Source organism: Hyperolius riggenbachi, chromosome 2, assembly GCF_040937935.1.
Source record: "Hyperolius riggenbachi isolate aHypRig1 chromosome 2, aHypRig1.pri, whole genome shotgun sequence".
In the NCBI taxonomy this organism is placed as follows: domain Eukaryota; kingdom Metazoa; phylum Chordata; class Amphibia; order Anura; family Hyperoliidae; genus Hyperolius; species Hyperolius riggenbachi.
The window spans coordinates 205,620,589-205,692,677 of record NC_090647.1 but is presented as its reverse complement, the minus strand read 5'-3'; the positions used below and the strand labels follow the sequence as shown (position 1 = coordinate 205,692,677).

The 72,089-nt window shown below is 43.9% G+C and overlaps 1 protein-coding gene across 2 annotated transcripts; it reads left to right on the top strand.

The window, feature by feature from the left end:
- Positions 1–25,667: 25,667 nt before the first annotated feature.
- ARGLU1 (arginine and glutamate rich 1) lies at positions 25,668–62,793 on the top strand. 2 transcript variants are annotated; one of them, XM_068268016.1, is made up of 4 exons: positions 25,668–26,119; positions 50,755–50,977; positions 56,225–56,308; positions 60,243–62,793. In XM_068268016.1, exons 1-4 carry the CDS (start codon positions 25,797–25,799, stop codon positions 60,405–60,407), a joined length of 795 nt encoding a protein of 264 aa, XP_068124117.1. In that variant the 5' UTR covers positions 25,668–25,796; the 3' UTR covers positions 60,408–62,793. The 2 variants fall into 2 exon arrangements, with proteins under 2 accessions (XP_068124117.1, XP_068124116.1); XM_068268015.1 differs by having other exon boundaries at positions 50,752–50,977.
- Positions 62,794–72,089: the final 9,296 nt, after the last annotated feature.

Genomic DNA, 72,089 nt, shown 5'->3' with positions numbered 1-72,089 from the left:
CAAAGTGTTAGGCAAAGTACCTGTTTCATAGGCAAATGTGCTTGCTGCTGTTGAACAGCTTGCTTCTTCTCTGCTCTGTATTTAGCTGATGGGTGGGTCAATTAGGTGTATAATAATAATAATAATAATCCGAACATTTGTATAGCGCTTTTCTCCTTTCGGACTCAAAGCGCTCAAGAGCTGCAGCCACTGGGACGCGCTCAGGAGGCCACCCTGTAGTGTTAGGGAGTCTTGCCTTGAACTCCTTACTGAATAGGTACTTGACCCAGCCAGGATTCGAACCCTGGTCTCCCATGTCAAAGGCAGAGCCCTTAACCAGTACACTATCCAGCCATGTAATACCAAAAGCAGGATGGTCAAGATATTCTTGACTTCATTTCCTGCATCCCTGACATGGGCGTACCAACAGCCCATGTGACCGCAAGGGGGGGGGGGTTCCACCACTTTATGCAGAACACCATCTCCCAGCCCTTTATGCAGAACACCAGCACAGTGTGTACATACTTACATCGCCGCAGCTCTGCTCTCTCTTCTTCACTCTGCCTCCCTGCAGCATGCAGCAGTATTCCTCCGTAAGGCCTCGGTGTATGCAGTGCTGCAGAGTGAGGAGAGAGCGGAACCGCTCGGGGGTCACAGGTAGGCCACATTCAGGATGAGGGAGCTGCACAGCAGGTATTTTTAAGCGTCACCCCCACAAAGTTTTTGTGGGGAGGGGCTTGCAGCCTAGTTACACCCCTGATCCCTGCATTACAATGGAAACAATGTTTCTACATGAGCACACAGGACATGTTCTTCACAGGAAATAAGTTATGAGAAACTATATGTTTTCTATCTGCTAAATAGAAACTACCCAGTAAGCACGTGTACACATTGGCTGCGTGTATTTTAATCGCAAGGTCTTTTGAAAATGATGACCTGTACACAGTGGTGCGATGTGATTTTTGTATTTTCATGAGGACTTTGCGATTAAAAATCGCATGCAATTTTAAATTGCGGGGCAACGCAGCCAGTGTGTACAGGGCCTAAATACAGATTCAGGCCTGTATGGATAAGTGCACAGCTGTAGGCAAGCAGAGATACACAACAGGCTTTTGAATTTGAAAACTTAATTTCCAAAGGTGATACTTGGAATTGATACTAATCAACATGATTGCTTTGAGTATTTACCTTTTAATTTTGGTTTTGACCTTCAAAGTGCAATGTAAAAACTGGGAATCAACATATGGCACCCTTTTGATCTTTTTATTCTCTATCATGACTGTCTATAACTCTGGTTACAGTGTTTCTTTGGAGGAAAGCTATGGCAAATCTGAGTGAGCGGCTGATTAGTGTACAGATTAAAGTGGATCCGAGGTGAACTTTTACACATTGCATAATTGTGTTCCTTTCCTATTGTTTATAGGGCATTCCTCAAGTCAAATACTTTTTTGTTTTTGTTTTAATACTCTAATTCCCTATAAACTAAAAAAGCCACACCCACAGATTTTCAGAGAGCCTTGGCAGTAGCAAGGGCTCATGGGAGCTCAGTCTGGGCAGAAGGAGGGAGAGGTGCTACTAGCCATTGATTTCAGAGGCAGAGGGGAGGAGGGAGGAGGAGAGGGGATTAGGCTGATGGCTCAAGATACAGATAAGCCTGCCTCTGTGTAATGTTTACAAACAACATGGCTGCTGTCATTGTATCACAGGAATAAATAATCATATTCTATTAAGACTGTTTGCAGCTAGATATACTGTGTAAAACATCTAAACTTTAGAGAAGATATATAGACAAGTTACTTGTTATAGTTAGTTTTTCATCTCGGATCCGCATTAAGGGCTTTGCCTCTGTCGCAGAAGACCAGGGTTCAAAACTTGGCTCTTCCTGTTTAGTAAGCCTGCACCTATTCAATGAGGAGACCTTGGGCAATACTCCGCCAGGAGAAAAGCGCAATATACTGTAAATATTCTGTGTTTTGTCAAATTTGGACAAAATACTAAAGGAGAGTTTACCAACAAATATCAGGATAGTTAAAGTTATGGTCTTACGAGTAATAACATATTACTGGGGGGTGGAGGTGCACAAAGATAGGTAATGTGATGAAAATAATCACAAAACAATAGTAAGGTGGATGGAGGTGTCTTTACCATTCCAGATAGAAGAACCCAAACCACAGGGTTAATGTGAAAAAAAAATAAATTATTTATTCAGCACGATTAAAAGGACAACACGTTTCATGGATCTCAGCCCGCTTCTTCAGGTCAATACAAGTGCCTTTAAAATATGGTCACAAGCATGGACGCCAGAAAGCAGAAGTAGGCTGAGACCCGTGATATGCGTTGTGCTTTTAATCGTGCTGAATAAATAATTTAATTTTTTCACATTAACCCTGTGGTTTGGGTTCTTCCAGCTGGAGTGCTAAAGACACCACCCTCCACCTTATTAATTTTTGCATCATCACATTACCTATCTTTGGGCACCTCCACCCCCAGTACTATACATTACATCTCCTTTGGAGGTGTTCACCTTCCAGGTGTGGTGTTATCTACAACCAAGAAGGACCAACCAGGAGTGCGACCATCCAGTTCCACTAGGACCTGGAATACCGAGCGGGGACGGTTATTTTCCAGTTGGCGATATACGATGGGTGCAAGAACTGCAACCCACCTTTGTGAGTATAAATACTCTTATACTACAATCTAACAGCTAATACCCCACAATACTGCACCATTTTGCTCCTGGTCTCTCCTTGTCATACAGGCGACCGTGGTATCCCCACAGTGACCACCTTTTCTACAGAAGAAACATATGGCTGTAAAAGTAGGGCCATGAATAAGGCCATGCATGTAAAATTGAGGGCAAAAGAAGAAGAGGATGACAGAGGCTAAGATAGATAGACAGCATATGTGGAACTATAAACAAGCCTATGCCACAACTGAAAGAAGCAGTGATTGATAGACACATCTGACATGTAAAAGTACATGTGGCCATGAAGAGTTGACTTAACGAATGAGGGGGAGGATGCAGGCAAGCATATCTTATCATCTAGTAGACTTATCACAATGCATTGACTATTGCCATTGGTAATGTGGATAGTATTACTGAATTATTAACCCTGATGGTTCAGTGTTGCTTGGCTACTGCTAATGCCCCTGGTGATGTAGTGGCTGTTGTACCTGGCCAAGTCTTCAGCAATGTAGCGGATACTGTATTGTTCTTGGTGGTGTATTGACAATATTCCTGGTTATACATTGGTAAGATTACCAAACTCTCTCGAACTGTGTAAAGGACTGTATCATTCAGTTACGATATGTGGCATGATGAGATAAACATGTGTATATACAGTACAAAACATATTAATAACTAGGCTGCTTCGCTTGCTATATTTTGCTGCCTGAAATAGTTAATTTCTAGGCATGGAAGTGACAGCTTCTTTCTTGTCGGTACCTTGTCGGGAATGTAGTAAACATCACTGATAAGCAAATTACAGCCATAAAAGTTTTCCTGGCAGAATACAACTTCTGAGGGCAAGGAGAGATAAAATACTTGAACTATTGACTTTTTATAACTCTGGGACACTTAATAAGCTACCATTAACTACCTGCGGACCGAGCGAGTACGAATCTACGTTGGGCAGGGGGCGCTGCGGTCCTGACCGGACGTAAACTCTACGTCCCATTGACCACGCGCCCCAGCCCGTCCGCTTCGCTCGGTCCGCTCTGCCCCTGCCGCAAAGTGATGCCCTGCCGCCTCTATGATGGCAGAGCACTGTGAGCCGGGCAGGAGCCGTTTTCATTGGCTCCTGGCCCTGTCATTCCTGTAAGCCGTTCCCATTGGCTTACATGGAATGACAGGGTCAAGAGCCAATGAAAGCAGCTCCTGACCGGCGCACAGCGCTCTGCCGTCATAGCGACGGCAGAGAGAGCAGCCTGCAGCGGGGACAGAGCGGCGTGTACGGCGGGAGCGACGGTAATTTGCGGCGATTCATCGGGAAGCGGCGGTTTGCTGGACCAGCACCCTCTGGTCCTTAAGGGGGCAGAGGGTGCTGGTCCAGAAAGGGTTAATTAGAGACCTTAAAACATTCAACCTACTCTGTAAATGTTTATATATAAAAGAACCCTGGGATATTTAAAAAAAAGTCATTTTTAAGAGTAGGAGGATAAATATAATTGATAATCTCATCAGTTTATTTTCTTATCACCTCGGGTTCACTTTAAAACAGTACAATATTAACCACTTCGCCATATCTGGACGCATATATCCGTCCAGATAGGCAGTGGTGCTGCAGCCGTGTGGTGCGCGCGATCGGGCGCGCGCCCGCGCGCGCTCCCGCTGCCCCCCCGATCAGTGAATGGGAATATAATTCCCATTCACCGATCTAAGTCCCCGGCAGAAATACCGACGCTTTCTCATCAGAGAGCGTGGTATTTCTGCCCCCAGGAAACTTCTTCTCTTCATTTTAGTTCCTAGATGCGACATTGTTCGCATCCAGGAATTTTTTGAATGTGGCCAAATAGTAAACTGCACCCACATACCTGTAATGAATAAAAAATTCATTATATTACATCTAAAACTGGCTATTTACCTCCCAAACTAAAATTACCCAAATACATTTTTGTATTAAAAAAAAATAAAAAAAATTACAATTAAAAAAAAAAAAACTACATAAATAGTTACCTAAGGGTCTGAACTTTTTAAATATACATGTCAAGAGAGTATCTTATTACATTTTTTAAAATTATAAGCTTGTAAATAGTGATGGACGCAAATTGAAAAAATGCACCTTTATTTCTAAATAAAATATCGGCGCCATAAATTGTGATAGGGACATAATTTAAATGGTGTAATAAGCGGGACAAATGGGCACATAAAATGCATGGGTTTTAATTACTGTAGCATGTATTAATTTTAAACTATAATGGCCAAAAACTGAGAAATAATGATTTTTTTCCATTTCTATCTTAATCTTCCTGTTAAAATGTATTTACAGTAAAGTGGCTCTTAGCAAAATGTACTACCTAAAGAAAGCCTAATTAGTGGCGGAAAAAACGAGATATAGATCAATTAATTTTGATAAGTAGCGATAAAGTTATTAGCGAATGAATGGGAGGTGAACATTGCTCGGATGCATAAGATTTTCGAAGCTGTAGGCTGAAGTGGTTAAACATACTTTTAGCTGATACACAAAAAAAATTAGTCCGTGGGAATCTAAAAAATATCTTTTTTAGGAACAGGAGGATAGATACAACTGTTTAACTCATCAATTTATTTTCACCTTGGGTTTCCTTTAAAACACATGATAAACTGCATAGGAAAGGTCTACCCTGCCCTGTCATCAGAACCACAGACCACATTAGGTATTGTGCTGCAAGGGTTTGGCTTTGCATGGCCACTCAAAGGGCAGGTCTTTATCCTCTCTTTATATTCTTTCTCTGTGAACAAGAGAAGCAAGGAGAAAACAGCTGGGCCTAAATGGATATGTAACACCCATAATTGTACTAATCACTTGCTGAAAGCTTTCATAAGCAAGCGGTTGATTGGCATTCCAAAACTAATTATACAGGCAGGGACAGAGCAGAATTATCATAGTTTACAGCTTCTGCATCATATAAATCATTTTCAAATGCTTAATAACAGTTTATTGAATAAAGCTGACACAAGACATTCTATTTTATATTTTTTTAGGTTTTACTATCTATGTACATGAAATGAAATGTTCAGACATGAATCACCTGCCAAGCAATAGCAACAGTTAAAGTTTTAAATTGGAAATTAAAATTCAGTCGGAAAAAAAAAGAAAAAAGCACGACAACCGAGATTATACACAGCGAGTCAATTAAAATGTGATTAAATATTTTGAAGTGAATAGCCAAGCTGCAAACTAATTCAACCCTACAAATAATGACGGAAAAATAGGAAGAACTAATTAAAGGTACAAGCAACAATGATCCGGCCAGTCACTGAAGATTTAAAATGCATTTTTGAATGCAAAGAAAATAATGTTAATTTGAAGTCTTTTTAAGATGACTTTTAAAATCAAACACTGCGCTTGCTGAAGTGGCCTATTAATTACAAAATACGGAAAACACAGCACTCATTGTACAACACTAAGCAAGAAACATCTACAATTACCATTTGGGGCTGTGCATACAAACATTACTCAAATCCACTCCAGATACAAGAAATACACCTAGAAGATATTTTAATAACCATCATGGCTGAATACAGTCATAGACAATAGTAACGTAATAATAACAATAATGTTCTAGTGCTTTTCTCCCAGGGAACGCAAAGTGCTGTATGTAAAATAGTGTGTAATTGCTAGGCTCAGGAAAATAGATGGGTTTTTAGACATTTTTTGAAGATGTTCAGGCATGAAGCCTCTTGTAAGAGGGTGTCGGTGATCCTTGTAGTGACCTTGTACTCAAGAATACCTAGGTAAACAGAGACACCAGGAGACCTATGGTGTAGTATCGTTAATAAATAGGAAGTTGTAAGTACTGTATATGCAGCTATACTCACAAGAGTGGGTTGCAGATCCTTGCAACTACCGTATAAGCCATCGGGAAATTAACAGTAACGTATTGATTCAAAACACAAAATAGACAACGCATTTCACGAGTACTAGCCCACTTCCTCAGGTCAATACACATTGCCTAGCAGCAAGGTGAATAGGACATGGGTGCCTCTGATCCTTACGATCGCTTGGGCATCTCCATCCTTACGAGTATGAAGCCTCTTGGACTGACGGTGGGAGTGAGCTGCACAGAAGTAGGCTGCACATGAAGTGGATACAAGGAATCATCATGTACGGTTCCTTTAGTTACCCCGGGTTTTTAAATGCTTTGAAAGACAGCAGACAGATTCTCCATTTTACTGTCAGCCAGCAGAATTTTACAGAACTGAAAAGAGTTGTGTGCAGCAGCAGAGAGAATTTACTAGGAGTGCAGTTGTGGCATTCTGCACTCAGTTTAGGGAGAGTTAGGCTTTCTCTGATAATCCAGTAAATACAGCATTGCAGTTGCCCAGGGTGGTGCAATGACAATAAGTGCTGCTCCTCAATATAAGCTACCATGCATGCGCACTGCAATTTGCACCGATCAACGCATGCTCACTCTCACAATTTGTGATGGACGGGTGTTAGAGAGGGAAGTTAGTTTCATGTATTGGACAGGGCTGGAGCTTAGTTTTAGGCAGTGGAGAGGGCAATAGGTTAGTGTTAGGCATCAGAGTGGGGGAGGTTAAGGGTAGGCGTCAAAGAGGGGTATAGGTTGGGTTTAGTCATCGGAGTAGAGGAGTTAAGTGTTTGGTGTCGGAAAGGTGTATAGGTTAGTTTTAGGCATTGGAGTGGGGGAGGTTTTTGGTAGGCATTGGAGAGGGGTATAGGTTAGTATTAGGCGTCAGATAGGGGTATAGTTATTTATTGTATTTATAAAGTGCCAACATATTACGCAGCGCTGGACATTAGCTTAGGTTACAGGCAACAATTAGGGGTGACATGCAGCTATAAGACAATACAGGAATACATGCAACCAGATCACGCAGCACAGTATGAGTACAAGGTAATGCTTAGTCAGTCACTGGATGGGAGCATGGAGATTAGGACAGTTGAGTTCATTCAGATCCATAGGATGGGTTTCCGGTAATGGAGGTGGGTGAAAAGGTAGGAGACATAAGGAGGAGGACTGTGCCATAAGGCTTACAATCTAAAGGGAGAGGTAGAGACACGAAAGGTAGGGGACCAGAGTTCAGCTGCGGGTTTAGAGCACTAGTGAGGGGGGTAGGCTAGAGTAAAAAGGTGAGTTTTGAGGGCCTTCTAAGTTAGTGTTACACATCAGAGAGGGATATAGGTTAGTGTTAGGCATCAGAGTTGGGTATGTTAGTGTTAGGCACTGGAAGGAGGCATTGCTTAGTGTTAGGCCACAATTGTTTCCTGAGAGAGGTTATTGACTTCAATAGCATGTGGAGTTGTGTGCGTTTTGCTGTCTGTGGTGCTGAATAAGTGCTGGCTTACTGAACTGGAGGAGCCAAGATTCAAACCCAGGATTCCTGTGTCAGAGGCAGAGTCCTTAACCATTACACTATAGCCACTGCTATACCTCTAATGGGAACCTTGTTAGCTCACTGTTGATCAAGCCCCCAAATGTATAGTTATTTTGGTCATGCGTGGAACGAGCCTCCCGTCCTATAATACATGCACTGCTTGGGCCACCAATGGTGGGGCCCTGGGGTCTGGTGGTGGCAGCTACACAAATCTCAAAGCCATAAGATGGAAGAATCAGGAGTCAGAAGAGTGGATTTCTAGGTACAGGTAGGGTAAAAATATCGAATATACCTGTTACAGCCAACACTATCTACTTAGGTACCAGGCCACTTTTTAAATGTTTCAGTCCAGAGATTTGGGGGTTACTGGGATACTAATGAAGATAAACTTGCATTTTACTCATCTGGATATCTTTACTATTTCAAATCCATTACAATTTCTCTTTAAAGTGGACCTAAACTCTTGCACAGGGCAGAAGGAAAACATAGAGAAATGCACCCTGTATGAATATAGAGAGTTTAGCCTGTTTAATTCCCCCTCGTCTGTGACTAATCACAGCTGTAATCAGATCTCTCAGCTTTGTCAACAAAGAATGTCGGCAGCCTCAGTGGAGCAGCTAATTTGTAAACACAGGATGTTAACCCTAAGCCTGCTTCCCAGGGCCGGCGCTACCATAGAGGCAAAGGGGGCAATTGCCCCAGGGCCCCAGAGCTTGTAGGGGCCCCCAGTGGCTACAAGAGGAAAACAAAATTTTTCAAATCGACCTTATAGTTTTTGAGAAAATCGATTTTAAAGTTTCAAAGGAAAAAAAATACACATTTAAAAACCTGCCGACTTTAACGGTTAATAGCAAATCCACCTTAAATGCTATAAACCCTAAATTTGCAGGATATGTTATGATCATTGGGAATAAGAGGAAAAAACTATTTTTCAAAAAGACCTTATAGTTTTTGAGAAAATTGATTTTAAAGTTTCAAAGGAAAAAAGTATACTTTTAAATGCGGTAAATGTCACTTTTAGTAGCAAACCTAACGGTAGTGTAATTTTACATGCATCAAAAGAAAGAGCAATACATTTCCTGATGGGGTTTCCAGGGGGTCCATACGCAGCTGCAGCTCTTTGGCCAGGGATCGCTATACAGCCGCAATATGGCTGCATGAAGATCCCTGGCATTTTTTCCTATTTTCCCAATTTTTTTTTTTATGTTTAGAGTGTGGGAATTTTTAAAAAAAAAATTATGTGGGGTCCCCCCTCCTGAAACTTTTTAACCCCTTGTCTCCCATGCAGGCTGGGGTAGCCAGGATGTGGAGTCCAACCGATTGGGGCTTCACACCCTGACTATAACAGCTGCGAAAAAGGTCCCTTAATGCCGATATTTGTTCTGGGGTATCTGTTGGGGGGGCCCCCCAGGTTTATTTTGCCCTGGGGCCCCATTGTTGCTTAAAGGGGAACTGAAGTAAGAGGTATACGGAGGCTGCCATATTTATTTCCTTTTAATCAATACCAGTTGCCTGGCAGCCCTGCAGGTCTATTTCTCTGCAGTAGTATCTGAATAGCACCAGAAACAAGCATGCAGCTAGTCTTGTCAGATCTGACTTTAAAGTCTGAAACACCTGATCTGCTGCATGCTTGTTCAGGGGCTTTGGCTAATAGTATTAGAGGCAGAGGATCAGCAGGGTTGCCAGGCAACTGGTATTACTTAAAAGGAAATAAACATGGCAGCCTCCATATACCTCTCTCTTCAGCTCCCCTTTAAACCAGCCCTGCTGCTTCCATGTAAGCAGGAAGTAGACACACTGCAGATGTATTACAATTTTATATTAGCTGTAACAAAGAAACGTTTTTTCTTTAAAGTGACACTGAAGTGAAAAGAAAAAACTCATGATATAATGAATTGTATGTATAGTACGGATAATAATAGAACATTAGTAGCAAAGAAAATAGTGTCATATTTTTTATTTTCAGGTATATAGCCTTTTTTTATAACATTGCATCATTCTCTAATATTTGCAGTTTTCACAATACACTCAGCATTTTAAATGATTTCTGAGGCCTGGTGCACACCAAAAACCGCTAGCACATCCGCAAAATGCTAGCAGATTTTGAAACGCTTTTTCTTATTTTTCTGTAGCGTTTCAGCTAGCATTTTGCGGTTTTGTGAAGCGTTTTTGGTGTAGTAGATTTCATGTATTGTTACAGTATACCAGTATAACCATATACAAAAAAGAAACAATGAGAGACAGTTGAGATAAGAGCTTCAAAACACAGTGCTGTCCACAACTTTATAAAGTCGCAGAGCTCACAGAAGCTCTTTTGCATAGATAACAACTAACTCTTCATGTACTAGAAACAATATGAGATTCATATCTGTGCTAATAATGTTTTATTTCTTAGCAGTACTACACATACAAATCATTATATCATACTTTTTTTTTTTTACTTTAGAAGCTTATTATGCCGATGCTTATCTGTTAGAGCAGAGAGGAAGTTCTGAGTTCAGGTGCGCTTTAAAGTCTAGCAGTATTAAAGTACTGTGGAAAGTACGTACTAGCAGACAGAGCCTTCTGTTTCATCATATATGGTTTCTTCCTTTTATATTAAGTCACACAGTTTGACTCATGGTTAAACAGCCTCATCTTGTCTTTCCAACTGCAGCACAGGGAATTGAGGAAGCAATATAAACTCAGATGCAGACCAGTCTTAGTTACCGTAGCGATAGCAGCATCTGATACATAAATATCAGCATGTTAGGAATATCAGACCAGTAAATAAAACAGATGGCATGGCAAGTATTAAAATTTTAATTCCTGACTATATCAAAACTAAGCAAAGCTTGCAATCGTAAAATAATCTTTTCATCTGAAAATTGTATTTCCCTGCTAGCTTCCTAAATAGTGAAGTGAATGCTTGGCACACTGATGACTGCAGCAATACACAAACATGTTTTGAAGGAATGTAAATTATGTTATAATAAACTGGCAGCAGTCCTCATTTCATTACACAAAGCAGAGATGGAAGGGGCTGATCATAATATATGGTCTTCATATTGTTATTACATTTTCCATTACATCAATTTTATATTTTGAGTTGATCTGAAAATTGCCATAAATACCCCGATTACATTTTAATAATAACACTAACTGCCTTCTAGGAGAAATTACATTATTCTGTAATATTTCCTACAAAACGAGAGTATTAGAGTATGGTTATCAGTATTTAAATAGAGACGTCATGGTTTTATTTTGCAGTCGCTGGAAGCAGTGAATTCTCTGCCCTGTCAAACCAAACAGAAGGCAGCCTCATGGATCACAGCAGTAAATAAACGGGTATTACATAAACTGGGCTGACGGCTCATTTTGGGGAAGAATTTTGTAAAGCTAGAAATGCTAAAAGCAAACTCCAGGATTACAGATTTAAAAACTCATGGTAGATATCAATCCCCACTTAGACACGCTGGGATTTATGTACCACGCAGCTCTGCAAGGGCATAGCTACAGATCATGAGGTCTCTAGCAAAAGTTTGATGAGGCTCCTTTCCTACATTACTTCTCTCCCCCCTCTTGTAACCTGTGTAGCCACCTCAACCACATGCACACCTCTTCCATAGCAAGTACAGGCACAACTCCACCCTGACAAGTGTGGCCAACATTTCACTCTTGCACATAACAACTACAGTGGGATGCTAAAGTTTGGGCAAACTTATTAATCGTCATGATTTTCCTGTATAAATCGTTGGTTGTTACGATAAAAAATGTCAGTTAAATATATCATACAGGAGACACACACAGTGATATTTGAGAAGTAAAATTAAGTTTATTGGATTTACAGAAAGTGTGCAATAATTGTTTAAACAAAATTGAGCAGGTGCATAAATTTGGGCACTGTTGTCATTTTATTGATTCCAAAACCTTTAGAACTAATTATTGTAACTCAAATTGGCTTGGTAAGCTCAGTGACCCCTGACCTACATACACAGAAGAATCCAATTATGAGAAAGAGTATTTAAGGGGGTCAATTGTAAATTTCCCTCCTCTTTTAATTTTCTCTGAAAAGTAGCAACATGGGGGTCTCAAAACAACTCTCAAATGACCTGAAATCAAAGATTGTTCACCATCATGGTTTAGGGGAAGGATACAGAAAGCTGTCTCAGAGATTTCAGTTGTCTGTTTCAACAGTTATGAACATATTGAGGAAATGGAAGAGCACAGGCTTAGTTCAAGTTAAGGCTCGAAGTGGCAGACCAAGAAAAATCTTGGATAAACAGAAGCAAGAAATGGTGAGAACAGTCAGAGTCAATCCACAGACCAGCACCAAAGAGTTGCTGCAGATGGAGTCACTGTGCATCGTTCAACCATTCGGCGCACTTTACACAAGGAGATACTGTATGCGAGAGTGATGCAGAGGAAGACTTTTTTCCGCCCACAGCACAAACAGAGCCGTTTGAGGTATGCTAAAGCACGTTTGGACAAGCCAGCTTCATTTTTGTGAACTGATGAAACTAAAATTGAGTTATTTGGGCATAACAAGGGGTGTTATGCATGGAGGAAAAAGAAAACAGCGTTCCAAGAAAAACACCTGCTACCTACAGTAAAATATGGTAGTCATGGGCGTCCGCAGAACATTTTCCGGGGGGGGGGGGGCAAAAAGGTGGGGAAGAAGTGGTGCGCCACGCCGAAGATTTTGGGGAGGCAGTGCTACGCGCGCAGAAAAATAGAGGTCATGCTGCGCCGAAAAATGGGTGTGGCCATGGACCAAAAATGGGTGTGGACATGGACCAGAATGTGGGTGTGGCCACGGGTGAAAACAAATTTACATGAATTTAGCAATGTGGGACATTAGATTAGGACAGTGGTGGCGAACCTTTTGGAGGCCGAGTGCCCAAACTGCAACCCAAAAGTCACTTATCTATCGAAAGTGCCAACAGCAATTTAAACTAAATAGAAACGTTTTAACTCATACATGAACATTATGGAAAATCCAAGTTAAAAATAAACTGTGAAGATAAACAATAATTTCATCCATCCTAGGGCCTGTACACACTGCTGCGCTTGCGTTGCGTTTTTAAAAACGCATGCGTTTTTAAAAACGCAAGGTCTTTTGAAAAATAATGAAAATCGTGATGACTTGTACACACTGGTGCGATGCGTTTTTAGAAAAACGCAATCGCAGTGCCTGCTGCGCTTTTTTAACCGCAGCGCATAAAAAACGCATTAAAAACGCATGCGCTTGCGTTTTTGCCTGCGTTTTTCAGAAGTCAGTATCCCAGAAAAATTTATTCTTTTTTTAGTACCTCCCAGTTTTATTTTCGGTTTTAAAAAGCTAAAAAAGTAGGTTTAATGCTATTGTCTCATGATGATGATTCAGCTTTTCCCATAGTCTCGCAGTTAGCAATCATGTGACCCCCAACAAGACAAATTAAGCAATCATGAGGCCTCCAACAAATCATGAGGCCCCCAACAAATCATGAGGCCCCCAACAAGACAAATTCAGCAATCTTGAGCCCCCCAACAAATCATGAGGCCCCCAACAAGACAAATTCAGCAATCATGATGCCCCCAACTAGACAAATTCAGCAATCATGAGGCCCCCACCAACACAAATTCAGCAGTTATGAGGCACATAAATAGACAGCATTTCACATAAATAGGCAGAATGCCCCCTTAATATGGTAGACACCTCTCACCTGGCTTCTCAATTCTCCTCTGCTGGCTGCTGTGCCTGGCAATACTGTTTTTGGCTGGATTAAGGATGATATGTGGGCTGAAAGGCCTTGCGGTGATGCTGTGGCCGGGCTGGCTGGCAGTGGTGCTGTGGCCGGGTTGGCTGGCGGTGATGCTGTGACCTGGCTGACGGTGATGCTGGGCTGTGCTTGGCTAGTTGAAGTAAATGCTGGTCTGACTGGTGGTGATGCTGTGGCCTTTTTGACAGTGATACTGGGCTGGTTGGCTGGTGGTGATGCTGGGCTGGCTGGCCTGGATAGTTTAGGTAGTGACAGGTGTCCCCCAGTTTAGGTAGCGCCAGGAGCCCCCCAGGTTATGAAGTGACAGGCGTCCCCCAGGTTAGTGATAGGCGTCCCCCTGGTTAGTGATAGGCGTCCCCCAGGTTAGTGATAGACGTCCCCCAGGTTAGGAAGTGACAGGGACCCCCATTTAGGTAGTGAGTGATAGGGACCCCCGTTTAGGTAGTGAGTGACAGGGGCCCCCATTTAGGTAGTAAGTGAAAGGGACTTCAGTTAGGTAGTGAGTGACAGGGACCCCCATTTAGGTAGTGAGTGACAGGGACCCTCATTTAGGTAGTGAATGACAGGGACCCCAAGTTAGGTAGTGACAGGGACCCCCATTTAAGTAGTGAGTGACAGGGACCCCCGTTTAGGTAGTGAGTGACAGGGACCCCCAATGGTAGTGAGTGACAGGGACCCCCCATGGTAGTGAGTGACAGGGACCCCTGTTTAAGTGGTGAGTGACAGGGACCCCCATTTAAGTAGTGAGTGACAGGGATCCTCATTTAAGTAGTGAGTGACAGGGACCCCCGTTTAGGTAGTGAGTGACAGGGATCCCCGTTTAGGTAGTGAGTGACAGGGACCCCCAATGGTAGTGAGTGACAGGGACCCACAATGGTAGTGAGTGACAGCTACCCACATTTAGGTAGTGAGTGACAGGGACCCCCAATGGTAGTGAGTGACAAGGACCCACGTTTAGGTAGTGACAGGGACCCCCAATGGTAGTGAGTGACAGGGTCCCCAATGGTAGTGAGTGACAGGGACCCCCAATGGTAGTGAGTGACAGGGACCCCCATTTAGATAGTGAGTGACAGGGACCCCCAATGGTAGTGTGTGACAGGGACCCCCAATGGTAGTGAGTGACAGGGAGCCCCATTTAGATAGTGAGTGACAGGGACCCCCAATGGTAGTGAGTGACAGGGACCCCCAATGGTAGTGAGTGACAGGGACCCCCATTTAGATAGTGAGTGACAGGGACCCCCAATGGTAGTGAGTGACAGAGACCCCCATTTAGATAGTGACAGGGACCCCCAATGGTAGTGACTGACAGGTACCCCCAATGGTAGTAAGTGACAGGGACCCCCATTTAAATAGTGAGTGACAGGGACCCCCAATGGTAGTGAGTGACAGAGACCCCCATGTAGATAGTGACAGGGACCCCCAATGGTAGTGAGTGACAGGAACCCCATTTAGATAGTGAGTGACAGGGACCCCCAATGGTAGTAACAGGAGCCCCCCTCTAGCTGCCGCAACAACCAAGGATTGATACAGAAAAATCGTGACGCTTAACAAATGTTGCCCAAACTTTCGCATCCCACTGGGATTGGCTTACAGTGATGACAGGGCCAGGAGCCAATGAAAATGGCTCCTGCCCGGCTCACAGTGCTCTGCCATCATAGAGACTGCAGGGCAAGCTAATTGCGGCAGGGACAGAGCGGCGTGATTGGCGGTAAATGGCGTGTACGCGCGGTCAATGCAATGTAGAGTCTACGTCCAGTCAGGGGCGCAGCACCACCTGCTGGACAGATTAGTACTAAGTCAGTCCGGATCTGGTTACAGAAAAAAAAAAAAAAAAGTTATATAACTGAAAAGAAAAATATGATACTCTTTTTCTTTGCTATTAATGTTCTATTAATTATCTGTACTACACATACAATTCGTTATATATATTTTTTTTTTGCTTCAGTGTCACTGAAACCTCTGCTTTCTTTCATTTGATCATTTCTCTGCCATATATTAGATACCTAAATAACATTGATTACTAAAACATATTGCCAAATAATATAGCCGGCCAGAACTAAAAGATGTGTATAGTTTGTGTCATGGAGGCTGCCATCTTGCTTCTGCAAATACTGAAAATGACATTACCTACATCTGACACTCTAAACAGTTAATTTATGCTTTTATGTGTCAACATGGGGGAGTGGTGAGTGTAGAAAGTGGCTGCTGCTGACAAGAGATAATCAACAAGAAAGGAAGTGAGGATATCTGAAGAATGAGACATCATAGACACAAACTAAAGGATTGTATATAATTTCCATTACAGGAGAATGTATCGTACAAATGCCTGTTATTTCAGCTAGAAAATCAGTGCCTGTTGGGCATGGGAAGATTGGATAGTGTGAAACAGCGAGGCAGACAATGGAGAATGGAAGATAGATGGGTAGACAGAGAACATTGTTGAGAGGGGTTGAGGAAGGGGGGGGGGGGAGTTGTGTGTATTGTTGTAGGACAGATAAAAGGGGAAAAATATAATGGCGTGAAAAAAAGGCCACACATCATGTTACATTCAATAAAAGGGTTACAGTAACATAAAACTATTCCAAATTAATATTGATAATTTTTTGTTTCTTAAGTTGGTGGAGCCTTGAATCGTTAAAGGGAACCAAGCACCATTTTTCCTGCAGTTTATCCTGGTCTCTAATATCTATAGCAGCTGCTAAGTTTCCCCCTCCCCTTCTAGCTGCCCTTATTAACCAGGGGCAGGTGTGAAGATAGCATGTGTGACTTCTCTAAACTCTTTGAAGCACAATGTACTACCCCCCAACCGATTAAAGTTTTTGTTTGCTTTCTGCTAATGTGTACAATAAATTAATTACATCAGTCCTTATCTGCCTGAAATGTCTGAGGTTGGGCAGGCCCTGCAGAAGTAGGGTAATAAAAGCCTCTGCCTCAGAAATGCCAATTAAAAGTACAAGATGCTACAGCTGGCTGGCTGGTAGAAACAGATCACATGACTCCAAGGGCCCACACCACATAATTGTGGTAACATTAAGAAACAGTACCACAGACTTCTGTAAGACGTGTGAGGGGGTTGTGGGTGATCAAAGAGCACCCTGAGGAGACAAAAAACACAGAGACAATGGGAGCCCTGATGGTGCGGTATGTCACAAAATAGTGAGAGACAGATGTAGGTGGTGGAATAGTACACTCACAAAGGGAGGTTGCAGAAGGGCATCCAATCACTGCAAGCAGGTGGAGATAAAAAAAAAACAACTTCACTCGGATATCCAGAAGGCTGGATAAAGGTCACACTCTAGTAAAAAGAGGCTAGATGGTCCACTGTGTGGTGACACCACAAGGGGCCAACTAGAACACCCCTTCAAAGGAGGGTGTGGATGCTCAAGGGAGTGCCCAGGTGGTGATAACATTTTGTTAAAAACAATAAAATTAAAAAGAGTTGAGCTGGCTTACCTCAAATTAAGACAAAGTCATATAAACAATGAATTTTATCATGCACTTGCAACGCATTTCATGGGTCTAAGTCCACTTCCGCAGGCCAAATCCAGTGCCAGAAAAGTGCAAATAGCTGACATAAGGCACCTTTATGTCAGTTATTTGCACTTGGCCTGAGGAAGTGGGCTTAGACCCACAAAACGTGTTGCCAGTGGATTATGAAATGAATTGTTTGTATGAATTTGTTTTCATTTGAGGTAAGCCACCTCAACTCTTTTTCATTTTGTTTTTAACAAAATGTTATCACCATCTGGGCACCTTTTCCCTCCCTTGTTCCGTAAGACATGCTCCTGCCACACCCCTAGCCATTTTCTTCATATTTTCTTCATATTAACATTTGAAATTAAGAAATATATTAATTGAAACGATGAAAATAAAGTTTGGAGCCAATTAAACACATTTTTAAGTGAGCAAAAAAAAAAAATATATATATATATTTACATACATCTGTACATCAAGGTGGGTACACACATCAGATAAAAGTCTTTGGAAAATGAAAGATCACAGACCAATTTTACAGATCTGCAGATGATTGTCTGTTAAACAAGGTGTGTATGAGATCTGCAGATATAGACTATGAATGCATTTTGCAGGAACTGATCTTTTGCAGTTACTGATCTGTTGCATGCAGGGCCGCCATCAGACATTTTGGGGCCCCTCACACATCATCAGACCTGGGCCCCCCGCTGAACTCCCCCCACACCCCCCCCCCCCCGGATTTGGAATGATGGATGATCGCACAACAACACAAATTTTCACCCTCAGTATAGGTAGGTAGGTAGCAAGGAATAGGTTCCCCCTGTAGAGGGTATCCGGGTATAGTTAACAGCACTATAGCTAGCCAATATTGTTGCCCCCTGTATAGGTAGCTTAGTATAGTTGCCCCTGTCTAGTTAGCTAGTAAAGTTACCCCAGTATAGGTAGTTAGTATAGTTGCCCCAGTATAGGTAGTCTAGTTGACGAAGTATTGGTAGTATAGCTGCCCAATATAGGTAAGCAGTGTCAGTGTCAGTGGGCGGGGAATGACTCACCTGACTTCCATGTTTCTGATACCAGAGCGCTGGGTGCCACAGGTCTTCTCAGCCTTCAATGCTGCGTACTGTACTTCCACTAATCAGGAAGTTCAGTGAGCGGCACTGAAGGCGGAGAAGACCTGTGGCACCCAGCGCTCTGGTATCTGGAATGGTCAAAAACAGCCAGTGACATGACTATGTACTCTGTAAAGTGCTGCAGAAGATGCCAGTGCTATATAAATACCCCTATGTCACCCCTAAATATTGTCTGTAACCTAAACTAATGTCCAGCGCTGCGTAATATATTGGCGCTTTATAAATACAACAAATAAATAAATAAATAATAATAATGTAGTAGGACATTAGACTATGACTATGGTGGGATTAGATTGTGAGCTTCTCTGAGGACAGTCAGTGACATGACTATGTACTCTGTAATGTGCTGCAGAAGATGTCAGTGCTATATAAATACATAATAATAACATGGTAGGACATTAGACTATGACTATGGTGGGATTAGATTGTGAGCTTCTCTGAGGACAGTCAGTGACATCACCATGTACTCTGTAAAGTGCCGCAGGAGATGAGCTATAATACATAATTATAATAACATGGTAGGCCATTAGACTGTGACAATGGTCAGATTAGATTGTGAGCTTCTCTGAGGGACAGTTAAGTGAGATGAAAATATAGTCTGTGCAGCACTGCAAAATATATAAATACTAAATAATAAGAATGCATTATAATATTAGGGCTATAAGGCAATAGCGCTCTTGCCTTACAGTTCTGGGTCCCCGGTTTAAATCACAGCCAGGGCACTATCTGCATAGAGTGTTCTCCTTGTGTCTGTGTGGGTTTCTTCCTGGCACTCAGTTTCCTCACACATTCCAAAAACATACAGATAAGTTAACAGGTTTCCCCCTAAATTGTCCCTAGACTATGATACACTACATGATCCATACACAAACATATGACTATGGTAGGGACTAGATTGTGAGCCCCTCTGACGGACAGTTAAAGGGAAGATCCGTGCTTGTAATAAAAAACAAACTGCACTTATCTGGGGCTTCTTTCAGCTCCTGGCAATCGATCGGTGCCCTCGCCGCAGCTCCTGCGTCTCCTGCGTGTCCAGCGGTGAAGAAGCCGACCTCGCCAGGTCGGCTTCCAGGTCGGCTTCCGTGCGCTCCATGGTGGGGGGTCACGTGGTGTAAGCGATGTCATCTGGTCTCTACTGCACAGGCGCAGCAGTAGGTATGCGCCTGCGCAGTAGAGACCCGATGACGTCCCTACACCATGTGACCCCCCACCGTAGAGCGCACAGAAGCCGACCCGGCGAGGTCGGCTTCTTCACCGCTGGACACTGGGAGACGCAGGAGCTGCGGCGAGGGCACCGATCGATTGCCAGGAGCTGAAAGAAGCCCCAGATAAGTGCAGTTTGTTTTTTATTACAAGCGCGGATCTTCCCTTTAAGTAACAAGATAATATACTATACAGCACTGCGGAAACAGTCAACGCTATATAAATACATGAGAATAATGAGACAGAGATAAGTGAAAAAAACATAGCAGAGAGAAGTCAGGTAGATTGGAGGGACAGTAGAAGATAACAGACAGACCAGGAAAGTGGGAGAGTGTCACAGAAGAGAGGAGGTATTGAAGGAGAGTTGGGAAGAAAATAGGTAGATAGGAAGGGGAGATGTTGGGAAATGGAGGACAGTCAGAGTGAATGAGAGAGACAGACAGGGGAACATGCTGAAGCATAGGGAGGAGAAATACAAGAGGAGGGAGGGAGACAGGGAGATGGGGCATATGGGAGCAGAGACTAGCAGGGCAGTCAGACAGGCACTTTATAGCAATACCTTCTAATCTCCTGTCATCAGAGGGGGGCTCCTCACACAGCTCTCTCTGCTCACATGACAGCCGTGTCTGCTGTGCTCCTGGAATTCCATCCTGTCCCTCTGGCTGGAGCTGGCTCTCTTCTCCTGCTCTGCTGTCCATCAGGGGGGATGCAGGGGGTACAGACTGGCCAGCTTCTAAAGTCAGGGGCCAGCAGCATGGTCTAGCCTGACATCAGGCTTGACTGGCAGTGGGCGTGGCTAGGGGCGTGGCTACACGCAGTAAACACTGCGTCTGTGGCTGAAGAAAGGAGGAGAGGCTTGGAGCAGAGCTTTTCCCTCCTGTCTATTGGCTGGCCAGCTTCAGGGGGCGGAGGGGAGAGACTTGAGTGCCTAGCACGCTGCACTCACATGTAGCATCGCCCTGAAGCTGGCTGCCGCTGCTGACAGGAGGTCGGGTCGGGGCATGAATAAACGCTGGTGTTGCAGCTGCGGGCGGCCGGTGCTCCAGTCCAGTGTAGTTAGAGCAAAGCTACAGAGAAATGGCTACCGATGTCTGCATTTGTGGACATCGGCAGCCATTTTCTTGTAGCCTGCTCTAACTACGGAGCAGAGAAGTAGGGGGAGAGAGACCAGAGCGGGACCCGGGGACACATATAACAGGTGCCGCACGTCAGAGGGGGGCCCGGGCCCCCTGGGAGCTTGGGGCCCATGACTGTAGTGCTGGTTGTACCCCCCTGATGGCGGCCCTGGTTGCATGTGTACAGCATCTTTGTGGGCAGCATCTTGCAAAGATTTCTGTCTGATGGGGAGTTCAGCTCCATAGAATAGACTGTGTAGGTATGGCTCTCATACTACATGGAAGGGGGTAAAATTGGTCTGATGTGTGTACCCACCTTCAGGCATGAAAGAGGGACAATGAAGGAAAAGTAGGGACAGTTAGGAGCTATGCATTTTTAACTCCCTGCTTATCTCTAATAAGTTAGTAAGAATAAATATTTAATGATTAAAATACAATAAAATATTTCAGGGAAAATTGTAAAAATAATAATAATTTCTTGCTATATTTCTACTCCTCTATTTCCACCTATATACTTTTTTTTCTCTGTATTTGTATGTTCTGTGCACTTCCTATTTTTTTCAGTTTACTTTTTATTTGTTAACTTATTCTTTTATTGTTTGGTTCCTTCAGGGCCTGAGCCCACTAACACAGTTGTGTCCGCTTTTCAGTTACACATCAATGTTAGAGATGCTAAAAAGCGGACAGAAGCGGATACCAATGCGTCAGTGGGCTCAGGCCCTTAATGTTTCTGGCTACTTGCAGTCTTCCAGTCTTCAGTTCTTCTGCCATATTGACTGAAGCCTACTGACCACCATTCATCTCAGTAACAAACTGCCACTATAATGATCAGTAGCCTCATCGGCGGTCGTATGAATTTCCTGTTAGGGATTTCAACTGGTACATCATGTGGATCAATTGGAATTTGGGGAAATATAAATAAAGTTCCAGGCAGGAAATCCTATATCTGAGTTGGCTGCCAAGCATTCCTATTGGTCCACTCCAAATTAATTCTGGTCCACAACTGACAAATAGGAAGCTCCACTGAGAAATCAAAATGACTGCCAGTAGGGTATGTACTGATGTATAGGTGTTTATACTACATATGCAGACACATAGTGGCTAGGGATGATCAATGTGATGCAAATTGTTCCAAAATTATGCAAATTTTTATGCAAATATATGCAGCTTGAAAAAGAACCAATCAATTTAAACCTGGGGTTAAATTGATTGGTCCATGTTCATGCTGCATACATTTGAATAACAATTTGCCTAAATTTGCATCAACTTGGCACAATTTGCATATATTTGATCATCCCTTATAGTGGCTTTATACACATTTCTAAACACATATTAGGGAGTGAAATACTGGATTGTTTTGTTTGTGTTAGGTCTGCTTTTCCTCTGATTAATCGAACACTAACCTAACTCAATGGAGTTGATTTATTATGGTGGGAGAAGAATGAAGGACATAAGTGATCCACCAAACATAGTGGGTTTGCAGAAAAATTAAACTTGCCATTGTGCCACATACAGTCAACACCCACAATGAAAACTTTTTTCAAGTAAGTCCAGGATGTCCTGGATTCATTACAGAGGTTTTGCTGTGGATATGTACATGCTACCACAAAATCATAAACACTTATTCACTAACATTTCTTATGCTTTCAAATGACCTAAGTGAGGAATGATGCAAACAACTGTCATTCAATAGGATATACTTTTAAACCCTGTCTCCAGTCAAAGATCATAACGTGATCTAAAATCCTACTAACCAGAGTGTTCAAATATCACCAGTTCAGTAAAATGAGGCATGTGCAGCTAAAAGTCCTGTATTGAAATTATGATCACATTGTGAAAGGCAACAGGGTTTGAGTCTCTTTGGGTGGAGCTGATGCTCAGATTACCTTATCCTACTGCTCAGACAGCAAGGGGAAGCATTGCCCGATTCCTGAGCAGCTGGAGGGAAATGTATCAAGTGTGAAAAGAAAGCCACCCTACTAAATTAAGGCCAAGGGAAGCTATGTGGGATAAGAACTGCACAGCAGTGGTGTCCTAGTCAGTCAGTGATTTGTTCTTGTTACTGCCTCCGTTCATCACTGTTTACAATGTACAAAGATCAGGGCCATTATCCGCAATTTGAAAACCATTAAAGCGGAACTGAGGATCATTTTAAAACAGTTTCACTTACCTAGGGCTTCTGCAAGCCCCCAGCAGCCGTCCTGGATCCATTCTCCCGTCGCCGCTCCGTTTCATTGCTTGACTTTTAAGTCGAGGGCTGTGTAGCCCTGCCAAGCGTATCCTTTCTACGCGTTACCATCTGCAATAGCGCTATTGCGGACTGGAACTTGAAGAAGGATACACGTGGCCAGAGCTGTGCAGGTGCAGTGGCCCGGCGGCAAAACCAAAAGTAGCTGGCGGCGGGAGAACGGAGGATCGTGGCGGACCGGCGTGGGAAAGGACGGCCCCAGGTAAGTGAAACTGTTTGTTTTAAAATGAACTTAAGTTCTGCTTTAAAGTAAACCTGAAGTGAAATTTGTAAGAAAAGTTAGATACCTTAGAAGAGAGAAGCCTCTGGTTAGTCCTGAGACTTTCCACATTGTCTTTGACCGCAGCAATCCACTGCTGGGACCCTCTAAGCTAATCCAATAAGAGCTTGTGAATTTGCTCTCACGGACACATTCTCCTCCATCTATGAGCGAGGCTGTACTGTGTCTGCACAAGTCCTGTTTGTGCGGTAGTAGAGAGGCGCTCACTCACAGATTTTCCTATGTGAAATGAGTGGCTCCATGCTACCTTGCCTGGACTTACGCAGGCGCAGTAGCTACCAACCTCGCCAGGTCGGCAGCCCGAGCTACCCGCAGAGAGTGAAGATGCAGCGAGGGACACATAAGCTTCCAGGGGCTGGAGGAAGCTCTATGTAAGTAAATCTGGTTTTTATTTTGCCTGATATTTCCTTTAAAGGGGTTCTGTGGGGGTTGTGGAAGAGAAAAACTGACACTTACCTTGGGCTTCTATCAGCCCCGTGCAGCGGTAATGTCCCACGACGTCCTGCTCCCATCCGCCGTTCCCCGCAGCCGGCACCGGGCTATTATTCGTCTGACATACAGACGAATAATGCGCGTTGCCGTGCCTCCGTTTGAGTCATCTGAGGCTTACTGCGCAGGCGCAGTACAACGAAGCTTTGTACTGCGCTTGCGCAGTAAGCTTCCGATGACGCAGGCGGAAGCGAGCGGGTGCGCGGCCACTCTAGCGCAACCGCAGTTGGATCCCATGCCGCTTAGACCGGGGCCGGCGGCGGAGAACGGCAGATGGGAGGAGGACGGCGTGGGACATTACCGCTGCACGGGGCTGATAGAAGCCCAAGGTAAGTGTCAGTTTTTCTCTTCCACAACCCCCACAGAACCCCTTTAAAGAGACTCTGTAACATTAAAAAGATCCCCTGGGGGGTACTCACCTCGGGTGGGGGAAGCCTCCGGATCCTAATGAGGCTTCCCATGCCGTCCTCTGTCCCACGGGGGTCTCGCTGCAGCCCTCCGAACAGCCGGCGACTGTGCCGACTGTCAGTTCAATATTTACCTTTGCTGGCTCCAGCGGGGGGCGCTGTGGCGACTTTCGGCACGGAAATAGACGGAAATACCCGATCTCCGTCGGGTCCGCTCTACTGCGCAGGCGCCGGAAACTTGCGCCTGCGCAGTAGAGCAGACCAGACGGCGATCGGGTATTTCCGCCTACTTCGGCGCCGACAGCCGTCAGAGCGCCTGCGCAGGAGCCAGGAAGGTAAATATTACGTCACCGCTGCACGGAGGGCTGCAGCGAGACCCCTGACGGATGGAGGACGGCGTGGGAAGCCTCATTAGGATCCGGAGGCTTCCCCCACCCGAGGTGAGTACCCCCCAGGGGCCGTTTTGTCGTTACAGTTCCTCTTTAAGACAGTGGTCCTCAAACTACAGCCTGCGTGCCAAATGCGGCCCCCGAGGCTTTTTCTCCGGCCCCCAAACACAAAATGTATAACTTCTAGATACGGCCCACTGCTCCTTTAAATATCAGTGGCCCGCATATAGAATAGCAGTGCTGGCCCCATCCATCCACATACTGTAAAGCCAGTGAGCAGTCATTCGCTGGCTTCCAATCCAATTCTGCATCAGGTGACACTGCTGTCCAACTGGATGGCAGGTTGTTACCTGGGTATGCTTCACTGTCCGATGCACAACGATGTTCTTCGGGCGCCGCATGGCTGCTGGGAGTTCTCCTCCAGGCATGATTGGGGGGGGGGGGGGGGGGGAATAAATACCTAGATTCAATGTACTGTTTTTCAACATCATTTTATGTATGTTCCGGCCCCCCAGCAGTCTGAAGTATGTTGACCCGGCCCTAGACCGAAAACGTTTGGGGACCCTTGCTTTAAGAGATGGGATAGCTTGTCTGATGCTGCTTTATCTTCTGAGTAGCAGATCTCTGACAGAGGATAAACTGCACACAGACACCAAGCTTTAGTTTTTCTCAGGAACACACACTATTCTAATGTTTTCACTGTTCTCTGAGGAAACTTTATATTGTTAAAATCATGTGCTTTCAAATGAGCTTATCTGCCATGGCAGTCATGTGACACAGGGAGAGAATAAATCAAATTACAACTTGTGATTATTAGGCACAAATAAGGGGGGAATAAAGCAGGCTAGACTAGATAAATGTATACAGGGTGCACTTCTCACATATGCCCTCGCCCCTCTACCTTGGTATGCATTTATTAAACTTTTTTTTTTCTTTCCCTCACACGTTTACTAGATACATTAAGAGTGGAGAATATTCAGACCAATATAGAAGAACGGAAGAATCTGTAGCCACCATAACCTGACAGCTACAGTGTTATGTAAGCAATGCACCCATCAGCAGTCATGAAGCTTGGCCAGTGTAGCAGAGCGCCTGCGTGGAACAGCCTTGGCTGGCGTGTGTAGGTGCAATGCATTGTGGGGTCCTCTGCGCTTGCGTGCTGGGCGCCTCGCTGTGCATTGTGGGACAGACTCTCGGTGGCGCAGGATTAGGGTGTCCGCCATCTTGTCCTCTTTCGTTAGTGTTCTTTCCAGGCCGCTCCCCGGGGATCGGCTGCTGTGTGTCCGGGCAGGGCTGAGTTATGGGCCGCTCGCGTAGTCGCAGCTCCTCCCGCTCCAAGCATGTCAAAAGCAGCAAGCACAACAAGAAGCGCAGCCGCTCCCGGGAGAAGGAGCGGGTGAGGAAGCGCTCCAAATCCCGGGAGGGGAAGAGGAGCCGGCGGCGGGAATCTCGCTCCAGGTCCCGCTCCAATACAGCCTCCAGGAGGGAGCGGGAACGGCCTGCCACCCCGCCGGACCGTATCGATATATTCGGGCGCAATATGAGCAAGCGGAGCAGCCTGGATGAGAAGCAGAGGCGGGAGGATGAGGAAAAGAAGATCGAGTACGAGCGCCAGCGGAGGATGTGAGTGGCCATGCCCTGCTCTGTAATGTGGCTGCAGAGGCCATACCCTGCTCTGTAATGTGGCTGCAGAGTCCATACCCTGCTCTGTAATGTGGCTGCAGAGGCCATACCCTGCTCTGTAATGTGGCTGCAGAGGCCATACCCTGCTCTGTAATGTGGCTGCAGGGGCCCATACCCTGCTCAGTAATGTGGCTGCAGAGGCCATACCCTGCTCTGTAATGTGGCTGCAGAGGCCATACCCTGCTCTGTAATGTGGCTGCAGAGGCCATACCCTGCTCTGTAATGTGGCTGCAGAGGCCATACCCTGCTCTGTAATGTGGCTGCAGAGGCCATACCCTGCCCTGTAATGTGGCTGCAGAGGCCATACCCTGCCCTGTAATGTGGCTGCAGAGGCCATACCCTGCCCTGTAATGTGGCTGCAGAGGCCATACCCTGCCCTGTAATGTGGCTGCAGAGGCCATACCCTGCCCTGTAATGTGGCTGCAGAGGCCATACCCTACCGTGTAATGTGGCTGCAGAGGCCATACCCTACCGTGTAATGTGGCTGCAGAGGCCATACCCTACCGTGTAATGTGGCTGCAGAGGCCATACCCTGCTCTGTAATGTGGCTGCAGAGGCCATACCCTGCTCTGTAATGTGGCTGCAGAGGCCATACCCTGCTCTGTAATGTGGCTGCAGAGGCCATACCCTGCTCTGTAATGTGGCTGCAGAGGCCATACCCTGCTCTGTAATGTGGCTGCAGAGGCCATACCCTACTGTGTAATGTGGCTGCAGAGGCCATACCCTACTGTGTAATGTGGCTGCAGAGGCCATACCCTGCCGTGTAATGTGGCTGCAGAGGCCATACCCTGCCGTGTAATGTGGCTGCAGAGGCCATACCCTGCCGTGTAATGTGGCTGCAGAGGCCATACCCTGCCGTGTAATGTGGCTGCAGAGGCCATACCCTGCCGTGTAATGTGGCTGCAGAGGCCATACCCTGCCGTGTAATGTGGCTGCAGAGGCCATACCCTGCCGTGTAATGTGGCTGCAGAGGCCATACCCTGCCGTGTAATGTGGCTGCAGAGGCCATACCTTACCGTGTAATGTGGCTGCAGAGGCCCATACCCCGCTCTGTAATGTGGCTGCAGAGGCCCATACCCCACTCTGCAGCGTGGCTGCAGAGGCCCATACCCCACTCTGCAGCGTGGCTGCAGAGGCCCATACCCCGCTCTGCAGCGTGGCTGCAGAGGCCCATACCCCGCTCTGCAGCGTGGCTGCAGAGGCCCATACCCCGCTCTGCAGCGTGGCTGCAGAGGCCCATACCCCGCTCTGCAGCGTGGCTGCAGAGGCCCATACCCCGCTCTGCAGCGTGGCTGCAGAATGAGATGCATATGGTAACTACATAGAGGTCATACTCCACTGTGTAATGTGGCTGAAGAATGAGTTGCATACGGTAACTAGATGCAGGGTCCATACCCACCCCCCACTGTGTAATGTGGCTGCAGAATGAGTTTCATATGGTAACTAGATGCAGAGGCCATACCCCCACTGTGTAATGTGGCTGCAGAATGAGTTGCATATGGTAACTAGATGCAGGGGCCATACCTCCACTGTGTAATGTGGCTGCAGAATGAGTTGCCTATGGTAACTAGATGCAGGGGCCATACCCCCACTGTGTAATGTGGCTGCAGAATGAGTTGCATATGGTAACTAGATGCAGGGGCCATACCCCCACTGTGTAATGTGGCTGCAGAATAAGTTGCGTATGGTAACTAGGTGCAGGGGCCTTACCCACACTGTGTAATGTGGCTGCAGAATGAGTTGCATATGGTAAGTAGATGCAGAGGCCATACCTCCCACTGTGTAATGCGGCTGCAGAATGAGTTGCATATGGTAACTAGATGCAGGGGCCATACCCCCACTGTGTAATGTGGCTGTAGAATGAGTTGCCTGTAGTAACCAGATGCAGAGGCCATACCTCTCTGTAATGTAGCTGCTGAATGTGTTGCCTATAGTAACTGGATGCAGAGGCCATACCCTACTCTGTAATGTGGTTGCTGAAGGAGTTGCCTATAGTAACTGGATGCATAGGTCATACCCCATTCTGTAATGTGGCTGCTGTATAAGTTGCTGTTAGTAAACAGGTGCAGAGGCCATGCCCTACTCTGTAATGTGGCTGCTGAATGAGTTGCCCATACCAACCTGATGCAGAGGTCATATGGTTAAGCAGTAATTGTTCACTGGACATGAGCATTAAATCAGGACTGTGTAGTCGGTACAATAAAATCGTCTGACTCCTCAGTTTATGAAACCACTGACTCCAGGTACTCAAAATCGCTCTGATTCCACAGCCCTTGCAGGGTTATAAAGTGGGTTAGAAAATCAACCGACGACTGTTTATCAAACCACGACTCCAGGTACCCAAGGATTGCCCTTACTCCACAGGCCTGCATAAAATTCAACTTTATGTGAATTATGCTGTACAGGAACTGGGGCTCTGGTGTAGTTGAGGTGAGCCAGCTAGAAAGTCTATAGGGAAATTCCGCTAATGTGATTGGGTAGACAGCACACTCTTGAACGTCTAGGTTTCAGATAGGTTGTAGTAAACTACGCCCACAGTATTCAGCCAAGTAGAACACTTCTAGTTTTAAGGTGCGTACACACATGCGACTATAGTCGTTTGAAACAATCGTTCCCCGATCGTTTCAAAGGACGATCGTTTAAAAAAAAGCAGCCAACGACCATTAAGTCTAACGACGGACGAGCAAGGTCGTTAAAAACGAACGATCTAGCTTGGCGGATTTTTCCCAACAACGATCGTTTGCAAAAGTAGTACATCGTTGGAAACGGTCGTTCGTACTATGCTTGACATGCGCATTTCACTATTTCTCCATGGAACTTACCATTTTTTGTGCAGGCGCGATAGGTGCTTTTACGTGATGTAACGTTCGTTCTAACGATGTGATCGTTACACACCTTTTAAAACGAACTTTACGTAGGTCGTTCTTTCGTCAATTAAAAGTTTGTTCGTCGTTGACAACGAACGATCGTTGTCGCATGTGTGTACGTAGCATTAGACGTTGCTGTGATTGGAGATGTCCCTATGGACTTTCTTCCTTGCTCACCTTAAACATACTAGCTTCGGGTATTCACACTATAGGCCAGGTTAATCACCAAAAAAATGCTTTCTTTTGGTCTAGGACCATAAATAGCTTGACAATATGACAAATGTAAAGGAAGAAAATATCCTAAACAAAATTAAAATAAGTCAATCATTTATTATCACATTATCTAAAATAACACTAAAACCATAATCTTGCATATCCTAAAGCCGCATCTACACGCGTAAATGCGGCCGCGATGTTCCTTATCAATTGAGCCGCTGATGCGGCTCGATTGATAAGATCCGACAGGACGGATCTTGCTTCCGTCGATTCCCCGCGAAGGGTCAATGGCAGGGAATCGAGTGGAAGATAAGCGGCGCCGGCAGGGACGAGCGGGGAATCGAATGCGGCGCACGCGGCGGGGAGGCGGAAGAGGCGATCCGGCGGCTAATCAAGCCGCCGGATTGCAGCCTCATCTACTCGTGTAGATGAGGCTTAATACTAGCTTCGGCACTGGAATTGGAGGGGGACAAGTTGCAGCTTTGCACAGGACCAGTCAGGTTTGCAAGTTGAATGAGGCATGGGACCCACTAGAGCGCTTACAGAAGTTATGCTTTCTAGGAATCCCCAGCGATTTCAAAAATGCTTTGGTACTGTAAGCTTATGGCCATGCTTCCACAGGAGCGATTGAGATTATGGTAGCTGAAATTGCAATCAGTGCTGCAGCAATGCAGGGATCCAAATTGCATTCCCTGAAATCTCACTGGAAAGCGCCAGTGTTTGAGAGATATTTGCAATTCCTGGTGGGTTCCAGGCCTGACTGATAGCTTGATCAATCAGCTGTCAGGTATGAATTGTCAGTGTTACCAATTTTCTGCAAACAAACAGTTCAGCCCCTAAGGGCCCCTTATAACTGGGTCTGATTCTTTGGTGTTTACTGACGGTGATCGCTAGTGTTTTTTAAAAGCAATAATGTACAGTAGACTCCCTTTATAGTAAATTCCAAGGAACCAGGAAAAGTAGTTTACTATATTGGAAGGTTAGTACCATCTTTCCCTGAAAATAAGCCCTAGCTAGAATTTTGAGCATGCGTGAAATATAAGCCCTACCATGAAAATAAGCAATAGCAAAAGTTAAAGAGGAGAAAGAGGCAGCCAGCAAGTGGGGACACTGCAGTGCTGATCAGACACCAGTCCTGTCATCCCACCACACAGCAAAGTTATCAGCTGTGTGCTGGGATGACAGGACAGGTGCCTGATCAGTACAGTAGCATACCTTCAAATCAAGGAACAGCACAGTACAAAGGAACAGGAAATGTTCTGCTGAGAGACATATAAGGCATCACCTGAAAATAAGCCCTAGCTCATCTTTTGCGGTAAAAATTCAACACTCTTCTTTTCAGGGGAACACGGTATATCAGAATTGGCCATACATTGTATATTTATACTGACACATTTGCTGCAGCCTGAGGACTAACTTTACTATGTCCAGAGGTTTACTATAACAAGATTCTACTGTAATGTAAAGCATTTAGCAGTGATCTCACTGCCGCGGTCGCCGGTGATTCGCAGTAAACTCGGTGCTTGCAGTGCTTTTTCACAATTTTTTTGAGCGATCACAAATGCAAAGCGATCGCTCAAACACCGTGAAAATGTTCAATTAAAAAAAATATGCATGTACCATGAAAAAAAATTGCTGCTGTTTTACGATCCCCAGTGTGAATGGGCCTGAGAGTTTTCCACTGCAGAGCAAAGAAATTCATTAAAGGACACCCAAAGCGGAAATAAACAATTGTAATCTATCTTCCTTCTAAAAATGACTTTTTAAGATATTCCAAAGTTTTGTATCTTATGTTTAAATCTACTTTTTAAGTTTTAACTGTTTTATGGTTTTCGCTCAATGACACATTCATTGAACTTTAATCTTTTTATCTCTTTCCTGTTCTCAGAAACCATTTTCCGCTAGAAAAGGGTTTTATAGTTGGAATTTCTTATCAGTGAAGGTCACACTGTAGTCACTTCCTGTCTGAGTCAGGACTGAGTCAGCCACTTATCTACCTGATATTTAACTCTTTCAGGCAGAGAAAGAAAAAAGGAACGCAGTATAGTTATTTGAGTGCTAGGCACTGTACATACCCATGTCTATCTCATCATGTCACCTCGGGTATCCTTTAGCCGCTGAATCAACTGTATAATTAACTTTCCCATTTATTTTCAGTGAATGGGGCCAGCGGTGCAACTGTATGCAATGTAGAAGCTGTGCGTTCCAATGTAAGCCCCATTCAGATGGCTGCCAGCAGAAACAACTTTTTATGGTCATGACCGTATATGGTCTGCTCACCTAGGCAGCATCTACATTCTGACTTTGTATGAAATTCAACTAGCCAGTTTCACTTGCTGCATACAAAATTTTAAGAAACCCAACACACAGGTACAGAAAAACTCGGCACCAGGTCGGGGCTTTAATACAAGGATGCTCCACCATTCAAAACAAATGTATCAAGTCTCACCTGTTTTCCACTTAATGTTGCAGCTCCAGCAAGACGTGCTTAGTGTTGGGGAAGTGAAGAAACACGTAGGTATGGTACACAAACACAGATTAGGCACTTTGTTACCGCTGGTTTATTGCTTGTTCAGGAGTACAGCCATGTACACTCATCACAATGTGAACATGGATGGGAAGTGGTGGGTGCAGGGGTGACAGGGAGGGCACAACAGCCGTTTCACGCTAGAACAGCGCTTGGTCGCATACTTGTCTGGAGATAGAGCGGCATGCAAGGTCTTCCAGGTTATCACTGAAGCCCCGCCCCGCTTGTCGCTCGTTGGCCCCTGTGCCGGAAAGTGTGTTTGTAGTATATAAACAAGTTAGGACTTGCTGCTGTTGGCTCAATGAGTCACATGCAATAATAAACCATGCCGCTCTATCCCTGGAAAGCATGTGATCAAGCGCTGCTGTGCCCGCACCCACCTGCCACCCCATATTTACTTTCTGATGGATGTATATTGCGGGACTGCATAAGCAATAAACCAGCAGCGAGACAGCGCCCAGTCTTTGTACCATACTAAGGCTGGTTTAATAGTTACATAGTTATTTTGGTTGAAAAAAGACATACGCCCATTGAGTTCAACCAGTACAAAGTACAACTCCAGCCTGCTCCCTCCCATATCCCTGGTGATCCAGAGGAAGGCGAAAAAACCCTTACAAGGCATGGTCCAATTAGCCCCAAAAGGGAAAAATTCCTTCCAGACGGCAATCGGATAAAATCCCTGGATCAACATCATTAGGCATTACCTAGTAATTGTAGCCATGGATGTCTTTCAACGCAAGGAAAGCATCTAAGCCCCTTTTAAATGCAGGTATAGCGTTTGCCATAACTACTTCCTGTGGCAATGCATTCCACATCTTATTCACTCTTACTGTAAAGAACCCTTTCCTAAATAAATGGCTAAAACGTTTTTCCTCCATGCGCTGATCATGTCCTCTAGTCCTTTGAGAAGGCCTAGGGACAAAAAGCTCATCCGCCAAGCTGTTATATTGCCCTTTGATGTATTTATACATGTTAATTAGATCTCCTCTAAGGCGTCTTTTCTCTAGACTAAATAAACCCAGTTTATCTAACCTTTCTTGGTAAGGGAGACCTTCCATCCCACGTATCAATTTTGTTGCTCTGCTCTAAACCTGCAATATCTTTTTTGTAATGTGGTGCCCAGAACTGAATTCCATATTCCAGATGTGGCCTTACTAGAGAGTTAAACAGGGGCAATATTATGCTAGCATCTCGAGTTTTTATTTCCCTTTTTATGCATCCCAAAATTTGTTAGCTTTAGCTGCAGCGGCTTGGCATTGAGGACGTTACAGGCGCACGTTAGAGCAGCCTGTAACGCACCCCAACGCACAGCAATGAAAAATCAATGGGCTGTTCACAGTGCCCACATTGCGTTACATTGTAACACAGCACGTCCAGATAACGTACTGCATGCAGTACTTTACACGCGGCTAAGCCGCGTTAGACTGTTTGCACATGCTCAGTACAGGTGGGTTTTTTTATTTTGGGGGCGGGGAGAGGCCGCTACGTAGCCAGGCACATGGCTACTTAATATTCACTGCACTTGCAGTGTTTTCTTCTTGGAGCGGCCGCTGATTGGCTGGCGGGACCACGTGATGCGGAGAGCTCCGCTCACGTGGTCTCCGCAGTGCCTCCGACAGAGCAGGCGCACCAAGAGCTGCTTGTAACGTGGCTCTTGGCAGCGTCCTGCTCCAACACCACCAGCCGTTGTGTTAGGGGCACGTTATGCGACCTTAACGTCCCCTCTAACGCAACGTCCTGGTGTGAAACCAGCCTTAATGTTAATTCCCCTGGGCAGCACAAGGACTTTGCATAGGAGTGTCGGATAATTAATATTTCCAAACCTGATTAGGTCTGTCCAAAGGAATTCTTCCTGTGGAGCAAAAAAATAACCTAAAGTTGAATTCCTATCTCTTCCTTAGTACTCAGTGGAGAAGAGAACCAAACACAAAGCAGCGACCAAAATAATTCCCCTGCTGATTTCCGATCGTTTTTCTGAGCGATTTTCCGATCACTGCTATAGAAAAAAAATCTATCAGAAAAACTGATCTGTCACAAATAATTGATTTGATCCATCTGTGATGGGAAATTGCATGGAGTGTACCAGGCATTAGGCCTTGTTCACATCTAAAATGGTCGGACAGCAGCGGTTTGCGATTTTAAAAAAAAATATTTTTTTGCGCCTCCTGGCGCTTACCTGCGCACTATGGATTTTTGTAAAGCGCTTTTGCAGAGCGATTGTGTTCAGGAAGTGAACTCTCTGACCCGGAAATGAATAAATACAATGTATTCTTAGAAGAGCTGGGGAAATCGCTTTACAAAGCGCTTTTTTCAAGCAATTTGCGATTTCCCTATACCTTCCATTGAGGCAAATCGCCCCAAAAATGGCACAGGCACCGCTTTGGTGAGCGGGTCGTAATCGAACTGCTCAAGTGTGAACACTCTTATGGTGGCCATACATGGTACAATAAAAACATTTGATTATCTCGTTTATTCGATCTAAATGATCAAATCGAATGAAAGTTGAAAATATTTTTTTTTCGATGAAGAAATTTGAACGATTATCCCGTTTTTGTTTTTTTGAGAAAAATCAGATTGGACATGCTGGAAAAATCTTTATATTTGATCTAAAGGAATAATCGAACAAAATTATCTAATCGACAGAAAAATGAAAAATTGTACCATGTATGACCACCCATATAGGGAATCATTGCACAAGCGCTTTAAGGGTGATTTTGAAAATCGCTGGCGCTTAAAAAAAGGTGAAAATGCCCTTAATGTGAACAAGCCCTCAGTGGCAGAGGATCAGCAGGAGAGTCAGGCAGTTTGCATTGTTTATGCCAGGAATACATGGGTCAATTCGGCTGCCGATTAGCCGCCGGAGCGACTCCTGCCGCTTCCCTGCTCGTCCCCGTGGATCGATTACTGCTCGTCCCCGCCGGCGCTCCTTATCAGCTGCTCGATTCCCTGCCATTGTCCGCCAGCGGGGATCAAGCGGGCGCGGGTCAAGCAGCCTGATCAGACCAGCTGAATATTATCAGTTGGCCGGATCAGCTGCTCGATACACGGTACAGAAACGTACCGTGTATCTCCAGCATTAAATGGAAAGAAACATATCGGCCTCCTTATCCCTCTCACTTCAGATAGTCAAGGTTGTGCTCTGATGGTGTGGGAGAATCCTCAAGTGAGAAAATTCACTTCAAGTGTAATACTTACCTGGATGGAGGGAAGTCTCTTGATTCCTGTTCCACCATCCGGCTCATTGTTTCAGAGTACTGTCTGTCGGCAAGGCTATTTGACTGAACAGCTCTTTGGAACTACTGTTGGGGCCTGTACACACTGCTTCGCTTGCGCTGCATCTTTAAAATTGCATGCAATTTTTATATCGCAAGCCTTCATGAGAATAGAAAAAGCGCATCGCACCAGTGTGTACAGGTACAGTAAGTTAATCAGGGCTGTGTAGTCAAGGAGTCTGATCAATTTTGGGTACCTAGAGACGGTGGTTTCAGTCGCATGATTTTTAAACCGAATCCGTAGCCTTTGTAAAAATTAGACTGAGTTGGAGCACTTTTGGGGACCTGGAGTCGGAGGATTCATAAACTGAGTCTGATGATTTTTGTACTGACTCCCCAGCCCTGATTTTAATGCAAGTCAATGGGAGCGTTTTTTTTTTTAAAAAAATCTAAAACGCCCGTAAAATCGCTCTTTGGTGTCTTTCCAGCATCAGGCTGGTTGGTCCTCATCGGTGCATGGCATGGATTAATATGGCTGTATGGGGTAGGACTTGAAACACCCAGAGTTACAGATTGCCCAGCAAGCTCTGGTGAACCAGAACTCCTAGGCTTGTATAAAGATCTAAAAAGGATTTTAAAAAAGTCCTTTTAGTAAAATGCTATATAAAACCGAATTTTGCCATCTTAAAGTGGACCTGAACTCAGAATTTCATCTCTGCTCGTAACCTCCCTGGCGTTCAGGATTTCTGTGCAAATAGTGATGTATTTTTAAAACTTTTTTTCCTGTAACTTGCCAAAATGTGTCAAGCAAGGGTCTAGTATACAGTGCAGGAGAGTATTGATGTGTATGCACGTTTATACAGTTCACAGCATGATTTTATGGACGGCTATATCTGTCAATACCACTAGGGAGGTTAAAGAGAACCCGAGGTGTGTTTAAAGAATGTTATCTGCATACAGAGGCTGGATCTGCCTATACAGCCCAGCCTCTGTTGCTATCCCAAACCCCACTAAGGTCCCCCTGCACTCTGCAATCCCTCATAAATCACAGCCGTGCTGTGAGGCTGTGTTTACATCTGTAGTGTCAGTCTCAGCTGCTCCCCCGCCTCCTGCATAGCTCCTGCCCCTGTCCCTTCCCTCCAATCAGCAGGGAGGGAAGGGGTGCAGGCGGGGACTGGAGTTCTGCAGGAGGCGGGGAGAGCAGCAGACTGACACTATAGAGATAAACACAACCAGCTCTGACAAGCTGTTTGTCAGCAGCGTGGCTGTAATTTATGAGGGATTGCAGAGTGCAGGGGGACCTTAGTGGGGTTTGGGATAGCAACAGCGGCTGGGCTGTATAGGCAGATCCAGCCTCTGTATGCAGATAATATTCTTCAAACCCACCTCGGGTTCTCTTTAAAGAGAACCCGAGGTGGGGTTCTGACAATGCTATCCACATAGGCTGGTTCTGCTTATATTGCCCATCCTCTGTTGCTATCCAGATCCCCCCTGAGTTCCCCCTGCGCTCTGCTATCCCCATAAATCACAGCCGTGCTGTGCGGGCTGTTTACATCTGTACTGTCAGTCTGCGTGCTCCCCCGCCTCCTGCATAGCTCCGGTCCCTATGCAGATTCGCATAGACAACACAAGTGAATGGGCCTGTTTCCACTTGTGTGGGATTCTGTGCAGTTTGTCGTGCAGAAAAAATCTGCACGGCAGACCCATCAGAATTCGCACGCCGCACGCGATTTGTCGGTAATTTAATAGGAAAACCGCAAGCGTTTTGTTTTGCGTTTTTCTCTGCGTTACAGCTTGAAAACCAATGTGAATGCTTGCCGGCATGGACATAGTTAAAATCACGTTGTGCAAACCGCGAGCGATTCCACGTGAAAATCTGCATAGAAACGGCAACGCAACCGCATGCGGATTCGTTGCTGCGATTTTCCTGTCGAAAGTGTGGCGCACTAGTGGAAACGGGCCCTAATGCAGTGGCTGGATGGTGTACTGGTTAAGGGCTCTGCCTCTGACATGGGAGACCTGGGTTCGAATCTCGGCTCTGCCTGTTCAGTAAGCCAGTAATTCAGTAAGGAGTTCATTGGGCAAGACTCCCTAACACTGCTACTGCCTACTGAGTGCGCTCTAGTGGCTGCCTCGCAAGCGCTTTGAGTCCGACAGGAGAAAGGCGCTATACAAATACTGCCATTATTATTAATCCTTTTAGCGGCAGCCAGTGAACAAGCATGCAGATCAGGTGCTCTGACTGAAGTCAGACTGGATTAGCTGCATGCTTGTTCCAGGTGTGTGATTCAGCCACTATTGCAATCAAAGAGATCAGCAGGACTGCCAGGCAACTGGTATTGTTTAAAAGGAAACATTCATATCCCTCTGAGTTAAGGTTCCCTTTAAAGAAAAACATTTCTTTGTTACAGCTGATACAAATCCTGCAATAAATCTGCTGTGTCTACTTTCTGCTTTCATGGAAGCAGCCATATTTTTAACATCCTGTGTTTACCAATTAGCTCTTTGCCATGGCAGGCAGCTGATACAGCTGATGGATCAAATTACAACTTCTGCTTAGTCACAGATGAGGGGGAATTAGACAGGCTAAACTCTGTAAATACATACAGGGTGCATTTCTATATGGTTTCCTTCTGTCCTGTGCAAGAGTTCAGGTCCACTTTAAACAGAAGGGCCCATATGCCATTTGTGTGTGTTTTCACCTGTTATGTATTCCACTGCAGCAAAGGATTTCTTCTCCCTGTGCCCTCTTCATAGAGAACTGTATGCTGCTTGTCCGAGTACAGGTATAAGCAGACTGCAGATAATGGGTGGTCATGACCAATGGAAAATGGACATTAATCAGAGGAAACAGTCAAGTTAGATGAAAAGCTGTGTTTAGCTGTCATCACCCCTGGCCCTTGCGTAGCTAACGTTTTCTCCTGAGTTTTCACCTACAGTGCTCTCTCCAGAATTTTTTTCCAGCCGGGTGGCATGAAAAAGTAGCCGGGTGGCATGAAAAAGTATCCTGGTGGGGCAAGATGAGAGAATGCAGGGCCGGCACTTCTCTGCACAATTCTGCTTACAGCAGAGGAGGTGGTGAGCAGATGACAGCCGGGTACTCACCACAACTAGCCGGGTGTAGCACCCGGCTAAAAGAGCCTGGGGAGAACCACTGACCTATGAGATCATTTTTCATCTTCCTTTAGGCTACTTGCACACCAAGACGTTGCGTTAGGTGCTACGTTAAGGTCGCTTAACGTGCACCTAACGCAAGGCCTGGTGCTCTTCGATGTGGACGTCAGAGTGAGGCACGTTGTGCAGCTCACTCTGGCGTCCGTGATGCGTACTCTTGGACGCATGCGGCATCACGTGGTCCCGCCGGCCAATCGCCGCACAGAGCGGCCGCACCAGGAACAACGTGCAGTGAATATTAATTAGCCATGTGCCTGGCCACTCTCCGCTCCTCCCCAACATGACTGAGCATGTGCAAACAGTGTAATGTGGCTTAAGCCGCTGTAACGCCGTAGCATGCTGCACTTTCGGAAGATGGCACGTGGGCAGTGTGAACAGCCCACTTGTGTTACATTGCTGTGCGTTGGGGGAGCGTTACAGGCTGCACTAACGTGCAACTGTAACGTCCCTCTGTGTAAGCAGACGTAAAGTAACTTTTAGCCCTTTGCAATTGAAAAAGTACCAAAAAGTAGGTGAAAAGTGCTATCAATAGGATTTTGTGTATTTTCTTACTTGCTGGGGGTTTAAAGTGTATTTTATTGATAAGATGTAAAAATATCAACTTGAAGAAAATAAGGGGGAAAAGTGTATTGTGCCCTTGTCTGATAAAGATAGATATATATTTGGTAATCTATGTGTATGCGCCACCATCACTCAAAAATGCCTTGATCCAATTTGACCAATTTAAACCAAACTTGGTATACAGATCCCTTACTACTTGGGAAGATATGTTCTGGCGGTCTCTAAAAAAAAAAAAAAAAAAGTGGGCAGTGGTGCCCCCCCCCCCCACCTTAATTCACTCTCTGCCACAAAGCCATAGTATACGGCCTGAGTGGTAAATTACGGCAACTGCGGGTGCCTGATTACCGGCAGACATACTAGAGAAACTTGTGGAAATGCAAATTAGTTCATGTTTGAAAATGGACCAATCAAATTCTGCAGTGGCAGTATTTGGTCAATTTTTAAGTTACGTAAACTATTGCTTCACATATCTGTTGGTGTACTGGAGCCTTTTGGCCTGGTTTTTAGGCCAAAAGTCTGTGTGTGTGTCAGCCTATGGGCAGGAGGGCTTGTCCATGTGTGTACAGTGCATCCTGCTAACTGCCAATGCACTAGCCTACCAGCACACACACTATATTTAGCATTCACCCAAATAAAGATTGCAGAAATGCGCCACTGAATAGCAAACACTATTTAAAAAATCCTGTAATGCTGGGAATACGCAATGAGATTTCTCAGCCTATTTATTTTCCGATCGGTTTCCATTCACTTCTATGAGAAATTGATCAGAAAAACGATTTGAAAATCAGATCGGACCTGTCGGAAATTATCTATCGAACCATCTATCTGCCAAAAATTCTCATGGTGTATTCCCAGCATGAGGTTTGCTAATTTGTAATTCAGCCATGTAGAGTCATGCATTCAGTGCCCTGAACATTGTCAGCTGTCCTCTTCAAGCACAACATAATCTGGAGCCCTGCTGCCAGAGGCTTTATTTGATGTTTATTGTAATCTAAGGGCAAAACTTTTGCCAGCATTTATCATTTTCCAGAAGAGCCCCCAGAGCTCCATTGCAGCAAGGTATTGCCAGGAATAAATAAGGGAAATGCATACTTCAAAGAGCAAATCATTTCAGATTGCTTTAGATAAAAAGTGGGGCTTTTTTAAAGTATAGTTCGGTTTTAGCTACATTGCTATGAACATGCTTCAGTGCTATGTAACTTATAACTGCTATTAAAATCATCTTTTCATTTGTAGTTTAGCTGGTTATTAATTATTTCAGAATTGGTGTGAAGTTTAGATGTCCTTTTTTATTTACTAGGCAGGACACTGAACCATGTTATTGTCTAGCATGAGGGTGTGTATAGCTGGATATTTATGATGGTTAGTGATGGCTAGCTTTGCTTAAATTAGTTTCGCGTTAGATTTCTTGATACAAATTTTGAATGGTGTGAAAAGGAAATATATAGAAGGTGATGAGTGTGGGTTCTCAGCATAGGCATGTGTATATTAGAGATGTCTTGAACCTCTGATTTTCGGTTTGCGAACCTCCGCAAAAGGTTCGGTTCGCGAAAAAGTTCGCGAACCGCAATAGACTTCAATGGGGAGGCGAACTTTGAAAAATAGAAAACATTCTGACGACTGGAAAAATGATAGAAAACATGTTTCGAGGGCTCTAATACCTGGAGGCAGACATGATTGAGTGAAATACACATCAAAAGTCACAGGCAAAATTCTAGATTTCACATAAACCCCTATTTTAGGTTCAATTTTAGGCCTCCCTCCTACCCTTCTTCCTTTTCCCTCCTACCAGAGGGAGGAGGGTCTCATCTGCCAGGGAATTCCAGTATTTCAAAAACCAGCTTACATACCGTGACTGGGATTTGAACCAAGGTCTCAGTGTATGGTAGGTAACTAACATATCCATTATACCACCAACACTACTAGCTGAAAGTAGCTGAAACTAGCCTAGCATGTACCATTTATGCTCAATGCAAGAGAAAAATTAGACAAGACAAATAACATTTATAATCACACTTTTCTCCTGGCAGACTCAAAGCACCAGAGCTGCAGCCACTAGGGCACACTCTATAGGCAGTAGCAGTGTTAGGAAGACTTGCCTAAGGTCTCCTACTGAATAGGTGCTGGCTTACTGAACAGGCAGACGAGATTCAAACCCTGGTCTCCTGTGTCATAGGCAGAGCCCTTAACCATTACACCATGCAGCCACTGCTTACGGATATGTAGCCAGACATGGCCTTGTCTTTTGTGTTCAACAGTTGTCAAGAGAAAAATTAGACAAGATAGCAGTGTTAGGAAGACTTGCCTAAGGTCTCCAACTGAATAGGTGCTGGCTTACTGAACAGACAGAAACGAGATTTGAACTCTGGTCTCCTGTGTCAGAGGCAGAGAGGCAGAGCCGTTAACCATTACTCCATGCAGCCACTGCATATGGATATGTAGCCAGGCATGGCCTTGCCTTTTGTGTTCAACAGTTGTCCAAAGAGAACCCCAGATAGCCAGGTAGATTCATATCTCTCTCTCTAGTAGGGATGGTCACCGCTTTCCGCGGAATTGTATTTTTGAGCATAAATGGTACCTGCTAGGCTGGCTTCAGCATGTAGTGTTGGGGATAGAGAGAGGGATGAATCTACCTGGCTATCTGGGGTTCTCTTTGGACAACTGTTGAACACAAAAGACAATGCCATGTCTGGCTACATATCTGTAAGCAGTGGCTGCATGATGTAATGGTTAAGGGCTCTGCCTCTGACACAGGAGACCAGAGTTCAAATCTCAGCTCTGTCTGTTCAGTAAGCCAGCACCTATTCAGTAGGAGACCTTAGGCAACTCTTCCTAACACTGCTACTGCCTATAGAGTGTGCCCTAGTGGCTGCATATAAATGTTATTTGTCTTGTCTAATTTTTCTCTTGCATTGAGCATAAATGGTACATGCTAGGCTAGTTTCAGCTACTTTCAGCTAGTAGTGTTGGTGGTATAATGGATATGTTAGTTACCTACCATACACTGAGACCTGGGTTCAAATCCCCGTCACGGTATGTAAGCTGGTTTTTGAAATACTGGAATTCCCTGGCAGGTGAGACCCTCCTCCCTCTGGTAGAAGGGAGGGAGGAGTGGCCCACAAGAGGCTAATTAAAATCACCCCAGCAGAGTGTGTAGCAGCTGTCCCGTAACTAATAAGTGTAGGCAGACAAGTGAGTCAAATGGTATAAGGACCTTGCTTGGAGGAGGGGGGGGGGGGGGGGCCTCCAGCATTGAGAGCAGTGTGTTTGGCAACAATGTGTCTGCTGTCTGTGATGTAGAGGGTCAAAGTTTTGCTCAATAGAGCAATATGGGGCGAATCGAACTTCCGGGAAAGTTCGCCTTTGGTAGGCGAACGCAAACCACTGAAGTTCGCCTGGAACCGTTCGCCGGCGAACCGTTCGCGACATCTCTAGTGTATACCTATTATTGTGTACAGGAAGATTTGTAAAATCAGCTGACAGCAGATTTGTGAAAAGTTTGATGCATATCTGAGAGTCCCAAAGTAACATACAGCAAACTTGTGGGACTCGTACTGAGTTTGGGACTGAGATTGCAGAGGCCCCTCTAGCTTTATTTGAATTTGGTGAGGCTTTGTGTTCTTCTTAGCAGCCCCTTTCACATGTTTTAGGTTGAGATTATTTTATCATTTCTGCCTGGTAATATCCACAAGGGAGAGACTGCTACATTTCTTCTCCACAAGGGTGGCACATGGGAATAGCAGCTGAGCATGCTGGTAAACAGAGCTTGTATTTGCAGCTCCCAGTAATTTTGATGTTCCATGAAGCAGACTGCCTCTGGTTTTGACACATCCCCCTCCACATCTATAACCAGTGTTCTCCAACCCTGTCCTCAAGGCCCACCAACAGTGCATGTTTTGCAGCAAACCACAAACATCCACAGGTGAGGTAATTCGTGTCACAGCAGAGCTGATTAACTACCTGTGTGTATTTCCACAAAACATGCACTGTTGGTGGGCCTTGAGGACAGGTTTGGGGAACACTGATCTATACTCTGCTAAAGTGTCTCAATCGCTGTATTGGCATAGCATGCTCTACTTTCAGATGCAGACTTGTAGTTCACAGGAAGCTTGATTGAAGAGGAAGAAGGCTAAAGCCTCATACATGTATGTGGGCTGTTGTCTGTCAGGGATCAAAAACTCCATCTCTCAGGTGACAAGTTTGGAGCTGAGGTTCGGTGAGCGGGAGGACATAGTGGGATAAATTTCACATCCCTACAGTAGTTGCCTGGTTGTACTTCCAATTCTACAAGGCCTCTGCATAGTAACTAAGGAAAACGAAGTTTGCTTTCGTAAAACAGAAAGAATTTGCAATAATTCATTGAGCTTGAGATGTCTCCCAGTGCATCACTGCTGAATATATGCAAATTAACCAAAACATTGCATTTTAGTTTCTATTGTACTGAAAGTCATTTAGCTGCCTCAAAATTAACATACTTTATGAATATAATTCACCTGAAAAAAAACAGCTCACATGGACTTCTAACAAAAAAATGTCGGAGAAGAAAATGTGCGTACATATAACTGCTTCCACAGGGACCGTAAGAAGGGCGGCTGATAGGCAGTAGAAAGCTGAGTCGTGACTGAGCACTTGCTTAGATGCGACTCCATAGATGGACTGCCTCTTCATTGCCTGTTCCGAGCACAAGCGCAGATGACACGCTGAATTCATGGCCTTCAGCCTCCTATTGGAAAGTGGCCTGAGTCTTGTAGCCTCATTTCTTGTTCAGCTGTAGTTTTACAGGAGAGAAAACTTTACACACTTCACTTGCCTGTCCGATCCCATCATAACCTACATACAAAGTTGTCTGTGATCACAGGGAGAGACTGGCTGCTGATTTCTCAATCAATTGACCACTCGTTTCTGCTGATAGATTCACTATTTGTGACCAGAACTATAGCTTGAAGTGCTGATCAGAGTCTTTTAGTAGCATAGGGAGATGCTGTACAGTGAGACCTTCTTAAAGGACAACCGAGGTGACATGAGAAAAACGTGTATGTACAGTGCCAAGCACACAAATAACTAGGCTGTGTTCCTTTTTTCTTTCTCTGCCTAAAAGGGTTAAACATCAGGTATGCAAGTGACAGTTTCTGTCTGGGTCGGGACTAGGTCAGACTGGGTTACACTATAGCACAACCCTCACTGATAAGAAATTACAGCCATAAAACACTTTCCTGTTAGTAAATAGCTTCTAAGAGCAGGAAAGATAAAAAGGATCAATAATTTATAGATTTGAGCTCTAGCATTCTGCAATGAAAGTGTCATCGAGCAGAGACAATGGTGTCAATTCACCAGAGGTTACCAACCTATTTATCTCTTGGGAGGTAATTTACCTCCTGTGATATCTCCAAATAGCAATTCTCCAGAAGTATAGGGGAAAATATCGACAGAGAGAAATGCAAGAGATAAATGTAAGATAAGTATGAGATAAATAAGTGATAGTTAGTAGTTAGTTTTTCTCCAAATCACAATTCACCAGGGAAGAAAGGGGGTGTGGCCATTCGTTATTTTTTCATCTCTTTTATCCCCTGAATGAACCTGGAGATATCGTGGTTTTCACACAGCAGCTGCTGCTGTGGAAGATGGAGCCTTTTGAGCTTACTCTGTTAGGCCTGGTGCACACCAAAAACCGCTAGCAGATCCGCAAAATGCTAGCAGATTTTGAAACACTTTTTCTTATTTTTCTGTAGAGTTTCAGCTAGCATTTTGCGGTTTTGTGAAGCGTTTTTGGTGTAGTAGATTTCTTGCATTGTTACAGTAAAGCTGTTACTGAACAGCTACTGTAACAAAAACCGCCTGGCAAACCGCTCTGAAGTGCCGTTTTTCAGAGCGGTTTGCGTTTTTCCTATACTTAACATTGAGGCAGAAACGCCTCCGCAATCCAAAATCTGCAGCAGCCCGGGAGTATGCGTTTCTGCAAAACGCCTCCCGCTCTGGTGTGCACCAGCCCATTGAAATACATTACCCAAGCGTATCCGCAGCCGCAAGCGGATCGCAAAACGCAGCCGAACCGCTCTGGTGTGCACTAGGCCTTAGAGCTTGCTTCTATTATGAGGAGACGAAGGCTCAGGAGGAGGGTCTGTTTAATCGCCCCTCGTATTTTTCGTGAGAGAACAGTTCTTGATAATTTTACTGAGACCGAGGTGGTGAAGAAGTTCAGACTCACTCTTGATATGATTTATGATATGATCCGGCGGGAATACTCTGGTCACGTAGTGGTAAAACTCCGCCTCCTACCCACAATGCTTCACTTTCAAGCTTACAGAGAGGAAAAGTATCCCATGTAAATCATGAATACTGATTACCTAACTCTCTGCTTTCTCACACTTTCCTCATGCATATCTCTCCATTATCCCCTGCTATCGAACATTTTTCTCTCTGTCCTCTCACACTGGTGAATTGACTCCAGAGTGTTAAAATACCTCATGAGATAAACTACCTACCTTTTTTCTCTTAGTAAATGCTCTCTGGTGAATTGACGCTTATGAAACAGTAAAAACCTAAAAACTAGATTTCACCACTGAGGGGTTTTACCCCTTGAACACCAGAGCAATTTTCACCTTTCAGCGCTCCTTCCATTCATTCGTCTATAACTTTATTATTACTTATCCCAATGAAATGAACTATATCTTGTTTTTTTCGCCACCAATTAGGCTTTCTTTAGGTGGGACATTATGCCAAGAATTATTTTATTCTAAATGTGTTTTAATGGGAAAATAGGAAAAAATGTGGGGAAAAATTATTACTTTTCAGTTTTCGGCCATTATAGTTTTTAAATAAAGCATGCTACTGTAATTAAAACCCATGAAATGTATTAACCCATTTGTCCCGGTTATAAAACCATTTAAATTATGTCCCTATCACAATGTTTGGCGACAATATTTTATTTGGAAATAAAGGTGCATTTTTTTCAGTTTTGCATCCATCCCTAATTACAAGCCCGCAGTTTATAAAGTAACAGTGTTATACCCTCTTGACATAAATATTTAAAAAAGTTCAGTCCCTAAGGTAACTATTTATGTTTTTTTTTTATTGTATTTTTTTTTTTTAATTACAAAAAAAAAATAAAAAAATTGGGGAGTGTGGGAGGTAATGAGTTAATTTATTGTGTAAATGTAATGTTTGTTTATGTAAAATGCTTTTAGGGTGTAGTTTACTATTTGGCCACAAGATGGCCACAGTGTGTTTGTTTACATGCGACCTGTAAGCGTCCGGAAGAACGCTTACAGGAAGCAGTAGGAGGCTGGGAGAATCACTATGATCGCGCTGTTTCTAATAGAAGCAGCGCGATCATTGCGGGGGCTTAGATGAACGAACAGGAATGGATTTTCCCGTTCATTGATCTCCGTGCGAGCAGGCGGCGGCGTGCACGAGCGGCGGGAGCGCGGACAGCGGCGGTAGCGCGGAAGGTACGGATTTCTCCGTCCCTGGTTTTTTAGGGGGGGAAAAAGGGACGGAGAAATTCGTACCGCGGGGGTTTAAGTGGTTAAATATCAAAGGTCAAAACCAGCCTTATCAGCCTGCCGACAGACTGTACACACACGCAAACTGTCGCTAGAACGGCGGTTCTGACGACCCGTTGTTCAGGCGTGAGTACGTGCCCTAACAGAAAATTGTATGGTGCGTTCTTAGCATAACTCTAGTAAGGCCACATCTGGAATATGGAATTCAGTTCTGGGCACCACATTACAGGAAAGATATTGCAGTTTTAGAGCAGGTGCAGAGACGAGCAACAAAATTGATACGTGGGATGGAAGGTCTCACTTACCAAGAAAGGTTAGATAAACTGGGTTTATTTAGTGTAGAGAAAAAACGCCTTAAGGTGGCCATACACTGGTCAATTTGCCATCAGATCAACACATAGATCCGTCTCTGATCGAATCTGATCAGAGAGGGATCGTATGGCTGCCTTTACTGCAAACAGATTGTGAATCGATTTCAGCATGAAATCGATTCACCATCTGTGAGGGCCCGTTTTCACTATTGCGAATTCGCATGCACATCCCGCATGCAAATTCGAATGGGCAATACAAGTTGGTGGAACTGTTTCCACTTGTCAGGATTTCTTAGCGTTTTTCTGTGCAGAAAAAAATCATAATTCGCATACAATGTATTTAATAGGAAATTCGCATGCGGTTTTGGTATGGTAATTTTCATGTGAATTCGCATACGATTTCGCATAGAAACAATAAAAAAGCACACAGCCACTGCCATGGTTAAATTTGCATACATGGTCCATCCATGCGAAATTGTATGCGAATTCGCATGAGAATTTGCATACAACCGCATGCGAAATTTGCATCCTCATGCACATTTTTTCCGCAGCGATTCCCACCGCACAAGTGGAAACGGGCCCTGAAGGTGCCGCTGCGATCCAATTAAATTTGCCATTGTTTTGCGATGGCAAATCGAATTGAATCGAATCCCGGTCGGACATGTCTGATTTAATCGGATCGTAAATAGAATCGTAATCGAATCGCACAAAGAATCGTATCATAAAGATTGGGCTAAAGACATCCATGGCTACAATTACTAGGTAATGCCCAGTGTAGTTAATCCAGGGATTCTATCGGATTGCCATCTGGAGTCGGGAGGGAATTTTTTCCCTTTTGGGGCTAATTGGACCATGCCTTGTAAGGGTTTTTCGCCTTCCTTTGGATCAACAGGGAAATGTGAGGGAGCGGGCTGGTTGAACTCGATGGGTGTATGTCTTTTTTTCAACCCAAATGGGTCAATTTTCCAAAAGGATTTTCTATGAAATGGCTGCATCAAATAGTAGTGATTGAAGAATGAATTGACAATTTAAAGGAATCATCAACGAAAAAAATAAAAAATCAGCTTTACTTACTTTGGACTTTCTCCAGCCCCTTGCAGCCGACTGTTCCACGCTGATCGCTCTGCTCTCTGCCGCCTTTCTGGGCTCTCCGCATGGTGCAGAGGCCGACCTCCAGGTCGTCCTTACTGCACCTGTGTAAAGGGCCGCTGTCAATCTTGGCCATGTTGTACGCGGCGTACTGCGCAGGCGCAGAACTACTGCGCCTGCACAGTACGCCGTGGACAACGTGGCCATGATTGACAGCAGTTGAAGCGAAAAATAGATGATAGTAGTACGGATAATTACTAGAACATTAGTAGCAAAGAAAATATTCTCAGATTTTTATTTTCAGTTATATGAGTAAACAAAGGAGTGTTATCTCAGCTAACAACCTCCCACCCCATTTAGATGTTCTGTTTCACTTGAAGAGACTCAGAGATGAGTCTCACTGCAGTTTTTTACTTACCTGGGGCTTCCTCCACCCCAATAAGCATGTATGTGTCCCTCGCCGTCCTCCTCAGCGCCGCCGTTCGCCCGCAGTCAACCCACAGTAAGCGGTTTAGTCGTACTCAGTCTGACTGAGTGATGTCAGCCGGGGCCTTCTGCGCTTGCACAGAAGGTCTGCCACTGATGTCGCTGAGCCGCTTACCAGGGCTCACCATGGCTGAACGGGACGTCTTAGGACGGCGAGGGACACAGCAATGCTTATGGGGCTGGAGGAATCCCAGGGTAAGTACAAAAACTGAAGAAAGACTCATCTCTGAGTCTCTTTAACCCTCCTGGCGGTTTATTAAAATCCGCCAGGGGGCAGCAAAGCCGGTTTTTTAATTTTTATTTTTTTCATGTAGCAAGACTAGGTCTCGCTACATGATAGCCGCTGCTCAGCGGCATCCCCCCAGCCCCTCCGATCGCCTCCAGAGATCAGGAGATCCCGTTCAAAAAACTGGATCTCCTGGAGGGCTTCCCCAGTGGCTATGGCGACGGGCGGGACGACGTCATCGACGTCGTGACGTCAAAGGGGATTACGATCCACCCCGTGCGCTGCCTGCCACTGATTGGCCATGCAGCGCACGGGGGGGGGGGGCGGATCGGCGGGTAGCGGCGGCGATCAGATTGCACACGCAGCTAGCAAAGTGCTAGCTGCGTGTAGCAAAAAAAAATTATGCAAATCGGCCTAGCGGTGCCTTCCGGCGGCATAGCCCGTGCTCAGCACGGGCTTACCGCCAGGGAGACTAAAGAGACACTGATGGGGGAAAAAAAAAATTATGATGATTTGTATGTGTAGTACAGCTAAGAAAAAAAAACATTAGCAACAGAGACACAAGTCTAATATTGTTTCCAGTAAAGGCGTTATCTATGCAAATTAGCCATTGAACTCCACGACTTTCAAAGTCGCAGACAACTTGAGATAATAAACTTTAAAAGTTATATCTTTTTTTTCCTCTGCAGGGAAGATTTTACAGAGCAGGCTAGTGAACTTTTGAACCCATTTAGAATGCTGAGTAGTGTCTAAACTGCAAATATTACTGAATGATGCAATGTTATAAATGTTATAAAAAAAACACTAACTGAAAATAAAAATATTAGAATATTTTCTTTGCTACTAAAATTCTAGTAATTGTCCCTACTACACAACCAATTCATTAGATCACAATTTTTTTCACTTCAGTGTCTCTTTAAGGCATCTTAATGACATGTATTTATGCTTGAAAAAAATCTATGTACAGTATCCCTTTTTTGATGTTGCATGTATATAGCTGTCTTTTCCATTAACTTGCAAGCAAACAGGATTTAAGCCCGATAAAGGCTTTACAGTCGGAAGCTTGCTTATTCTTATTAATTTAAGTTAGCCAATAAATGGTATCATCCTGATTCTAAACTTCTTGTTTATAGTTTTTTTTTTTTTTTTTTAACATTGCATCATTCTCTAATATTTGCAGTTTACACACTACTCAGCATGCTAAATGGTTTTTAAAGAGCAGGACAGTGAACTATTGACCTTTCCTCTGCAGGAAAAAGAAGATACAGTGACTGACAGTTGAGATAACAAGCTTCAGAAGACAGAGCTCTCTGCGACTTTGAAAGTAGTGGAGCTCAATGGCTCTTTTGCATAGATAACTGGAGTTTCTCAACTCTTCCTGTACTGGAAACAATATTAGACTTATGTCTCTGCTCCTAATGTTTTATTTCTTAGCTGTACTACACATACACATTTTGCTTCAATGTCTCTTTAACCTCCTTGCCGGTTATCCCGAGCTGAGCTCGGGGTAACCTGCGCAGGAGGATTGCTCAGGCCCCACTGGGCCGATTTGCACATTTTTTTTTTTATTACACGCAGCTAGCACTTTGCTAGCTGCGTGCATAAGTCGATCGCCGTCGATTCGCCGCTACCCGTCGCTTGCCCCTGCTCCACCCCCCCCTACCCCCCACCCCTTGCGCAGCTTGGCTAATCAGTGCCAGGCAGCGCTGAGGGGTGGATCGGGATTCCCTCTGACATCCATGATGTCGGTGACGTCATCCCGCCCTGTCGCCATGGCGACGGGGGAAGCCCTGCAGGAAATCCTGTTCTCGGGAAACGGGATTTCCTGCTTGCGCAGATCGCCGGCGGCGATGGAAGTAGATAAGGGAAGTAGATGTCAGCGGCTATCATGTAGCTAGCACTAGGCTAGCTACATGTTTTAAAAAAAAAAAAAAAAAAAAACATTTTTGAAGTGCTGCGCTGCCCCCTTGCCGCAGTAATTGGAACGGCAAGGGGGTTAAAGCCCATCTCCAGGGTTTTATTTCCTAACTAATCTGACACTGCACACTAACGCCATATCTTCTACAACCCCTCCTATAATCTCCGCCACAGATCTTCATTATCGATGTTATATATCAGTGTCATATTTGGCCAGGCAGTAGTTGCAGCCAAAGCATCGCCCCACATGCCCCTTCCCTCAACCCACTCCACAACATTACAGGACTCCCACATTGCTTATAACTTATGCGACCAAATGGAAAGGTTAGCTGGATGATGATTGCTGTGACTTTGCTATATTATGATCTGCTGTTAGTATTTGTCATTAGTAGTTCTTCCAGAACATTATAGGTGTGGGTCTTTGTACCAGTGGTAATCAGTTTATTGTAATGCCATTTTTCTTCCCTTTCTGCTCTGTATCCAGTAGGCAGCAAGAAATCGAAGAAAAGCTCATAGAAGAGGAGACAGCGCGACGTGTAGAAGAGCTTGTTGCCAAGCGTGTTGAGGAAGAACTGGAAAAGCGAAAGGATGAAATAGAACGTGAAGTTCTCCGCAGGGTTGAAGAAGCTAAGCGCATCATGGAAAAGCAGTTGCTCGAAGAACTCGAGCGACAGAGGCAGGCAGAGCTAGCTGCACAGAAAGCCAGAGAGGTAACGCTCGGTCGTTTGGAAAGTAGAGACAGTCCATGGCAAAACTTTCTCACTCTGGTTTTTCGTATTGTTCAGATAGAAGTATGAATACATTCTTGCTGATTCTGGGTCAGTTACTGAATTCCTAAAAAGACGTTGCACTCTTTGGGCATCAAAAATATACTGTTACTTAACGGCTTTCATTTTTCAGAGATGCCATTTAGAAGTGTTGAGAATTCGTTGACGTTCACTTGAAACTTTTGCCATGGCTGTAGTGTTTTGAACATTTGAGCCTAATTCCCTATATCCAATCTTAAGAGGGAACTCTAGAAAGCGCTCTGAGTGCTGGTGTGGATTAAGCACAAAGATATTGTTTTGTTGCCTCTGACACTGCCATCAGGAGACCTGCTCTTCTGATCCTGATACAAGTGTGGGGAACCCTCCTGGGCTACTTATAGTCAGAATAAGACACCTGTACAGACTTATGTTAAGCTCACTTATAGCAACTATCACAGGTGGTCTCTTAACCAAATGAAGTGGATATTGAAGTTTTCAGATCTTATGGCAGAGATAAGTGTATGTTACAGTGTTACATTTCTCTCTGCCTTGACAGGCTCTTTCTTGGAGTTCCCTTTTTAAGGTTATAAGAAAAACTGTAGCTGCTGACAACTAATGTGCCATGTACTTCAAAGGTTGTAAACAGTTCACCAAATGCTACAGTAAGGAGCTAATTTAATTTGGCCATTTGAGAACAGCTTCTTTCCTGCATCAGAGGATGTTTTTGATTTCCTTCATTAAGCACTAACTCATTTAATGTGCTCCTTATTCTCAAAATAACCATTGTTTTTCTCCTGCTTGTTTGTCCAGATCACCATTAACGAATATTGAATGCCTAGTCATAACATCCTTTCTTCCTAATAGACCTCTTTGAAGATATCAAGTTCCCCTCATTTAAGTTAAAATATATTGCTTTCCAACAGGTGCAGTAAAAGCAGGAAGTGTATCCATTCGAGGCAGTAATTGGCTACTGAAAACTGTTTGTTTTACAGAATTATAATGTCCATTTAAAAAGGGGGGAGGGGGACAAGTGTTTCCATGTTACCACTCAGTTATATCATATATGAAGCTTAAAGGCTGTCTTGTCAAAAGCACTAACCGTATTCCATAACAGCATGCACCACAAGGTACATAGCAGTAATGGATCATACCCATTACCCAGACCACACTTCACTCTTGACTCTAGACACTAGAACTTCATCCCCCAGGCCCGTGCAGAAGCATGTTTAAGATGCTCAATCACTGGCACATGTAATATGAAGGAGGAGTTTATTATTTCTCGCACACATTCTGCCATGCACCTTTTGTTGCATGCTGATCGTTTGTAGTTCTTCTCATGTGAGATTTTTTTTTGTAAATATGTTTAGATACCTGCTTTTCTTTAGTTGTGTATTAATGCCAAATGACCTAACACTGGTATAAGATTGAATAGTTTTAATATTTATATAAACCTGCACTATTTTTGAAGTAAAACTCCAGTTCTGTTGAAGAAAAATTACCAGTTTGTTACCTGTCTCCATTATTTACTGACGGCCACCTCCAGTGCACTTGTTTAGTTTTAGTGTGGTGCCCTCATTGTAATGTTATTAGTCACAGAGTTGGTAGTAGGAAACCCTGTACCCTGGGTATCCCTTTAAAGAGAATCTGTATTCTAAAAAAGTCCCCTGGGGGTACTTACCCCGGGAGGGGATCCTAACAAGGCTTCCTCCGTCCTCATCCATCTCTCCATTAGCCTGCCCAGGTCCCTCGAATCGCTGCGAGGTAAATATTTACCTTTCAGGGATCCAGTGCAGGCGCACTAGCCACTTCATTCGGGTTAAGGTGGAAATAACTGAACCCGATTGATCAGCTCTACTGCGCAGGAGCGAGTCCTTTTGTGCCTGAGCAGTAGATCGGATACAATCGGGTTCAGCTATTTCCGCCTCACCCGAACGAAGAGCCGCTACTGCGCCTGTGCTGGTTCCCAGAGAGGTAAATAAATCAAGCCTTGTCGGGGGAGGATTCGGGGGAATCTAGAAGTTTTGCTATAATCAGCGGATGTCAGGAGAAGTAACTCACCCACTCACCAGTAAATTAGTATTATTGTGAAACAGTCTTGCCGGTTTTTACGCATAGTATTTCTGAGGCTCTGTGGCCACCTTCATCTGTGTTGACAGCTCGACATCCAACTATTAGGCTGGTGCAGGCCAAGGCAACACAGGTGGGGATGGCCTCAGAGGTTTGGAAACACTTTGGGCAAAAAACGCCATGGTGGTTTTGCCAACAGCAGGTACGCAGTTGCACAATAATACAGATTTATGGGAAAGCAAATTAATTACTTCCACTGGCACCTGCCGATTCTAGCATAACTTAGAGAGATTATAATTATTGTATAGCTTTCCACATTTCTGATTGCAATGCATGGGGCAAAGATTCAGGGAAATTCTGTCATTTAACTTCTCTTCTGACAAATAATGGAAATCTTAAATATTATCTACAGTCTTTGAACTTGTAATTGAAATTAGATGTGAAGCACCTGGTAGAGTAGTCTTTAGTTGCTGGTCTTCTCACTCCACTTTCCACATATACAGTGACATGATTGGGGAGGGGAAAATGTCTGCTTTGCATTGGCTGACCTTTTGAGAGGGATATGTCTAGTGAGGAGTGCAACCACCCCCAATGTCAGAAAGTGAGCAACTGCAGGAAGTCTGCAATGAGAAGACCAGCAGTGATTAAGGTCTCTTTTAGACAGGCAGTCTGTCAGTTGCTCCCGAGGACTGGCTGGGCTCTTGCTAGTGCTAGAGAGGGCCCCCCATGGAGCCAGATATGAGCATGGCTGCAGCCTTAATGAAATTGAACATGTGGTGGTTCTCTGCCACCAGGTAGCACCACCATGTGTCAGCGCTTGCCACTCTTGGTGTTACTACTGCTGCAATTCAGCTGCATTTAATTTGCACCCGACTTGCACTGACACTCGGCAAGTGTGCAGTTCAGCCTCCTATCTGAAAAAGGCCTAACTGCTGTGCCAGGTGCTTAAACTTTGATAACATTTTATAGGCATTTAGAATGAAATATACATTTGTAACAAATACTTTAAGGCAAAAAAGTCATTAACATGGCACTTGACACTTGCATTTCCTTTTTTTAAATAATGCAAATTGCCTGGCAGTCCTCTGCCTCTAACGCTGGGCATAGACAGGTCGTTTTTCTCTTATCAATTGAGCCGCTGATGACTCGATTGATAATATCCGACAGGTCCGATGACCCACGGGATAGATTCCCCGCTCGATCCCCGCGGGCGGACAATAGCGGGGAATCGAGCGGAAGATAATTAGCGCCCGCGGGGACGAGCGGGAATCGATCCGGACGACAGCGGGTACGCGGCTGGAGTCGATCCGGTGGCTGATCGAGCCGCCGGGTCGTCCCGTGTATGCCCAGCATAATAAGCTTAGCTATAGACCATGAACACGCATGCAGATCAGATGTTTGACAATGATCTGATAAGATTATACTTGTTTCAGGTGTCTGATTCAGACACAACTAATGACAGGATGATTAGCAGCACTGTCAGGCTACTGGTATTGTTTAAAAGGAAATAAATGTCAGCCTCCATATCCCTGTCACTTCAGGTTCCCTTTAAAGCCTTTAGCAGTATATTAGTCTTGCTAAATTACAGCATAAATTGTATGTCTGTCGATACATTTAACAGAACTGGAGTTATCCTTTAAATTCTTATTGGTTAGAAAAAATCTATATTTCTCCATACTATAGTTTGCAGATTTTACATTATATCCTCCATATTTTTCCCTGTATTTAATAAACCTTGTGAGAAGCTCACTCTTGAGTGAAATTCAACATATCTTTAAGTCCTTTTCAGGGTAGATGTTTGAGGTTCAGACTGGTAGAATCGCACAGAGTCAGTGGACTGCGATTACTTTTGTGATCCAAATCCTGCTGCGGGGTGTGCTGGACTGTGAGTGATTATGATGAATACACTTGTTGCTTTTTCTTTGTACTCTTACCATGATCACTATGCAAAATGTGATTGGTTTGTAGGCTAGGACATTTTATCTGCTTTTCTTTCTTTTTAACTTTTTTCTACACAATGAACAGGAGCTAAGTTTAAAGCAGTCTTAAAACAAAAGCCAGTAAGTAGCCTGTTACTTGTCTTAGTTTATATACCGTTGTTTTTCTTTAACTCCCCATGCACTCATAACACATTGTTCCTCAATGTAATCTACAAAGCCTTTAACTAAAAACAAGTGTTTATCTGCTTCCTGTGAATGTCTCTATCCATTTATATTCAATATGAAATTTGCTTTAAAGGTGCACTCCTCTGACAAAACTATTCTGTACGGAGGGGTCCGTTCCAATTTAACGCTAGGAGTTATCTGCACCCATATTTGGTCCATGCAGGTGGTTTCTGAATTCTAAAGTAACAGGAAAAAGCTAAATAAACACTTAAATTGCTCTCACGAGTATGGATTGCACCTTTAAACTTACAAAGCATTTAAATTTTTACTTAAAATTTTCCCCCAAGCCTCAACATGGATTGCATTTGACTAACAATAAAATGTATGTTTGTTATGACTTGTTTGCCTTAGGAATGATGAATTACATATTTTTGTTCCCTCTTACAATAAACATCTGCATTCCTCAGCTCAGCCTGCCTTGTATGTTTCTTAAAATTGGTTGAGCTGCTGATGGCAGGTGTTGCCAAGCTAACAGTACAAATCATTTTAAAGAGGAAGCTGGCGCGTATTGGCAGCTGAGGATCACACTCTGCAGGACACTGGACAAGACAGTAAATATTCCAACTTTTAATGCTGATTAAAGGAGTATAGGTAAAGAATACGTAGGTATACATTATTGGTGAGAAAAATTATTCCCTTTATCTTTTTTTTTATATTTATATCTGTTTTTCCTTTATAATTTCATATACACTACCCAGTTTTTGTAGTTGTCCTTGTTGATATGTCTGACTGTAATTAAAACAACTCTGCCAGGGCAGGATAGGGAGGGTGTATTGCTGTTTGGATTTGGGAGGGGTGAGCTGAAGTTAGCGTTAGAAGGTGTGTGTTAGTGATGACTGAAGTTTGATGTTTATAATTGAAAGAATTCGGTGGCTCTAGTGCTGCCCCCTTAAGTCCCAAAAGGAGTTGAGGCAAAGTAGAGGAAAATGAACCACTAAGTCCTGCGGTTTACTAACATTGCATCCTATCCTCCCTGTAGGAAGAAGAAAGGGCAAAACGTGAGGAGTTGGAGCGAATACTTGAAGAAAATAACCGTAAAATTGCTGAAGCACAAGCTAAACTGGTATGGCTTTTTCTTAAAGAATGTACCACAGATGATTAAATCTGAAACTTTGATACTTATCCGGGGCTTCCTCCAGCCCCATAAACACGTGAGTTCCTCGCCGTCCTCCTGCGGTCTGCCATTCAGCGGCAATCAGGCCCGTAATTGTTTCAGTCGTGTCCAGTCTGGGTCTTCTGCGTGGACCTCTTGCGCATGCGCAGAATACTCAGACTGGGTGCGACTGAAGCAATTACCGGGAGTGATTGCAGCTGAATGGCAGACCACGGGAGGGACTCGCACGTGTTTATGGGGCTGGAGGAGGGCCCGGGTAAGTATCAAATCTTTAGATTTAATCTTCTCTGGTTTACTTTAATCTGTAGATTGTTTGTTTACAGATCCTTCTAAAAAAATTTGCATATTGTGATAAAGTTCATTATTTTCTGTAATGTACTGATAAACATTAGACTTTCATATATTTTAGATTAATTACACACAACTGAAGTAGTTCAAGCCTTTTATTGTTTTTAATATTGATGATTTTGGCATACAGCTCATGAAAACCCAAAATTCCTATCTCAAAAAATTAGCATATTTCATCAGACCAATAAAAGCAGTGTTTTTAAAACAAAAAAAGTCAACCTTCAAATAATTATGTTCAGTTATGCACTCAATACTTGGTCGGGAATCCTTTTGCAGAAATGACTGCTTCAATGCGGCGTGGCATGGAGGTAATCAGCCTGTGGCACTGCTCAGGTGTTATGGAGGCCCAGGATGCTTCGATAGCGGCCTTAAGCTCATCCCGGAGTGTTGGGTCTTGCGTCTCTCAACTTTCTCTTCACAATATCCCACAGATTCTCTATGGGGTTCAGGTCAGGAGAGTTGGCAGGCCTATTGAGCACAGTAATACCATGGTCAGTAAACCATTTACCAGTGGTTTTGGCACTGTGAGCAGGTGCCAGGTTGTGCTGAAAAATGAAATCTTCATCTCCATAAAGCTTTTCAGCAGATGGAAGCATGAAGTGCTCCAAAATCTCCTGATAGCTAGCTGCATTGACCCTGCCCTTGATAAAACACAGTGGACCAACACCAGCAGCTGACATGGCACTCCAGACCATCACTGACTGTGGGTACTTGACACTGGACTTCAGGCAATTTCCCTCTCCCCAGTCTTCCTTCAGACTCTAGCACCTTGATTTCCGAATGACATGCAAAAGTTGCTTTCACCTGAAAAAAGTACTTTGGACCACTGAGCAACAGTCCAGTGCTGCTTCTCTGTAGCCCAGGTCAGGCGCTTCTGCCGCTGTTTCTGGTTCAAAAGTGGCTTGACGTGGGGAAAGCGGCACCTGTAGTCCACTCAGTCCACTACTTCCGCAGATCCCCCCAGGTGTGGAATCGGTCTTTCTCCACAATCTTCCTCAGGGTCCGGTCACCTCTTCTCGTTGTGCAGCATTTTCTGCCACACTTTTTCCTTCCCACAGACTTCCCACTGAGGTGCCTTGATACAGCACTCTGGGAACAGCCTATACATTCAGAAATTTCTTTCTGTGTCTTACCCTCTTGCTTGAGGGTGTCAATGATGGCCTTCTGGACAGCAGTCAGGTCGGCAGTCTTACCCATGATTGCGGTTTTGAGTAATGAACCAGGCTGGGAGTTTTTAAAAGCCTCAGGAATCTTTTGCAGGTGTTAATTAGTTGAATCAGATGATTAGGTTAATAGCTCGTTTAGAGAACCTTTTCATGATATGCTAATTTTTTGAGATAGGAATTTGGGGTTTCATGAGCTGTATACCAAAATCATCAATATTAAAACAATAAAAGGCTTGAACTACTTGTTGTGTGTAATGAATCTAAAATATATGAAAGTCTATTGTTTATCAGTACATTACAGAAAATGATGAACTTTATCACAATATGCTACATACTACTTGTATGTAGTATCTATTTTCCGTATGCTGTCAGTCCATTGCAGAAAGCTGTAAACTGAACTGACTGTGAACAGGTTATTACTGTTATTACTGTACAGGTGAAACTGAAAAATTAGAATAAAAGTCCATTTTTATTTCAGTAATTCAACTGAAAAGGTGAAATTAATATATGAAATAGACTCATTACATGCAAAGCAAGATATTTCAAGCAGTTATATAATTTTGATGATTATGGCTTACAGCTTATGAGAACCCCAAAATCAAACTCTCAGACCATTAGAATATTGCGAAAATATTCTAGGCTCGAAATGTCACTCTAATTGGATACTTAACCCAAAACGCATGCAATGGGTTCCTATATCATATATTAGTTTCATTTTTTAACTTAAATTACTGAAATAAATGGCCCTTTGTTTTGCACGATTTTCTAATTTTCTGAGTTTCACCTGTATATATGGGGGGGGGGGGGGGGGGGGGGAGTGTTCATCACCTTTCAAACCTTTCCCCAGTTTTTGTCTGAAGGCATACAGGTCAGCAGAGCGGCTGGCATTTGTTTCAGGGCTTGAAAGTATAAACACCCTATTCTTCATCAGCCGAGGACTTGTTTCCTACAGATGGCTGTTCTGCAATGAATGAATACCGCACCCCACCGCAGCTTAATGCTACAGTAATCTATCTAAACTAGTTCACAGTCCCCATGTTGCGGTATGCTGCACCTGGAAGAGCCCTATCTAACGCGAGTGCATACCTACGTTACCGCACGGCGATCTGTGTCGGGCCACAAGTCACATAGTAACACGCATTTTTAAAAACCCGCCGTAATTATCTGCGTCGTGCATGCACAGAACCGTATTTTCAAAGTAAACTCCCGCGCATGACATCGATTGCCGAACAGGAAGCTAGCATCACTTCCTGCTTGGCTAAATGCCAGACGGGGAATACTGCATAGTAACGTGGTATTCCCTGAAGGCCAATTTGCAGTGCGAAACTGGCCTTAGGAGCCGTACATACAGAACAAAGAGGTAAGTCATTTTTATATGTCCTCCGTATTCTTCAACTGAATTGAATATTGGCTATTTGCCTCACTATTTACCTAGCAGGCAATAAGGCTCCACTTTTCTACTCCTTTTTGCATCACCAGACAGTAGATTTAACATTAAACTAAATAAATATAAGGCAAAACCATGGTTTAACTGACCTGGTTATTCACTATTTATTTGTTTTCAATCACAAAGCAGCTCCTACTCTCTTCCTCCCTATGACGAAATAGTATTGGGGTGTGTGTGTGTACACACACCACACCAGACCAAAAGTTTGGACACATTTTCTCATTCAAAGAGTTTTCTTTATTGAATATTGTAGATTCACACTGAAGGCATCCAAACTATGAATTAACACATGTAGAAGTATAGTAAATAACCAAAAAGTGTGAAACAACTGAAAATATGTCATATTCTAGGTTCTTCAAAATAGCCACCTTTTTGCTTTGATTACTGCTTTGCACACTCTTGGCATTCTATTGATGAGCTTCAAGAGGTAGTCACCTGAAATGGTCTTCCAACAGTCTTGAAGGAGTTCCCAGAGATGCTTAGCACTTGTTGGCCCTTTTGCCGTCACTCTGCGGTCCAGCTCACCCCAAACCATCTCGATTGGGTTTAGGTCTGGTGACTGTGGAGGCCAGGTCATCTGGCACAGCACCCCATCACTCCTTCCTAGTCAAATAGCCCTTACACAGCCTGGAGGTGTGTTTGGGGTCATTGTCCTGTTGAAAAATAAATGATGGTCCAACTAAATGCAAATCGGATGGTGTGGTAGCCATGCTGGTTCCGTATGCCTTCAATTTTGAATAAATCCCCAACAGTGTCACCAGCAAAGCACCCCCACACCATCACACCTCCTCCATGCTTCACAGTGGGAGCCAGGCGTGGTGGGAACCAGGCATTCTCCCACAATAGTACTTTATCATAAGGAGGAAGTTAGTACTCAACAACAAATAAACACTTGATTAATGCACGACTTTTGTCATTCCAGGCTGAGGAGCAATTGAAAATTGTTGAAGAACAAAGAAAAATACATGAGGAAAGGATGAAATTAGAACAAGAGAGACAACGACAACAAAAGGAAGAGCAAAAAATAATTTTGGGCAAGGGAAAATCCAGACCGAAATTATCTTTCTCGTTAAAAAGCGCAGAGTAAACCGCATGAACTTTTTCAAACCAAAACGAGACTGTATGGTAGCTTCATGTTGAAGTGTCTTTTTTTTATTTTATTTTTTTCCTTTTTTTTTTTTTTTTTTTTTTTTTTATTATTTTTATTGTCTGGAATATCAAATATCATTTCTCAAAGGGGCTGTGCTCTAAACACCGTAACATATTTTTCATGTATCACTCTTATTTCCTCAATAAATCCACGCTAAATTCTTATCAGATCATTTCATGGAATTTCCATTGTTTGTACGTGTATAGCAGTCTAAACTGGACTAAAGACACTAGACGTCTGCCATCTGGTGCTGGATTTTTGCTGGTCTGTCCATACTGTCTGTCCATGGGCTCTAGCTTTCCTATCTTATGGCTTTGGCTAACCAATTTGTCACTACAGTGTACAGTTCATAGAGTGAAGGTGCATTTGTGCTTCTACTGACCTCCAATGTCTTTGTCCAGCTTTGGGGTGTTATATACACGAGCCTCTTTTCACTGATCTTTGACTGCCTTGACCGCTCCTGGCTGCCTGGACACATTAAAACCGAGCTTCAGGAAATAAATATATATATATATTTTTTAATTGTGTTGAAAGGGTTTAGAGTGTCTTGTAGCTTTCTCTTTTGTTTTATTTTTAGTTTGTCGCCCCTGTCCTGACAAGAAGTGGATAAATCCCCGATGGCCACTTCTGGGACGGTTTTAGAAAACCTACTTTCAATTTCCTGTGCAGTTTTTACATCAGTAAAGTAATGTGAACAATTATTCTACAATACAATACAAATTATTTAAATTCTGTGTGCCAGAAATGTCACCCTGACTGATCTTTCATGCAAACAGTTTTACAGACTTGTTGATTGTTTGTCATCTGCAGGTGAAAAAATAAACACCCTGTCCCTGCTGATAAAATAATTTAAGGTCAAAGATATGATTGACTGGTTTTTCATTCCCTTCCTTGTCTGGTCAGTATAACAGGGTGGTAGATAGTGACCATTAATGTGGTTATTACTGTCCCTTATCTCTACTCATTGAGACCAGGACCAAAGAGAGAGGAGCTCAGAGAGCATCTCTCCAGTGTCCACACAAACTGGCTTCTAATTCCTTTCCACACTATCCAAAGCAGGAATAACTTTTTTTTTTTTTTTGCAGCTAGGTTTTAACGTTCCACATGCAGTTTGTAATAACCTTGACTATTAACACTTGCATCCACTTAGGAGGATTCTCATTAAAGGGAACCCGAGGTGAGAGTGTTATGGAAGCTTCCATATTTCCTTTTAAACAATACCAGTTGCTTGGCAGTCCTGCTAATATATTCGGGTACAGTAGTGTCTGAATCGCTCACCTGAAACAAGCATGTAGGTAAACCAGTCAGACTTAGAGGAACTGTAGTAAAAATAACAATGAATGCAATTGCTTATTTTTTACAATACTTATTTATAGATTTAGTCAGCGGTTTCCAATTGTAAAATGTTTCCTCACCCTGATTTAAGTTCTGAAATTTCACAGGTGGCTACAGCTTTAGTTCTGCCAGGTGACAAAATATTTGTTTACGGAGTTCTATGCACAGAGAATTCTTCTTGCTTGGCAGTTGGAAACGGCTGTTATTTCCCACAATGCACTGACATCACACTGTGGAAGGGGTTACACAATATAAGCCATACAGATCCCCCCCCCCACCCCCCCCCCACCCCCGATTTATTTGGGAAAAGAAAAGGTAAAGATTTATCTTGGGAAAGGAGGTATCGCCTACTAATTGGGATGAATTTCAATCCTTGGTTTCAGTTCCTCTTTAAGTCAGACCACCTGATCTGCATGCTTGTTTAGGGTCTATAGAAAAAAGTATTAGACTCAAGATCAGCAGGAAAGCCAGGCAACTTGCATTGTTTAAAAGGAAATAAATGGCTCCATATCCCTCTCACTTCAGGTTCTCTTTAAGGTGCTGCCTCCTGGAGCATAACATGCAGTAGTGCTCATCCGTGCTCTGGCTCACTGGCAAGAGGCTCATGAGCATCCTTTGCTTAAATCGTTCTTCCTGGTCTGGTAAGCTTTTACCGATCCCTAGTGGTATAATTTTTGACAGATAAAATACTATTTGATATTTTTTTTTTTTAAATGAACTATAAACGGAAGTTTGCACCCATAAAACTCAGTATTGTTTGAACGTTGTAGTGTATTGTAACATCATTGTCCTAATGATGCTGTTCCACTTGCACTTGAAGTCCTGGTACAGGTAAGGATATGGATAGTCAATGATATCCCCCCTCAGAGTCTCTCTAGTTCAGTATTGTCCATTCAGAACTGTTTTTAATTACTTTGATGCAATCCGACCAGATTTTTTTCCACAGTGTATATACATGAATTTGCTGAATAAAGTCTTAATTGCTTCATGTATGTTGTGAATATTTTAAAGGTATTTTATATTTGTATGAAAAAAAAAAAACTATTCATTCATCTGACATTTTTCACAAAGCACAATCCAAGAGCATTTTTTTTTTCTACAAAGCTTGCTGTTCTATGAATGTTAGTTTATGCTGACTGAGTACCCTACTACAGCTGCAGTATCATGTTTAAACAGCTGGTTGGCTTAACTGCCTCAGACAAATGCCTGAATACCTAACGCCTTCTAATTATAACATAAAAATGCATGCAGTAGCAATCAAGTAAATTCATCTTCTTCAATAGAATTTGTGATTTTTGAGCCTAACAAATGTTCTGGAAACGGAGAGCAGACTTTCCGCGGCTATAAAATACAGGTTCCATCAATGCAAATTTTAAGCGATAACATTTTCTTTCATAATACTGCCATACATGTGTTTTTGTTCAGGCAGAAAACCTTTAGATTGTGTTCTTGTTTTCATTTCTGCAGAAGAGATTTATTTTAAGTGTTCTTACCCTGAAAACTTGTAAAATAAACTTACATATTTTGATTGGGAGGGGGGGCAAGTCCTGGGATCCTTACAGTTTTTATTTGGCCATAGCTAACTGTAAGCTTACACGATTTCATTTTGTAAGGAAAGCACGGTTTATTTTAAAAAGGTGTGGAACTGAGTGAAATTGGAACTTATTTGAGCCTGAAAGGGGCACTGCAGTATTTTTTGTCAGTGCCTATATAGTAAGTACATGCCTAAGTTGTGGGCTCATTATGTAAAGCAGTCCTGGGGCCCTGATTCGTTTTAGATTCCTTTTAAAATATTCAAAATACATATTGGGAGGTAGGGAAAGTTGAGCAGTACCAGAGGCGTGGTTAGTTCAGTAACTTATAACGCCTGAGGTTTTTCTGCGGTCAGGGCGGTAAGAGAGAAATCTTGGTTGCTATGGCATAATGCTGTGTAGTTAGCTCAAGTATGTGTTTATTTAGATGCGTTTTTAGCTACCCCACTTATTTGACTTGAAAATGTCAAACAAAAGTGCAGCACACACTGGCACTAAGTGCCAGCCCAGCACATCTAATGCAAATAAAGGCAACTTTATTATTTTATTTCTAATAAAAGCTTCTAGGGGAATGCTTGTGGGGTAACTGACCCTGGCATTGTAAACAATGTTTAGGAATACATTTTAAAACACTTCTCCAGCACAGGCAAATCACAGTGTTTATTTCTGGTCCTTTTCAGTTCTCACAATTGCCAAACATGCTACTGTAGATAAACAGGTGAGCACTTAACAGATCTTTATGAAAGCTGATGGATCTGATGCAGGAATTGGCAGCTTTTAAGTACTATAGCCTTGCAGTTACGTTTTTCATTCTTGGTGGATGTTGTCTCACACCGACACATATTGCCTTGTGAAAGGGGAAGTAGTCCACTAGAATGCTGGACTGTGCCTGGTATCTGGGACCCATAGGAAAGTCAGTTAGGCAGTAGTTACTTTAAGTTCCTAAAGTGAGACATAAACAATTAGATTTTTTTCTAATCAATCTAGCAAACAATCAAAATCTTGATACTGATTGCTTAACCTCCCTGGTGTTCTGATTCCTGCGGCGTCCCCCTCCCTGCGGCATCTCTACCACCCCTCTGATCCCCGCCGGCGCAATCACCCGTCCGGAAATGCCGTTCTGAACGGGATTACCAGGAGGGCTTCCCCCGTTGCCATGACGACGCACGTCGTGACGTCACAGGGAGACCCGATCCACCCCTCAGCGCTGCCTGCCTCTGATTGGCCAGGCAGCGCACGGGGTCTCGCCGGGGGGGGCCCTGCATCGCGGCAGATCGGCGGCGATCGGGTGAGGCACGCTTGCTGCATGTTTAAAAAAAATTTTTCAAATCGGCCCAGCGGGGCCTTTGCGGTGACCTCCGGCGTCTCTGACGCTGGGGTGGTTAAAGGGGCACTGGCAAAAAAATTGTAAAATTTAAAATATGTGCAAACATATACAAATAAGAAATGTGTTTTTTCCAGAGTAAAATGAGCCATAAATTACTTTTCTCCTATGTTGCTGTCACTTACAGTAGATAGTAGAAATCTGACAGAAGCGACAGGTCTTGGACTAGTCCATCTCTTCATGGGAGATTCTCAGATTTATTTTCAAAAGCACTTGATCAATGGCAGGTGCTCTGTCCAACTGCCAAAAAAGTGTGCAGGGGGGCTGGCCAGCATCATTATTTAAATCCTTTATAGGTAATATCTTTATAAAGAATAAAAGCCTTGCTGAGCATCCCCTATGAAGAGATGGATTAGTCCAAAACCTGTCACTTCTGTCAGATTTCTACTACCTACTGTAAGTGACAGCGACATAGGAGAAAAGTAATCTAATTTTACTCTGGTAAAAAAAATACTACTTATTTGTCTGTTTGCACATATTTTAAATTGATTTGCCATAGTGCCCCTTCAATATACTGCTATCCACCACTTTGTTTTGGCTAGGTTGCAGTAGAGAGGTGTTCAAAAATTGATCAAATGCTGCCACCACTAGTTTTGTATTAAACAGCGTGGTACAGAGCTATGTGGAAGTAGGCTTGGTACCTATTGTATTGCATTATGGCAAATTGGTAGTAGACACGATGTGACTGTGATCGGGTTATTTGAAATAAGAAAAATCTAGGTATTTCTTGAAGCCATTTATTGCATTCTAATAAAGTACAGAAGCACTGCCATACTGCTACATAACACACAGGACACTAAACCCCCGGCAGTTCACTGACCATGGCTTATTGTTGTAGTGCTATGAACATGTGTAGCTTTGTATCTCTTGCAGTATGGAATGACTGTGCAATAAAGTCTCCGACTGGTACCTCAAATGTAAAGGCAATGCTCTAATTAAAACTTAAATAAAATGTCCTAAACATGAACTAAAAGTGAATTGTTTGCAGTGTCTTCATACCACAGAACCTATAGAGTCTAAACTAGGCTACACTTCAGCAAGGTATATTTCTTTAGCTCCTCTTGCTCTCTATTCTTTGTGTATTATGGAAGTTGAGCTGGGTAAAGAGATGTTAAAGCTCCAATGTGATCAAGGCCTCATTTCCATTAGAGAGTATTTTTACATGTGAAAATTTGCATGTGCAATTTCAAACATGAAAAAAGAAATGTGTGAATTGAGAAAATCTTTGCATGCTCTAGCGCAGGGGGTCAGGAACTTTTTTGGCTGAGAGCCATAAACGCCACATTTTAGAATATAATTCCGTGAGAGCCATACAATATGGTTCAACCTGGCACAGTGTGCATGCGCAGCAGAGGGCTCACATCCCTGTTGCCATGGTGATGTGTATACAGTTGATCCGCCGGGCAGTGGAAGTGTCAGACACGTCTTCAGCTTCTCTTGGGTTTCAGCAACATCAGCAATTTCACAGAGACCCGGACAGGAGAAATACTGACTTGTACAATTAGCTAGCTGACTTGGGGGTTGATTCACTTTGTAGGACGAGATCCCCGCACTTTGGCCCAATAGGCTGCTTGTCAAGTGACAGACAGCCTATTGGGCCAATCAAAGTGCAGGGATCTCATCCTACAAAGTCACTGGACCTGACAGAATCCATGGTGGGATAATTGGAGCGGCCATTAGTTTAGAGGGGAGCACGAGTAAAGGTGGGTACACACATCAGATAAGTCTTTGGAAAATAAAAGATCACAGACCAATTTTACCCCCTTTCATGTAGTATGAAAACTATACACAGTCTATTCTATTGAGCTGAACTCCCCATCAGATAAAAATCTTTGCAAGATGCTGTACACAAAGATATGCTGTACACATGCAACAGATCAGAATCTGCGAAAGATCAGTTCCTGCAAAAGATCCATTCCTGCAAAATGCATTCATAGTCTATGATATCTGCAGATCTCATATACACCTTGTTTAACGGACATTCATCTGCATATCAGACAATCATCTGCAGACCCAAAGATCCAACCTGGTGTGTCTAATCTGCAGATGATTGTCCGTTAAACAAGGTGTGTATGAGATCTGCAGATATCATACACTATGAATGTATTTTGTAGGAACTGATCTTTTACAGGAACTGATCTTTTGCAGATACTGATCTTTTGCATATGTACAGCATCTTTGTGTGCAGCATCTGGCAAAGATTTTTATCTGATGGGGAGTTCAGGTCAAAAGAATAGACTGTAGAGTATGGCTCTCATACTACATGAAATGGGGTAACATTGGTCTGTGATCTTTCATTTTCCAAAGACTTTTATCTGATGTGTGTACCCACCTTAAGTTAGTAGTGCATGCTACAGCAGTAGGATGCCTACTTTGAACATTTTACTTGCGCTGCCACACTAAGCTGCACTGCTTGAGTAGTGTAGCTTAGTGAATCAACCCTTACTGATTTGCCTGTGAGCCAGATGTAGCCATCAAAAGTGCCACATCTGGCTCCCGAGCCATAGGTTCCCTACTCCTGCTCTAGCATGTATGTCAACTTCATTCTCCTTTGCTTCCTTATGGCCGGTTCACACGGGCTTCCGCGGGTGGTGCATTTAGTCAAAGCGAACTGCTTTTCAGAAACTGAGCAGAAAAGCGTTTGGCAGTGGTTCCTGTCATTCAGTCATCACATTTCATATTGAGCCCCATGGAGAGGCATGGAACCGGTGAGCACAACCGCTGCGGGACGCTACAGGCAGCATCTGAAAAATATTGGCATATGGTTGCGCAAATGATGGCAAATGCATTGAGATGAATGCTCCCCATTTATCTCAGTGTGGGCATTGGTCAATCCCGGCATTAAACAATGGCCCTGAATGGTAGCAGAGTAGCAAAGTATCAATTCTTGCAATGCCTCTATACTCCTTACCTGGGCAGGTGATCACCAATAGAGAGAGGACTCCATTGCTAACAATTACATGCTGTGTATTCCACAGGTGTCACTGGGGTTTTCCATGAGTAAAGTAGCATGGGATCAGTGCTTTTGCCACTGAAGAGGTATTATATTTACCATGAGGAGGCAAGGCTCCAAATAATGGATAAATGTTGCTTTTTTTTTTTTTTTTTATCTCTGTTAAAGTAGCCATACACTGCTTAACAATTGATAACCAATTCCTAACGAATCGATTCTTAGTTGTAAATAGATCAGGTAGTAACATTGATAATCCACCTTGTTTCACTTGAAGGGACCCTGAGCAGACCTGTTAAAAGCAAATCTGAACTTAACTGAAGCTTCCTCGAGCCCCACGTAGACTGCGAGATCCCCCAGCGTCCTCTGGGTCATGTCCGTGGTTCTGCTGGCGGCCCCATTAGTGCAGCAACTTTGGCTGAAGTTGTGAACCTCTACGCCTGCACGGCCTGTTTGCGCATTCAACTCGATCACATGCCTGTCACCATATGCCTTCTGCGCATGCGCAGTTCTCGAGACTGAACCGTGCATGAGCAGGAGGCTAATGGCGATGGGCTCCAGATAAGTTCAGATTTGCTTTTAACAGGTTCGCTCAGGGACCCTTTTAACTGGTTTGAGAGAATATTGCATCACTGGTATTGTACCACTTGATCCAGGATAGCAATATGCGTCTGTCTCATCTAATCCTCTCCCTGCCTGCTCTTCTACAGGCTAGTGGGCACGTCTGTACAGATCTCTACCCGAACTATCGCGTGAGAGATTGCGTCCCAATCACACATGTACCCAGCTTTAGTCAGGAATCCTAAGCCTCTTTATTTATACACTGTACTAAATATTTCTTTTAACCACTTGCCCGACCGCCTTAAGCCGATGGGCGGCGGCGGCAAGGGCTGGGCCCAAACGCCCGCAATACGCCCATCGGCGGTGGCGGCAGGCATGGTTATGTGGCGATCGCGTCATTCGTGACGCGATCAGCCGCCGGCGACAGGCTCCGCCCCCTCGCGCTGTAACCCGCCGGCCGTTCGGAAGCGCCGGCGGGTTACTAGCACCCTGATCGCCGCATGTAATAGGTATAATAGGCTTTGTAATGTATACAAAGCCTATTATACAGGCTGCCTCCTGCCCTGGTGGTCCCAGTGTCCGAGGGACCACCAGGGCAGGCTGCAGCCAACCTAGTCTGCACCCAAGCACACTGATCTCCCCACCCCCTGATCGCCCACAGCACCCCTCAGACCACTGTTTACATTCAGTCACCCCCCTAATCACCCATCAATCACTCCCTGTCACTATCTGTCAACACTATTTTTTTTTAACCCCAAACTGCCCCCTGCTCCCTCCTGATCACCCCCCACCCCTCAGATTCTCCTCAGACCCCCCCCCCCCCCCCCTCTGTGTACTGTATGCATCTATCCCTCCTGTAATGACCCACTGATCACCTGTCAATCACCCCCTGTCACTGCCACCCATCAATCAGCCCCTAACCTGCCCCTTGCGGCCAATCTGATCACCCACCCACACCATAAGATCGCCCGCAGATCCGACGTCAGATTACCTTCCAAGTGCACTGTTTACATCTATTCTCTCCTCTAAACACCCACTAATTACCCATCAATCGCCCCCTGTCACCACCTGTCACTGCTACCCATCAGATTAGACCCCTATCTGCCCCTAGGGCACCCAATCACCCACCCACACTCTCAGAACGACCTCAGAACCCTCCCCCCCTGTGTACTGTATACATCTATTCTCCCCTGCAATCACCCGTCATTCACCCGTCAATCACCACCTGTCACTGCCACTTATCAGATCAGACCCTAACCTGCCTCTCACACCATCAGATCACCTCCAAAGTGCATTGTTTACATCTGTTCTGCCATCTAATCACCTATCAATCAGCCCCTGTCACTGCTACCCATCAGATTAGATCCCTATCTGCCCCTAGGGCACCCAATCACCCGCCCACGCCCTCAAAACGCCCTCAGACCCCAGCCCTGATCACCTCGCCAGTGCATTGCTTGCATCTATTTCCCCCCTCTAATCACACCTTGAGACACCCATCAATCACCTCCTGTCACCCCCTAGCACACTTACCCATCAGATCAGGCCCTAATTTGCCCCGTGTGGGCTCCTGATCACTCGGCCAAACCCTCAGACCCCCTTCCGATCACCTCCCCAGTGCATTGATTGCATCTATTTTCACCTCTAACCACCCACTGAGACACCCATCAATCACCTCCTGTCAAAGCACTCCTATCCATCAGATCAGGCCCAATACAACCTGTCATCTAAGAGGCCACCCTGCCTATGACCGGTTCCACAAAATTCGCCCCCTCATAGACCACCTGTCATCAAAATTTGCAGATGCTTATACCCCTGAACAGTCATTTTGAGACATTTGGTTTCCAGACTACTCACGATTTTGGGCCTGTAAAAATGCCAGGGCAGTATAGGAACCCTACAAGTGACCCCATTTTAGAAAAAAGACAACCAAGGTATTCTGTTAGGTGTATGACGAGTTCATAGAAGATTTTATTTTTTGTCAAAAGTTAGCGGAAATTGATTTTTTTTTTTTTTTACAAAGTGTCATTTTTCACTAACTTGTGACAAAAAAATAAAATCTTCTATAAACTCGCCATACACCTAACGGAATACCTTGGGGTGTCTTCTTTCTAAAATGGCGTCACTTGTGGGGTTCCTATACTGCCCTGGCATTTTAGGGGCCCTAAACCGTGAGGAGTAGTCTAGAAAACAAATGCCTCAAAATGACCTGTGAATAGGACGTTGGGCCCCTTAGCGCACCTAGGCTGCAAAAAAGTGTCACATGTGGTATCGCCGTACTCAGGAGAAGTAGTATAATGTGTTTTGGGGTGTATTTTTACACATACCCATGTTGGGTGGGAGAAATATCTCTAAATGGACAATTGTTTGTAAAAAAAAAACAAAAAATTGTCATTTACAGAGATATTTCTCCCACCCAGCATGGGTATGTGTAAAAATACACCACAAAACACATTATACTACTCCTGAGTATGGCGGTACCACGTGTGGCACTTTTTTGCACCCTAAGTGCGCTAAGGGGCCCAAAGTCCAATCCCTTTAGGATTTCACAGGTCATTTTGCGACATTTGGTTTCAAGACTACTCCTCACGGTTTAGGTCCCCTAAAATGCCAGGGCAGTATAGGAACCCCACAAATGACCCCATTTTAGAAAGAAGACACCCAAAGGTATTCAGTTAGGAGTATGGTGAGTTCATAGAAGATTTTATTTTTTGTCACTTGAGGGGTATTTATACTATCCTGGAATTTTAGAGATGCTTCAAAATGGGAAAATTCACTTTTGGCACCATAGTTTGTAAATGTTATAACTTTTACCCAATCCAATAAATATACACTGAATGTTTTTTCTTTTTATCAAACACATGTAGCACAATAACTTTCGCGCTCAAATGTATAGGAAATGTTTACTTTATTTGAAGAATGTCAGCACAGAAAGTTAAAAAAGTCATTTTTTTGACAAAATTCATGTATTTTTTGATGAATATAATAAAAACTAAAACTCGCAGCAGCAATCAAATAGCACCAAAAGAAAGCTGTATTAGTGACAAGAAAAGGAGGTAAAATTCATTTAGGTGGTAGGTTGTATGAGCGAGCAATAAACCGTGAAAGGTGCAGTGGTCTGAATGGAGAAAAAGGCTCTGGTCCTTAAGGGGCGAAAAGACTGTGGTCCTCAAGTGGTTAAAGAGCAATTGTCAGCCACAAAGTCGAATTTTATTTATCCACTGCATTGTGTTCATTAGGCAGCCTGGAACCTCACTCTGCATTGCAAGCACTCCAATCTAATCAGAAATGTTTCTGCTGTAATAAATCTTATCTGTCAGCCTGGCTCTATTTGGTACATTGCCAAAGAGAAGGAAGCTTGTCATCACCCCTCCCACATTACTGCTCCTCACTGATTGACTGATGGCATTCCAGTGTGACATGCCCTGATCTTGCTGTGCTCATGTATTTACAAAGCAAGCTACCCATTACACTGCAGATTCTAGGAGAGAGAAAAAAAAGTAAGGGAGGAAATGACATCAAAATGAGCTTCCGTCAGAGTGAATCAAAATGGAAAATGCCTACATCAGAATTCTCTTTATTTACTATATAAAATTCTTTGAAATCAAAACAAGGATAGTACAATACGTATGTTATGTAACAAGTGGTTCTGTACTTGTATTTGTGGTTTTTTTTTTCCTTGGCAGATCATGCTTTTTGTTTTGTAGGTGTATGTAAACTAAAATGCCATTTAAAGCTAACTGACAACTCTTTGCATTCAAAGGGGGTGCAAGTTAGGTAAAAATAAAGTTACTGATAAACTTGTGTCCACAATTCTTAATAAAATGGTGATTAGTAAGTTTCATCTTTTTTAATAGTTG

What these genes read in the sequence shown, in the direction of transcription:
- ARGLU1 (XM_068268015.1), top strand. Translation starts at nt 25,797, where the DNA reads ATGGGCCGCTCGCGTAGTCGCAGCTCCTCCCGCTCCAAGCATGTCAAA. An exon ending in TACGAGCGCCAGCGGAGGAT is followed by an intron (nt 26,120 to 50,751) that starts GTGAGTGGCCAT and finishes CTCTGTATCCAG; the next exon opens with TAGGCAGCAAGAAATCGAAG. An exon ending in CTGCACAGAAAGCCAGAGAG is followed by an intron (nt 50,978 to 56,224) that starts GTAACGCTCGGT and finishes TCCTCCCTGTAG; the next exon opens with GAAGAAGAAAGGGCAAAACG.